This window comes from Solea solea, chromosome 17, assembly GCF_958295425.1.
Source record: "Solea solea chromosome 17, fSolSol10.1, whole genome shotgun sequence".
Classification (NCBI taxonomy): Eukaryota; Metazoa; Chordata; class Actinopteri; order Pleuronectiformes; family Soleidae; genus Solea; species Solea solea.
Genome location: NC_081150.1, coordinates 9,827,950 through 9,890,359, shown reverse-complemented (window position 1 = coordinate 9,890,359; position 62,410 = coordinate 9,827,950). Strand labels below are relative to the sequence as shown.

At 40.3% G+C, this 62,410-nt stretch overlaps 2 protein-coding genes across 3 annotated transcripts; both read right to left on the bottom strand.

Moving 5' to 3' along the window:
• Positions 1-32,790: 32,790 nt before the first annotated feature.
• On the bottom strand, positions 32,791-37,823 carry aldh8a1 (aldehyde dehydrogenase 8 family, member A1). The gene is made up of 7 exons (XM_058612815.1): positions 37,521-37,823; positions 35,867-36,014; positions 35,399-35,554; positions 35,167-35,316; positions 34,569-34,825; positions 33,748-33,909; positions 32,791-33,655 (listed from the first exon to the last, which is right to left on the bottom strand). Exons 1-7 carry the CDS (start codon positions 37,665-37,667, stop codon positions 33,203-33,205), a joined length of 1,473 nt encoding a protein of 490 aa, XP_058468798.1. The 5' UTR covers positions 37,668-37,823; the 3' UTR covers positions 32,791-33,202.
• A 2,206-nt stretch (positions 37,824-40,029) lies between these two features.
• On the bottom strand, positions 40,030-60,337 carry hbs1l (HBS1-like translational GTPase). Of its 2 annotated transcripts, XM_058612812.1 has the most exons (18): positions 60,156-60,328; positions 59,495-59,563; positions 58,395-58,529; positions 57,926-58,177; positions 48,961-49,069; positions 48,422-48,672; positions 47,420-47,585; positions 46,283-46,400; positions 44,680-44,826; positions 44,038-44,112; positions 43,795-43,912; positions 43,503-43,571; positions 43,290-43,394; positions 42,672-42,762; positions 42,249-42,357; positions 42,030-42,130; positions 41,566-41,710; positions 40,030-41,310 (listed from the first exon to the last, which is right to left on the bottom strand). In XM_058612812.1, the coding sequence occupies exons 1-18, from the start codon at positions 60,196-60,198 to the stop codon at positions 41,302-41,304; spliced, it is 2,112 nt and encodes a 703-aa protein (XP_058468795.1). In that variant the 5' UTR covers positions 60,199-60,328; the 3' UTR covers positions 40,030-41,301. The 2 variants fall into 2 exon arrangements, with proteins under 2 accessions (XP_058468795.1, XP_058468797.1); XM_058612814.1 differs by lacking the exons at positions 40,030-41,310; positions 41,566-41,710; positions 42,030-42,130; ... (9 more) ...; positions 48,422-48,672; positions 48,961-49,069 and adding an exon at positions 54,177-56,692 and having other exon boundaries at positions 60,156-60,337.
• Between the last annotated feature and the right edge of the window lie 2,073 nt (positions 60,338-62,410).

Sequence of the window (62,410 nt, the reverse complement as noted above, 5' to 3'; positions counted from 1 at the left end):
GTCTCAATTAAAAGCTGATGTGCCCATGTCAGAAAGTGACTTCAATCATAACTGACATGTTTTTTTTTCATTTCATCAAAACAATCTGATCTTATATTATCAATTCAGCATAAACAAAGTTAAATTACGATGACAAATAGTCTTTGGATCTGCGTAATCGGCTACTATTCCTATAAGTTAAACATTATTTCTCCGCTGTGTTTGCCCTGTTAGCATTTGTAAAGTAAAATATAAGGAAAAACACACATTGTAGGATAATATTTGTACTAACTCCTGAGACTATACTGCAGTTATGCTACCAAGCATTCTGCAGAAATGAAACACAGCAAGCGAGCCGGTTTGCTCCTGTGTCATGTGGAGATGAGTGCAACTCTCCTAAAAAGGAGATTTAATGACTGTGCAGTATTCACTGTAATCAGGATCAGTCAGAGGCCCAATCAACAGTGACTCAGCAGTGATGGAACAGTGATTGGTGAAATCAGCTTTGCACCCAGCTGCATTAAACCTGAGGGCGGCCGGCAATTTTCCAACGCAGGTAAAGAAAATGTGCATATTTACTCCTAAGAATAAGACGGACTTTTATTAATCCCTCATCAGGGGAATTCAAATTGACACAGCAGCACAAAGGATAGCCGTGCAGCAAAATATTACAAGATATAAAGGAGCTATACCACAATAATATATGCTGTGCAATATAAATAATATTTAAAGGTGACAGTGTATGTGTTGTTTTTTTTTTGCAATATGTGCAAAATCTGTCTTTTGGGATTGGATTTGATTCAGAGTCTGTGGGTGTTGTGTTGTACAATTGAATGGCTGACGGCACCAGCGCTGATGCTACCAACACTTTATTTCATTTCGTTATTTATTTCATTTTACATTCTCATTCTTTCTCTTTTTATTTTGACGCCTGCCACGTGAATTGATTTTATAGTACACGACGCGCTCTTGTAAAATATATATAAATAAATAAAGGGAGACAGCCTCTGTTAAGGCATTTAAGTCATTTGCTTCAATCGAGTCAGAAAAGTAAAGAAAACTAGTTTTCCCATAAAGTTATGGGTCCTGGGAGCTTTTACATTATCTGGCAGAAGTAGCACTCTTACGTAACTGAGCTCCTCGCTCACATATATATATATATAGAGAGAGAGAGAGAGAGAGAGAGAGAGAGAAAGAGAGCGAGCGAGAGCACATAAATTATTCTGTGATCTCCCTAAAGGCTGCAAAGATTCTCTGCTGCTCTTGTTAATTCAAATGCAGCCAATAAATAATTAATGGCAAAGTTTCTTAAATGGTTCAGAGAATTGCCAGAATGATCTAAAAGTCAATAAATTATGGATTCTCTTCAGTGAAGTGTCATATACATGCCCAACCTCCCTCCTCAAAAAAAAGTTTGATGACTGACATGAGATGCGTTGCTTTGTGTTTCTAACGTTTAATTACACGTTTACCCAGAATAATCAGAAATCACCGGAGACTAAGAAAGATCCTTTATGAAGCCAAGTGAGCATGTATAATGTTTCTGGGATGGTCAGGCATTATTTGCACTTCATACATTATATATTTACCAAAAAAACCCACTATTTTTCAGTTCTATTGCAAAGAGAAAAATTGGCCCCTGATTTTGGCAAAAAATGCAGTGCAGCATCGAAGATTACAATGAATATGAATCCAACACTGCAAAACATCTGTTCTTTGTCGTCTCTTCTGTATATGCTGCCAAAAGTCAAATCCCAGCGTGGCACTGAACAATCTTTATGCTTTATGGGCCAAAGAAAGACCAATAAAACTGCTGAACAGTCAAAAATGTTCATTTTCAGCAAATTTCCTTTGCAAATGAGGACATAATGAAAAGAGATTGTTTCTTCTTTTTTTTTTTTTACAACTTTCTACTTTTGCCTGTGGCCTCTGACCTGCCTCTGAAACCAAACAAAATTGATTTGCACTGTCCTCAGCTCGACTTGTTTGCTCGGAAGCGCTGGGTCACAGCTCACTGTCTCACCAAGGTTAAGTCTGCTCTGGCAGGGACAGGCTGACTGTAGATTCCAAAGGTGAACCCATCTCTGGGAGCTATTCCCCAAATATTTGACACCATGTGTCTCTGACTGCATTCCTAATCTGTCAGTTGTGCAAAGGTTGTTCTCTGGGATGCATTTCGCACCCACTGTCTTCCCTCACCGGCTTTCACCGTCTAAAGCTAGCTGGTTGTGACTTTGAGTCGCTTTCATAAATGAACCATATACTCGATCTGCCTCCACAGGCTGCAGCAGAGCGCAAGGGAAAAGTAAGTTGTCTCGCACGCTGAAAACTGGAACTCTACTGTGCACACAGTTTCCTGATTCACCAGAATAAAGATTCAATGTCTTTATGAGGGTTTATGAGGATGGGACGATACCACTTTGCTCTGTCCAATTCCGATACTGATATCACAAACTCGAGTAACTTCCGATACTGATATCACAAACTCGAGTAACTACAGATACTGATATCACAAACTCGAGTAACTTCCGATACTGATATCACAAACTCGAGTAACTACAGATACTGATATCACAAACTCGAGTAACTACCGATACCGATATTAGTCCGATGCAATAATTTTAGACCATTTATGAACTATGAAGCTGTTGACAACACATTTGTGCTGAGTCATTTCAGAGACTTAATTCACCGACTGTGTGTTCTCCCAAAAAGAAGAAATAAAAGGCCCAAACATGACTCAGCTAAAATGCTTTTGCTGATTTTTTTTTACAGTCTGTGCATAGTGATCCATAGTGATCAGATTTTACTTTTTTATTTGTCCGTGTCTGAGATCCAATCCAGAGATTTTGACCAATATCGGACCGATACTGATACTGACCCGATACCAATTCCTGTCCCTATTTATTAGCAAAAATGTCATATACTACCAACAAGTGTGACTCTACAAGTGTATAATCATTGTATTTTGTGGCATTAGAATGAGCCTTTTAAGTTGTACTAAATGTAAGGGCCTTGTATAACAGAGTCAGCCATTTGAAAATTGCAAATGAAGGGAAACTGGGAATGTTCTGGTTGGTGAAGGCCACTGTATAGTTCCCATAAGCACTTTGGAAAACGAGGGATGAGCAGAGGAGTCCTCTGTTTGTAACAATCCACAGTTTCATCTTTAGACGTCACTAATTCCTCCACACCGGACCTCTAAAAAAGTGTACTTGCCTACATCACAGGTATAAAGTAAGTAAGTGTGTGTTCCAGGATGCAAAGTCAAGCTCAGTGAATCTATCATCTCATAATGAGCTCCCCACTCACTGCCATGTGATGTGTGTGTGTGTGTGTGTGTGTGTGTGTGAGAGAGAGAGAGATGCGTGGGAGTTTGTAAAAAGGAGGATCTGTGAGAAGTTACCCTCATGTGCCATCTATACGGTGCCTTTGTGTGAAGTTGTTTGTGTTCTTGGTCCTTAATGAGGCAGAATCTCATTTCTGAGGAACTGGTTGAATTTAGGGCAAAGATTTGAATGGTGGTTCGTCTAATTGGTTATGCTGAAGGTCGGGGATAATTGTTAGGGCTGTTCACATGAGTGAAAGTCAACGCAGCGTTCAAGAAGGAATAGGAGCACAGACCGGTGTGTGCTGGTGTGTGTAGGATGGACTGCGGCCATGAAACAACTCCCCGTGGGACTGACAACGCTGCAGTGCTGAGCAGAGGACACAGAGGGAAAGAACTGTAGAGCAGAGAACCAATTACAATGGCTCACTGGCGGACGCTCATCACTGTGCTCACTCAGCTAAAACAGGAGCAGCAACTGCAACACGCAGTCCGTGAAGACTCGCTCGCTCGCTCATTGTCTTACTTTACATGGGACATTAATGTGTTGACAGCTCAAAGCAACTGCTGTACTTTCATCACTTCTTAGGGTGTGGAGTTGAGCCTCTCGACTTGCTCTTGGATTATTCACAAAGGACTTGCAACTGAATTTTCAAGGTTGATGACAGAGGATTGTAATAACAACCTTGTCCGTATATGACAACAAATGTAGTCTAAGTTAGAGGGAAATCACGGTTATGGCAAACGGCTAGGGTATGATTTATGTGATAGCGAAGAGCTGCGGATAATAAAAACCAACAGTAACTGTCATCCACCACTGTGACCTTCTGCCCCCTACGTTCCATTAACCTTGCAAGGGGATTTGTTGCAAGCAAGAATCCATCTTTCCAAATTCACCAAGTTGTTTTGCGTGTGATCCAGAATCACAATAGTTGGGACTAATCAGCGTCCTTAAAGGGAGGAGCAACTGGCAGCTCAGGGTGTGTGTGTGTGTGTCTCTGTGGTGTGAAGAAAAACAAGAACAGTCACCAGTCTTGAAAGAAAAGGCAAACAAGGGCAATGAAGGTATTTTCAGTCCTTCTGTTGACTATGACATAATATGCCATCAAGTAGAATGCTGCAATTCTTTTTGTAGACATCGAGCCGAAATAAGACGTTCTGTAGTGCCAATAAAGGCGATGCAGACCTGCTCAGGCTTTGACAGAGGTGCCATTCGCCCTGTTATAGGTTGATGTACGATCAAATAGCGCTTTTTCACTACATAGTCCCAGCACGGCTCGTCTCTACAGAGTTTGGTATGGTTTTTCGTTACTATAGTACCCCGGAGTCATCGTTGCACGGCTGCATGAGACTGCCATGTCTTTGTTTTACACACGACACACACAAACTAGTGACTTGTAAAGCAGTTGTTTTCAGTGTAACTGAATCATTAGAATCAGTTCATTAAAAAGATTTGTTCACAGAATCATTCAACCATCCATGACCGGAGCACAGACTCCGTCTGACACAGTGACTGAAATACGAAGGAAGCGGTTGTGAGACGTTTCTTTGCTAAATGTTGGAGATTAACGCACGCTTTTAGGATTTTTAAGTCTTTCTAACTGATCTACAGTTCGACATTGTTCGGTTTGATTCTTGTGTCGGACGTCACGCTTGTGAATCACATATAGTATCGGCTCAGCTCGCTTGGAATCCCGCCAGAGCAGGTCGTAAAAAAAGTACCAGGTAAAGCAAAAAAAAAACATGCAGAGTCGAGCTGTGTCGGGTCTGTGTGGTGGAAAGGCACCAAAAATAATCTTGGAAGGTTTATTTGAAAATCCTACATTGTTTCGCTTTAACATCTAATTGTATTAGTTAGCTGTTAGATAAAAACAACAGGTCTGCTTATTTGCATCTGTGACGTCCTTCTGTAGAAGTGCTTTGGCCACCGATGAAGCTGCTTCAAGACATAACTGGAGTCACCACACACACATGAAGTGGCATAAGTGATATGATTGTTCTTTAATTATGAATGTCTGCTATTGAGGGAATGGGACTCACCTCGGGCGGGTGCCCATTGCATCAGGGTTGAGTCACCTGACACCCACACACTTGACGTTCACATCTCATGACTGGAATGTGATTTGGAATGAGATTTGTGGTGTGATGTGAGAACAGAATGTGCCCGAAAGAAACTGGTTTACAGGGCGGATACTGACTAATACGTATAACCTCATGCGTGTGACTTTGTTTTCCTCCCAGTCTGTTGACATCAATTTAACCTAATTTCGCTGCTGCAAAGAACATTTTGTCTCTCTCCCTACTTTAATTTTTCTACATTAATATGCAGCCAACAACAGGGTGTGAGTGTGTGCACACGATTGTTATTACAGGTGAGAGGAAAGCATGTCTGTCAACTAATGGAAAGCTCATGTGAGCCACAGTGGAGTCTCATGACCAGACTTGGCTGAGCACGACTGGGGCGACATACCTGCGCAGGTGATTTACCTGGTGTGCAGAGCAATGAGGGCAGTTTGAACAACATGTTGTTCTAGTGAGACGCTGACAAGTGGGAATGTGGGGCAGCAGCTTGTCAAGTGTTTTCTGGTAAGAGTGCGGATTTGCCATCAAATGGCTCAACCAAGCTCAAAGAAGGAATGAAGGAAGGAAACAGTCATTATTCTGACTGTTTATTTTACAGCATTTCCCTTTGTCTGTCCAAAGACTATTCATCAATTCTTCTAAATATTCATTTAATTGTCTCTTGCTGTCTGTTTCGCAGACAGTTGACATTTTTCATTAATACAGTCTTCAATGGATGAATGATAGGAATAAGGCAGGGGACACAGGGACAGATTACCTGCTCTCTCTCTCTCTCTCTCTCTCTCTCTCTCTCTCTCTCTCCCTCATCTGAGACACGTCTGTCCAAGGACGCAGTAAAGGGCATTTTATCATATCTTTTCATCACTGACTTGATTCAGATCTTATTTTTTCCATGCAGAAAATAGAGGGATAACATATATATATATATATATATATATATATATATATGAAGGTCCATTGGCTGAACAATGCACCTCCAGTTTAGATGATTAGCATGTTCACCTTAAAAACCCAATATGGTAAAACCACATTATTATTGTTATTTTTCCCGAAGGCATTTGGAAAAGTCTGGGAAATACAGCGTCAGTAGGAGTGAGCGCTTCATTACTGGCTAAACTCACACTCTCCCTCTCAGCAGACTGCTTCCTAATGAGTCAAGAGGAGAGTCCAGAGTGGCTTCTCTTGATGTAAAATGAGAGGAGCCAATGCACCCCTCCTGACCACTCTAATCATCTCTCCACAGGCAGATCTCTCTAAAGATGTTAAATGTTAATTTGATTCTCAGGAGACGCTTAAAAAAAACTCCGACTCTGCACTTCTACTGTAGGAAAAAAACGTACATTGCATTTTCTGGCATGCTAAAATACAGCAGCGACTAAAAATGACCATGAACTCATCCTTGGCAGCAGCAGTTCATCAAAAAAGAAACCCAGGGCAGAAGTGTAATAAAGATTCTCTCGATTGGCTCCTGCACCAACGCTGATTTACAACAACCTAAGCCCTGAAAAAGTAATGAGGCTGGAAAGTTGAGCGAGATGTTAAGTTTTATACTAGACACGAAAAGGGACTTTATTCATAGAGAGTTCTCAGGGAGTTTTTAGTCTAAATATTGATCAATTCAGAATTTTAAGGGGGCACTGAGTACTGTGGCGTCTCTTATTTGACAATTAAAGACAAGTCAAATTAGCTGTGTCTTTCTCATCGCCAAATATGGACCCCACAACATGGCTCAAGTCAACCATATCGAGAGCTGAATACGTTCCCCACCATATATGGTCGGCATCAAACCTCTTAACTTTACACCCGTGTCCCTCTTCTGTCAGTCCCTTTGTACCAGCTGTGGCATTCCAGACTTTCCAGGAACAATGGGAAGCCTTCACTTCAGAGGAGCGAACCGAGCGATGCCTCTCAGATAAGGAAGTCTGCAGGAGCCACAGAGAGCACACAGATGTAAAGCAGCACTATTTACAGACACACTTTGTTTCTGCCCTTTTGTCTGTCTTGTGTCTCAGGCGGCTCATGGCATGTCAGTCATTTCCCTTTTCCTGGTCTGTTGCGGGTATGGGATCCCAAATTCATATTTTCACAGTAATTGTTTCAAATATAATGCATGGAAACACCATTGTACTACATATTTAGCATTGAGCAATACTATGGAATGTTTGGAACACATTATAATGTCGTTTTAGGTCAATACAACAACATCTTAACATCCAACACATACAAATTGTTTCCAGGTAGTTCCAAATTTGTTATATTTAAAACTCAATTATGAGGCATTTAGTAGAAGTCTATACACTAATTATTGATCAATTATGAGATAAATGATACTGTAAAATGCAATAATAAATGTGCAACTACGCTATATTTTACAGTTTAGGTGTTAGTTTCATGCTTGTGTATCAATAAACCAAACCGGCAAATAAAGTTTGAACCTTCACTGCTTCCATAAATGGCACCAGTGAAAACAATAGGCCGCATACTTACACACTCTGACTCAGAGACACGTTCAAACACACACTTCTTGCCTGAGGTTCAGTGTGTCCTTTATTGTCCATTCTGTGCACAGCGGTCAGCTGCTTCCTATCTGGCGCCACACCAGTGAGTGACTGCCGACCCCCCATCGCCACGGTAACACGGTGAGGAGGTCAAAAGCTGAGGGACACCAGATGAGATTTGCTGATGGAAAAAGTTAAAAAAAAACAAAAAACAAACGGACATTTCCTTATTCAAAGTTGTGTAAATTGCAGAAATTGCAGCATGACATAAGCAGCAGGTGGGATTGAATCATGATCGCATTTAGTGATAGAGATTGTTGTGAGAAATAGAAAAACAGCATAACTCAGTGATTCAACAGTCACACTTGATGTCATCTTTTATGAAATCATGCGTGTTATTAATGAATCTACTAATCCAAGACTTTCCGGAGTAATGTGTTTTTTTCCCAGTGGAAAGATAAATCATGAGTCATCACATCTGTTTCAGCGAGATTCTCAATTTCATCACGAATTCCACAGACGTCTACAAAGAGAGAGAGCGAGAGAGAGAGAGAGAGAGAGAGAGAGAGAGAGAGAGAGAGACCTGCAGTTCAAAGTGAAATCATGATAGATTTCGGAGAGAAGATCCAGAAGAGCCAGATGAATGAAATACAGGGCAGTGTCCTACAGGGGTGAGGCGATGTTTGAAAGAAGAGAAGAAGATGAATATAAAGAGTAGCGGGAGATGAAGGCATGGGGAGAAGAGAGATGCCGAGATCTGACAGGGGAGGCAACGCTCTTTTCTAAAGAGCATTGGATATGAGCCTCAGTCTGTCTCCCCGGGGGATGTAGCCTGGTTTCTCTTTCCCCAACACACACACATTCATACAGTGAGCTGTCAGTGGGAGCTAACACTATATTTAAAAAGAGATTTGTTGATTCATTATTATGCAAAAGCCTGAAGCCAATTTAATTTATTCTACAGCGAACATATGGATGAACACTTCTCTGAAAACTTAAGGCAGACAAACAAACTTCAGCTAGAGTCTGTTTGCCTTTTGTTGTCCTCAGCATCAAGGTCTCCAGCACTGACAGTAACTTCAGTAGGCTTTAAAGCAACAAACTGACATGATGCATTTAGCAAACACAGACTATGCATAAACCATAGTTGTTGTTTTTTTGCTGTAAAAGTTCTCAGTAACCAGCTTCATACCCATTTTTACTTCATGTCGTTGTGGAAGCACATTAACAATAAAACTTCCTTATTTCCTTATGTCCTTACGTTCTTAAAGGTCAGGTCGTATTCCCAGAATGCAAACAGTGTCCGCCATCTTTGCTAACAGTTACGCTAACAGGACCAAGTTTTACTGGTGGGCACGTAACAAAGAAAAGAATGAAGATATTTCTCAACTCAGGGGAAACTGAGGTTGGGAAGCACAATTTTTCAAAAATACTACCCCATTCTAGTAATACAAAGCTAAATGCAAATCGGTGAAGTAATCCTTTAAGGTTGCACCATGTATCTTGTCACTGTAGCATCACAAGACGTAATAAAACTTAAATTAAATTAAATTAAATTATTTCACTTATTTTGCTTGCACTGCGTGTGTATGATTGGTCTGTATGAATAAGTACTAATTGTAGTCATTTAGTGTTGAATGATTTCTGCTAAATTAAACAACGCTATTAAAAAAAGCTCATCCAGTCTGACATCATTAGTTTTTTGTTTACATCATAAATAATGAGCATTTGATTTGGAAGTGTCATTAGTGGGGTTGACTAATCTAAACATAAATCTCTACTTGTCATGTAAAATCTATGAGGAGCTAAAGCAACAGGCTCCACCAAACGGGCAATAAAGCATGTGTGACAAATTCACGGCATTAGCGTCTCCAGCAGTAGTATTTCCTTTAAAGACTTCCTCTTTAAAACGCCATGTGTCAGATGTAATGTGTTACATTTTGTGCTCCAGTCAGCCGGATAGCGACTGAGATACGTTATCAGTCGCGCTCTCTTTGTCTGAATAGATGACCCTTAAGAATGTGGGTAAATGTTTATTTTTTTTTTCCTGGTATTTCCTGCCCTTTAAATTCCTTTCCGACTAAAAGTCCGAGCGGAGAAGGACAATTCACTGCAGGGGCGCGACAGGACCAATTAATTATTGCCACTGAGATAGATCGGGTTAAGTGAAAGGCTTTAACCTTTTTCTTATCTTACTTTATGGCACAATAATTGTGAAACTAATTCATTTTAAAATGAAACACAGGGATTAACCTCCACTGTCATAAAACGCGTTGAAAACATACATTTAGATTTCACGGGGCAAAACACAGCAAAAGACAGCGTGAGCTGAGCTGCAGCCTCCAGTGAATACAATTTTCATGTTTTCCTACTTCTTTATTCTCTTTCATGTCCCAGATCACTCTTTTACTTCCTCTCTTCTGCGTGCATTTACACTATATGCAATGGTATTTTTTGGATCTTATATAACACACTCCCACCTCCACTCCTCTTTTTTTTTTTTTACCTCAGGTCACATATAAACACAAGTACATTCCTTCATTATTCATTCCTATATGTTGCTGCTTTCAACTGGGGGAGAAGGGAAATAATCTCAAAGGAATGCAGGACTCTTTAGAGCAAAGTCATTTTTTGTGTGTCTAGTGTTGTAATGAGGGGAAATAAGCATCTCACTAACAAAGTAATAAATAAATGATTACAATGTCACACAAACAGCACAGTAATAATTCAATAGGTCAACTGGATAACTTCAGAGTCAGCACCTGAATGTTTTTTATACTTCAACACAACAATGAACACCCTATTTATCCCTAAGTAGAACTTTATATTATAAGTCTATGCAAGTGTATCTACATTGTGATATAGTGCGGTAAATACTGAGTTACATCTGGATGCCTCCACCTGCATGTTGTCCGTAACACCGTTCCTGCTTCACAGTGTTACATAATGAAATCTTTTCGCTGACACACTATTATGTCACGGTGAGGCTGACCACTGACCTTCCAGATATAAAATGTCATCATCCGTCACCTGGTCTGACATAATGCATCTCACCTGTTACTGAGTAATGGCAAAAATGCACTTTGCAAGAGGGTGAGTTTGACCTTTGACCTCAGAAATGTAATCAGTTCATGCTCGGAATGAATATTTAGCGTAAATATCTTTGGAATGGATGTTTCACAGAAGCTAGACGGATATTTTACAAGCAAAAAATGTCTGCCTTGATCAATAAAGTCTTAATCTTGGTCAATAAAAGAGGTTCAATAAATGGAAATAGCTTCCCCTTTTTTGATGGCTTAACTGTATCATGAAAAGCCCATTTGAAGCAAAGAAATCTACAAGACATTTTCAAAAGTCTAAACACACACACACACACACCTCTTCACGCCCCAGCATGACTCTCTGAGTCATGAACAGGCCACAGCTGCATATCCAATTGTTATTAGCATGTAATTAATTCATGGTGAAGAAGATAATCTTCAAATTAGTGCTGCCCAAACTGTTCACTCTGAATATCAAGTAGTTATACTACGGATATTGCACGGTTCCTTTTGGAATCAGATGGGTTATGATTTATGCTTAGTTAGTTTTGGTTGAGAGGCAGGTATACGGTCATTGCCCAATGGATTACATTTCAAGCATATCATAATAATTGGACAATGGGATGTTTCTTCATGTCCCTGCCTGTAAACTTACAAAACTCTTCCACGCACTGTTTTCATTTTTCATGTCAGTTCCTCCCTCTCAGGTGAAGAAACCTGAACCTGAATCATAACTACTACTGGCCTAATCCTAACCATAACCTCATAATGTGACTGTGTAAACCAGGGCCGTGGGCTGGACCAGTAAAATAATAGCATAATAATCTATAAACAACAAGAACTCCAAATGTTTCCCTTTGTTTTACATTTAATGAAGTATCTTTTTTACTAAACATATTGTGAACAACCTGGAATTTCTTGAGAAAATTAGGTGCAATTTTAAACAATACCACGCCTTAACTTTACCATTTACTCACGTGCAGTAAAACGGTCAGATCACAGTAGATCTACAAAGCCACAAATATTTAGCCGTAGGTATCTGGAACTGAAAAATATAGTATATCACAAATTCATCCTGCGGGCCAGTTCTGGCCCGTGGGCCGTATGTTTGACACCCCACAACATGAGTAATACCTGGAACACACATACACACACACCAAAACTCCAGCTCTGCTTTGAAATGGAAATGTTTTGGCCATGTCCCAGTGAGTACTCTGTCTCTGCTCAGCTCTGTCACCTGCACTTTAAAGTTTCCATGTGACTTTAAGGAGACTTTACATTTGGTTTGTCCTTCACTATTGTCCCAGAGTGGACCGCCTTTACCCTGGAAACTGTGTCAATACAAACAATACAGCTACAGTATTTGCCCACTCACCTATAGAAGAGTGGGCAGTGCACTCTCCTGCAGTGGTTCATTTATTAAACCACACACAGGGAGAACAAAGGCAGGAAAGTGGGCGTCTGACGACAGAGCTGTGTTATGCATTTGTCCTCTCTTAATCTGACTGAACTTTAAACAAAGCAGTCGTGATGTTCCCCTCATCTTACCTCAAAGTCTGATACTGTGACAGTTTTATGAAGCTAATCTCACCTGAAAGGTACTGCAGCCTTTATGAACACTGGCCACAACCGATGAGAATGATTAGAACTTTATATATATATATATATATATATATATATATATGTATATATGTATAGTACGCAATTCGTGTAACCTTTTTGTCAAATATCATTAAGCACAAGATATTATATATACAGCCCACATGAAATCAAAAGAAGGACTATGGATTCCAAGTGTCCGTGTTTGTCTTTTCTTCTGCTGTGTTTTATTTAATGTCATGACCTTCGAACAAGACAAAGATTATGCTACTCTGAATGAAATCAGACTTTTACACAGTCTGGTATGACGAACCTCAAAGGGATACTTGAGTAGAAGTACAAGTTTCTTCACCAGAAGTTGAAGTCATTATTTATAATATCACTTAAAGTCTTAAAGTATATGACATTTACTGTACGAAAAGTAATTTTCTGATATAAAATTCACTGAAGTTTTAGAAGTAAACGTGTTGAGCAATGGTAGCTCAGTGGTAGTGGTAAGGTTGTACAGTAGGTTTAATTCCTGGCTCTGCTAGACTATGTGTGTCCTTGAGCAAGACACTTAACCCCAGGTTGAAGCATGTGAATGGGTACGAAAGACGCAAATATAGACCATTACCAACTCTTCTTCTTCTGATTGTATTCTATGAGTAACAATAATAGTTAGAGGAAATGTAGGGGAGTTAAAGTAAAAGTTGCTGGAAATATAAATAACAAAGTAAAGTACAGATACATGAATTTTGTGCTTAAATACAGAAGCAAAGTGTTTGTACTTTGTTACATGACAACACTGCTTTTACAATACATACATTACAACACACACAAAGAGTATGTGGTTGGGAGTGAAATTGCATTTGCATATAAACTGTATGTTCAATCAGAACCAGCTAAAGTTCTGTAGGTCTGAGAGCGGGTGTGTCACCACAGACACTTCATTCAATCAAGTGAGTCACGACTAGAGCTTGTTTACTGGGAAAAGGACAGCGGCCCGATGAAATGTCATAGTCGAGCTCCGACCGTATAGTCTAAATGCATGGAAACATATAGTATTAATCATCTATCACACACACACACACACACACACACACTCTCTCTTCTCTCTCTTTGTGTCATCACACATGCCTGACCTGACTGCAGATGCTGCTGTGGCCATAAAACACTGGTGCGATTCCATTGGCTGACGCAGACCGTCCCTCAAGCCAATGAGTGCACGGAACAGGTCTGTGGATGGGTGGCCTGGCAAAACTACTCGGTGACTGAATTCATCTTGGTATGCCAACACATGTGCATGTACACAACACACACACACACACACTCACAGGGCAGATGAGGAGAAGTGGGACACGTCTTGCATACAGATGAGTCTGATAAAAGAGAAAGAGTTATACAGGTATTAAAAAGGGATAGAGGAAATTACCCTGTGTGTGTGTGTGTGTGTCCTGTCTCTGCTCTGTCTCATCCTCTTCCTCTCCTCCACTCATCACCTCACTAATTGACTCCTCGATGTCAGCAACCATTTCTCTCCTTCCTCCACGTCTATCTCTATATTCCTCTCCCCTGTCCTCATTTTTCCTTCCAATAATTTATTATCAGGAGCTATATCTTCCCCATATTCTTCCCCCCCACCGGCATTCTCCTCCCTGTTCCTCGTAGTCATTAGCTCCTTGGTCATAAGCTTTTCTGTGGGATGTAGTAATTATATCAACTTTACCCTGCTCCTTTCAAATCTCCTACCCTCTTATTCCCCCACCTATCTATATACAGTGAGTTTCCTCTCTTCATCTCTTACATGTTGCTTCCAACTGTCTGAGTAATGAGTTTCTCTGTTCTGGTAATCAGCCCCTGTTCCCAGCAAGGTTGCACACATTTGAGATTCAGCAGTGTGTGTGTGTGTGCTTGTATTTATATTTTGTGAGGTCCAAAAAAACGTACAAACCTGTGGGCTCCACAACTTTAAAGGGCTTTTTTATTATAGTTTATGTTACGGTAAAGGGAGCTAGGGAATGCATTATGTCTATGTCGCGTCCTCACTAAGATATAAAAACAAGTTTGTGTGTGTGTGTGTGTTTGTGTGAGCTTCGATCTGCAGAGAACAGAGTGTAGAAGATGAGGTGGAGGAAAAAAGAGAAGGGAAAGTGTGTGTGTGTGTACTTTTTTGTAGACAGGTTTCTGGTTAGACATCAATAAATTAAGATGTACTGGATATATAAAAAGGTGGGTGTCAGTGATTGGATCACACACACAGTTGTATGTATATTCACAGACATGCATTGCCTAGCCCCCTCATCCTAATCAACTAACCTTAAATGTTATCTTAAACCTAATCCTAAAACCAAGTGTAAACCCTCAAACAGCCCTATGACGTTGTGACGACCAGCTAAAATAAAAAACAAAATTTGACCTCACCATGCCATTGAAGACGTGCCCACAGACACACACACACACACGCTCACCATGAGGACAGGTATAACAGTTAGTTAATTGTTTGTTTATGTTCTCTGATCCCATGTTCTGACAGAAACACCTTACATTGGTGTAATTGGACAGTGTGTGTGTGTGTGTGTGTGACATAACACTTACATAACGAATGGGCGTTCATGCCGTCTCCACCTTAGTTTGCTTTTGATCACCTGTTGATGCCAAATTCTAATAAGGTCACCACCAATATAAATATTATGTTACTTCTCTTATATGGTTAGCCTTTTTTTTCTTTCTTTTTTTCTTTTGTTAGCAATATCACCTCTTTTTATGTCCCTCAAAGCAATATTCACAAAAAAGTACATCCTCAGCAAGCCAACAGGAAGACAAATGTCAAATGTTAAATATGCATCTAAAGATCCAATCATTATTAGTATATGTGACCAACCACGAGAAAACAGCAACAAGTCGTCCAGCACATGTTTGGTAGACAAAGAAAAATCTATTTTGTTTCATTTTTTGCAGAATATACACGTTGAAATCACGACGAAGCCCCTCCATGCTCCAAATCACAGTATTGGTTTCAGATTTCTGTGTGTTAGACACTACTCTATCTGAATCTGTAAATAACTCAAAATGCCCCTCGGGAGACTTGTTCCTGGTTATTCCATGGCTTTTTTATATATATATACTGTATATATATTTATAAATCTGATATCTACTGTTTCATTCGGTAAGATTAAGCAGTGATACAAGCACACACAATATTCCAGATGGCAAGGATGTCCTCCCCAATCTTATGACTCTTTATGTCGCCCTTCATTCCGCTTGATACATATCAGCTATTATGTAAAGCTGCTGACTGTCAGCCGGCACAGGCCAGCAGAGCTGTGCTGACTGGCTGACTGAAATGTCAAGTGTTATCAGAAGAACAGTTTCATCAGATACTGCAGTAGGTGCAGTCACAGCCACACTTATGACTTCTAATATCCATTTATATGCAAAGTGAGTCAAAGAAGAGCCGTGTGTGCAGAAATGGATAATGTTTGGCGAAGGTAAACTGTCAACTGTTAACTGTCAGTTGACTTTTTAGTCTATTGTGTGACTGATTTCTTTTGTTCTTTTGAGAGAGAGAGAGAGAAAGTACTATTTGACAACCACAGGGCTACAAGATTTATATATATAAAAAAAAAGTCCAAGACAAAAGGAAGAACAGCTACTGAAGAAAAGAAAAAGACAGATAGTCATCAACACCTACACTGTCAATCACAGCTACCAAGCAGATATCGTGTGTTTATTTGCTCGTAAAACATCCGCAAAGTCAGTTTGTGAGAGAAATGATCCATTGTTTCCACGTCGATGTGCGTGCATGCGAATGAGAATCAAACAAACCAGCGACCAACTCTGAAAGTGTTTTCCCCAAAATTGAAGCCTCAGTGTGTTTGTGTGCATATGCACAGTTATGTAAGCACTCGCAATCACTGATGACTTGTGTGTAGAAGGTTGCAGCTTAAGTAGGAAAGGTCATCGGAATGATGATGTCCAATGCTCGAGGGCCTTTAGTGTCCGTGGGAATATGAAGACAGATTTAACTGAAAAAACATGCCGCAGCTATGGACGCGTTACTTAAAATCTATGAAACATCAGAGATATAAGAGTTAGGCCATATCATGCACACTTTATCCTCCTCTAAGCGCCCTCTCGCCTATTGAGCACTCGCCATTGTCATTTGCCATTGTCATTTACAATAGCAAAACGCAACAGAACGGTTTCCCTCCTGGTGCCTGTGTGTCTACTGTCCAGTCAGTGTGCAGCAGGGGTGTGGCATGCAGGGACGGTGTATTCAAGAACAGACACTGGAACACTTCTAACAATGGCTGTGGCCTGCGTTTGCTATTTCGAGAGAGCTTCCTCCACCTTTCGCCTCGCCCCAAACTTCAGCCATGCAGCCTCCATGCAGTATACTAACTGGTTCTATCGCTTTGGTCTCGTGCGACCAGGAGTCTAATCAGAGTAGAGGATGACTCATGGAGCATGTTCAGGACTTCATGTGGACTGAAACGGCGTCCCGGATGCCGTTTCTGTCTCCCCGACCTGCTGCCATGTGAACAATGGGGTAAAGAATCGCCAGAGTATTCGATTTAGAGAGCATGATGATGAAAGAGTAATGATATTTCACTTATGTCATGCTCCTTAAACCCCCAAAGTAGAATGTGCCACCAACACAAAAACACAGATATAAGATTCATTTTCTTTTGGTTGTTTATCAATATTTCAAATTATGTCTCTCTGGTGGTGAATTGTATCCATTTTGAGAAATCTACAGTACACACAGACCATAGCGGCGCCCTCAGCACAGGAAGCCGAGCCTTCCGATGACAGGAAGCAGCCCCTGCCATGGAGACAGCAGTCTGCACTGGTGTCCTGCAGGTCAAACACAAGCACACACTTACACACGCAATCTAATGCCTTCTCTGGGAGAAATCTGGGAGGCATAAAAAAGAATCAGGAAAGAACCGATGCACAAATCCCTTCCCTGTTTATTCAGACCATAACCTCTAACCACTGCAGAACACACACACACACACACACACACACACAGCGTGCACTTTCACTCGGACACACTCTCAACCCTGTGGTCAACACAGCACTTTAAATAGATAGAAGGCACAAAGCTTCTGACAGACTGTGATGAGGTGATGACCCACTCTCAATCACTGTGTCACTGTGTGTGTGTGTGTGTGTGTGTAAATCCCCGTCTACTTTTATTACATTTTCGACCATCCTGTCACACAGTGAAACTGCAACAGCAAAAGAGGGGACGGGGCTGATCTGGAAATGTGCCGCTCATCATCTGTATCAATAACGCGAGGACCAGTCAGTACAATGACGGATCAAGTGAGGAAGCTCATCAGCCAATTTGTCAATCTGTCGTCGTATGCCCCTCCAAAACAAAAGCTAGAGCTAGACCACTACAGTATATGCATCATACTGTGTCACACAAGTATATAAATTCACTGGCCACTTTACTAGGTACACAGAGCATCTACTAAAGTGACATGAGTGGCACTCTGTGTGGGCTTCTGCTGCTGTAGGCCGTCTGCTTCAAGGAGTCAAGTGTTGTGTTGATTTCTGCATACTGTGGTTGTTAAGAGTGGTGATATGACTTTTGCTCCCTGGATATTTTCTCTTTTTCAGACCAGTTTCTGAAATACTCCAGCCCAGCTCGTCTGGCACCATGAACCGTGCCACATTCATCCACCCTTCCATCCATTTTCTACCACTTTATCTGTGCCAACATCATTCAAAGTGACTTAAATCACCATTCTCCCCCCGCTCTGATGCTTAATATGAACTTCAGCAGGTCATCTTGACCACGTCTACATGCCTAAATGCATCGAGCTGCTGCTGTTGGACAGTTGTACCTATTAAAGTGGCCAGTGAGTGTAATATCATGTTTCACGATCACATGCAAAGTAACATTACACTACCGTAAAGCACTGCACTTAAGTAAGTGTTATTTATTATGTGTTCCAATTTAGAGTAGCATAGAAGAGTATATCATACCATAATTATGACTTTATTGCTCATACTGTACTTGTATTCTTTATGTGCAAATGTATAAACAATAGGCACATTCAGGGAGTACACATTTATATATAGATAACATACTTTATTGGTACTGTGATAAAACAGTTTTTACTGCTAATAAAACAGGGTTCACAAAGCTTTCATGACGGATATTAACACCACTATAAGTCTGCAGCTACACCAAGTAGAATACACATTTTGTTTTTTTGTTTTTTAGCTTGTTTTATAATATTGATTTGGGACTTGCAGGAAACACTCTGATTATACTGGTGGTAAACAGTGACACGTCATTATTTACGGCCCTGGCTTTATATGAATATCAATGCTGAAAATGTCCAACAGCTAAATCAAAGTGCACCGGCGGACAAAACCTCACCCAGTATGTGATTTAATGCACGTGTGTGACTTAATATGTCGTTTCATATTTTCACATCTTGCTGAATTTTCTGCTGCCACAGCACTTCTACTTTTGTGTGTAATTGCAATATAGTAAATGTTCATTCATCCACATCAAAGGGGTGCACACGCTCACTCACACACCGTTTCCTCTCAGGTGTTTATACTCTGGCTCCACGTTGGCCCACACTCCAAAAACAAAACAAAAACCATCCTCCGCCTCTTTTTACCTCCCACCCTCTCTGTCTCTCAATCTTCCTGTTCCACCTCCATACTCTACTCTACATAAACATGCTCTCCACCACTGTTAAAGACGTCAGTGTTGTTATTTGAGTTTTGTTGGGGGTCTTTTTGCGGGTTTGTGATGTAACGCTGGCCATCGATCAATCGGGCCAAGGACGAAAGGTCACGACTGTGACGTGTCACGTGTACCCTCCCACTCAAATATACACAAACTAATTGTCAAACACGGACATTTTAGCCAGAGATCGAAATTGATTTGCTCACTTCACATGTGCAAACACAAGACGGTGAAAAACACGCAACAGTAATTACACAAGCCGCAAGTTCAAAGCGGGGGGTTTTTGTTTTGTTTTGTTTTTGGGTCACCCAGCCAATCAGAGTGGACCACTGAGGGGGAGTCTCAGGTGAGTCAGGAGACAATAAGGTCAATGAGATGGAAAACCCTGTTTTAAAAAACATGTAGCGCTATAATCAGGGATGTGGGCACTGTGGGAAATAAAGCACAAAGTAGTATGAAGGATGTGATTAATCAGCTCCCTATATAAACTATAATGCAGCGCCCCTCATGTTTGTGATTCGAAACAGATAACTCACTAAATCACAAGCTTGTGTATAAATAATTTAACATTTTGTACTTTTCTTTTTATACTGGCACATGCATGTCCATCCCACCATCGAGAAATTAGCTCCAAGGCAGATCAGACGGGGACATTTGTATAGACTGCATCAAATCATTTTCATGTGACTTGTGTCGATGCCTATATTGTTATTTTGCTCTGTGGAATACTCTTGTGTTTATTTGTTTTGTCGACTGTTACGCCACCCCCTCTAAGTTTTCACTGTTTTTGTGCGACCTCAGTGTGAAGGAGACCTTTAATAATTCATGAATCACATTATAAAGCCTTGCACATCTGCTTAAAAGCAGAAAAAGCTTTTTTTGACAATGAAATCTGATACAAAAAGTTAGCGATATATAGTTAACCCTAAAGCTATTTCATTTCTCTATTACTGCTGTTATTTAAAGATAATATATAATGTATATTTTTATATATGTATATAAATATATATATATATATATATATGTATACAAAAATATACATTATATGGAGGGATGGTGCACATGGAGGAGGTTGGACAGATAATGTGGAGCAAGTGAATGGAGAGACTTGTAGCAAAGGAGGAGAAGCTTAAGGGTGAATTCTGTTTGTATAAGTGTATAATTGCTTTGTATGGGCAAAGGTCTTGCTTTATAGTGGCTGACATCTTGTGCTGCCATGTTTCTACAGATGCCTGAACAGACAAACCAGCTATCAGGGACACTTCGGGAAGGAGGATGCTGCAGCACCCCCTACTGACAAGGGGTGGGACACACAGAATGCAAATAGTTATTTGTTTTTCTCCCTTTTTTTTTTTTATCAGAAATTGAACCTTGAATGAAAATTTGCTTGTCTGATAATATATTAAAACATGGGTCAGTCACAAACGACATAGGTAAAACGAAGGCACCGCAAATAATTCTGGATTACTTCATTTCTAAAACCCCAAAAACAACCAAAACAGGGACTGCGGATGCAGTCAGTGCCCAGCTGCAGTCCAAGGGTGTCAGCTAATGTTACGAGTGTGTCCAGTTTCGCTGGAGAAGTTCAAGAGCCTGAGCATCAGCCCTTGTTAGCCTAAAAAGGAAACATTGATAACGGTGTTGTAGCTCTTAAGGTGCGTTGAAGGAAGGAAAGAGTGTTGTCGCATGCACCTACAGAGTCTTGCTTGCTGTAAGCTATACAGCACACCTTGCTGTATGCCAGCTAGAGTATGCATTTAAGATTTTGAAGTGGAAGCTTACTACACAAACAAATCCTTTCTGGTGTGTCACAGCCACCATAGTTCCACGACATGCTTGGGAAAGGGACTTTGCTACAGGCTGTACTGTAGTTTCACAATTAAATGTCACAAATTCTCACACACTGGACCTTTAATATGCTCTGGCTGTTTTCCAGTTGGTCTGTGAACCCTGTATAGCAACTTTTTTTTGTAATGTCACAATCCCCCTTCTGGACTTATATATCTGATTTTCTTGAAGCTCACAACTTCCTTCCTTTCTTCCTGCCTTCCTCTTCCTCTCTTCATCAACACAGCTGGTCCTCTTGTATCCTGAGCTCAGCCGCATCCCAGTGGGCCAATAAGTGGCTGCCCTACGGCTGTTATTAGGGCCTGCTGTGCACCAACACAGCCTGATTACTCTTTACATCTCTCCTTTTTTGCATCTCTCTGTCTGTCTGTGTGTGTGTAATTTTATTATGGTAAACTTAACAATAGTCAGATTGTCTTTTTTTCTTCTTCCTTTATTTAATCCCACAGTCAGTTTCAGACTAACAGCACCCCAGGACAAGTGCTCTGCTCCTGTTCCAAGCCCTTCTCAGAGGGTTACACAATATGTGCACACTCACTCACACATCTCAGCTAGCAAGGTGTAGAGAGATCTAGAACTCTCTGTTATAAAACAATATTGGCTGCTCAGAATTCAGCATGGTCAACCTCAGAGTTAAAAAAAAAAAAAAAACACAATAAATTGTGAAGCTCATTCAGTTCTTTTGGAAAAGGCATCACTATCAGTATTCTAGTGTGTATCTGCAACCACACCACAGGTCCTCAAGCCTTTCAATTTGCTGACATGGGTCCTGACTCAGTAAGTTAGTCAGTGACCATCAACTTTAGACTAAATATAATTGAATATATTAAACACAGTTGCCAGTTTTAAATCCAAACATTGTCCTGCTGCCCCTAAATACTCATTAAAGCATCAAATGTGTATCAATCCACACCATAAAACAGTCATGATACAGTCCTGTATAAATAACTTACCCAGTACCCAGCTGTTATTATTAAAGACAAAACAGTGTGCAATAATGCAGAACTGGTTCTTTTATTTGTCGTGTCCAACAATATCATAAATCCAATATCTTTATAGTTATTCTGAGCAGCAACACAAAAAGGTGGGTAAAAGTTAAGCAGTGATTCAAGATTATTTGTTGTCATTTCTTGTGCACTATGTACATAAACAAAACATCATTCCGCAAAGCCAATAGGAGCTACAGTTTCTTACAGTCCTGGGGTTTAGCAAACTGTTGAGATGCATATGCAAAAGGGAAGCCTTGATATCTTATCAGTCATGTCCAGCCCATGTAGTGAGTGCACACAAGACGGCCCATTGTCTGCCCACAAAGCTTTTTAAATGATGTCATATGACTAATTAGTGAAAGTAAATCAGACCTTTTTAATCGTCCCATGGGTGATTTTTTTTTTGATTTTTTTATTGCAGACTGAGAACAAATGTGTCAGTGTCCTTGTGCGTGTCTCAAGTCAAACGCAGGTGAAAAATGGTTGGAAAGTGTCTCCACATCATGTGAGGAAACGCACCGTGATAAGACGCTATTGTCACGAAGAGAGGCTTGAACAGCGTGTGCACATGCACGTGTATCTGTGATAGTATTGATATGAATTTAGGTGCACTGGCCTCGTGCCAATATGAGCAATAAATATAGGGTGTTTATAGTATGGCTCGCATTTTAAGTGAGGGCACTGACCCTCTATGAGTTGATGAACGGATGAAAACATTGATACAAGATAAGTAATACACAGTTTGGATCACTGTAACGCGCTTATCTCTCGAGTCACGTACGTGACAAGGGATCGGTGTTGTCAGACAAAGCTGCGGTTGCACTGTCGGTCATGGACAGGAAGCAAATGTAAACAGACAAAGGGGTCACACGGCGACTCTTTTTTGTCATGTGTCAAGATGGATCGAGCATGTGTTTGATCTGTTGTGACTGTGTTCCCAGGGGTGGTGTGTCGCCAGCTGACCAATCAGAGCGCAGAAACAGGATCCAGGGCTCAAAAACGACTTAAGACCGTAAATAAACAACCAATACAGGCCTTATTGTGCACTACAGCACGTATTTAATGGATAAAAGGTTATCTATTAAGATGAAGTGTTTGTTATAATTAAGTGTCACTATAAAATAGCGCATTATCGTTTGTTTATTTTGTTTGTTTGACTTGTCAGTGGGGGTTTTTCTGAATGAATCAAGTTCAACATGTCCCACATGAACAGATAATATGTTAAACTTTAAACCCGACAGTACATTTACATTTACATTGAAGCATTTAGCAGACGCTTTTATCCAAAGCGACTTACAAAAGAGGAATAAGCTACAGAGAAGTAGTCTTGGAAAGAAATCCACTAGATAGGAACAGTGGTGGACTGACAGAGGATGAGAGTGCAGTGGAGGGACGGGGTAAAAGGAAAGTGCTCGGACAGAAGATGCTCTTGGAAGAGCTGGGTCTTCAAGAGCACACGAAAAAGAGTCTGGATTGTCTTGTGCGGGGTGTTGGCACAACTAACATAAGCCTTTATGAGAGCAATACAGTAGCACTATCAGTCAATTTATATGTATCTTATTTAATGTTAGTGCGTTTTGTTCATTTGTAAATGTATAGTTGTTGCTGAAGTGTTTGCAAAAGCAAGATACTTAAAAAAAAAAAGGAATGACTGACTGAATATTTTTTGGTATGTGCAAAGGTCACCGTAGTTCCCTGGCAGGCTTGCGAAACGGTGCGGTGAGTGTTTGTTTGTTTTGTTACAATCTGCAGTTTCACCATTAGATGCCACTTATTCCAACACACTCGAGGTTTAACTCTTTGTAGATCCTACATAGGGGGAGTCACAATTGTATATAATCATTCATTCATTCATTCATTCATTCATTCATCGTCTACCTCTTTATCTTTCACATGAGGGTCACGGGTGGGCACCGGTGCCAATCCCAGCTGACATAGGGTGAAAGGCGGGGTACACCCTGGACGGGTCGTCGGTTCATCACAGGGCCACATCTTTAAAACAGAGACACAAACAACCATTAACTGTCACTCTCACACCTATGGTCAATTTAGAGTGTCCAATTTCCCAAATCTTCATGTCTTGGACTGTGGGAGGAAACCAGAAGAAAACCCACGCACAAACTCCATGCAGAACGGCCCTTGTTCTGACCGCGTCGTGAACCCAGGTCTTCTTGCTGCAAAGGCGAGAGTATATATGTAGTTAAAGCTAAATTCGTACCTTGTTCTGACAGTTATCATCCTCACATAGGGGAGTCTTATTTCAGCATCCTTATGTGTTTTTGTCATTCTGTCACCAACCATATTTTCTATGCACTATGTATAACCTGAACAGTGGGAGGACGAGGAGGAGAGGGCTCATTTCTTTTCGCTGCCAGAACACTGAGTGAGAGATTTCTGGGTGAAATACAACAAAAAAGAAAAAGAACATTGGCTCAGGAACAAGGTTTTGGGTTCTTGTGTATACATTTGAGTATGTTTGTGCAAACAAATGCTCGCCTGCATACTGGCCTGAGGGATCAGAGGCCAAAATGGGCCATCTGGAACTCCAGCCTGTGACTGACCAGTCAGCGAAAACTCAGCGACTCTCGCTCTCCCTCTCAGCCATCTACCCTCCTTTTTGCATCCGCTCATCCACCCACGCACTGACAGACAGGCCGCGGCTCTGTTGATTCTCAGTGGAGCTCCGATGGCCTTTGTGAGGCAGCCATGCTGGAGGCGACATGCCCGGCACACACTGCTCCACCGTGACATATTGGCTTCGTTATTTCTACATTCAGGGGAGGATTTGGTGTCATCCCTCCCTCCCTCTGAGTGGAAAGTGAAATTAAGCTCTGAGCCCGGGAGCCTATTCCCAGTGAGACACACCGTTGCCACGAGGTATATTTTTAAAGAATCCACTGTGGATATTTTGAATCGTATATCAATTGGTGTGTAGCAGATGAGCCCAGCTTGAGGCTTTTGTTATGCTGAATCTTTTCTGGTCAAGAAATGTTGTGTGCAGGCTGGGTTCCCTGCAAGCTAGACTCATGACTATGATTGTGTGTACATTCTAGTGACTACCTGCTAATTAGTGACGTCACAAGCTGTGAATTAAGAGCCAAATATAATATAGTTGCTTAAGACGGGAAAACAATATTTGATTGACAACAAAGGAGCTGGAAAAACTGGTCCATGCCTTTATCTTCAGTCGATTAAACTGCGGCAATGCTGTTCTCACCGGCTGCTGCTCGTGCTCTCACTAAGACCAAAAAGGTGGAACACACAGTTCAGAGGTCCTTACACTGGCTTCCCATCTGCCAAATAGTTTATTTTGAAATATTGCTGTTAGTCTATAAAGTACTGAATGGTTGATTTCTGACCTGCTGACTCACTATGAACCATCCAGACCACTAAGGTCATCTGGGTCAAAGCAGGACTAAACATTGGGGAAGCCGCCTTCAGTTTGTATGGCCCAAATATCTGGAACAGAACTCCCAGAAGAGTGCAGCTCTGCTAAATCAATTCATTCTTTAAAATCTAGCCTGAAAACCTACACCTGTGCTGTATAACTGTAACTTTTAGTTTCGTTTCATTTCTTTCTCATTTCATTCTTTTAACTCTGTATTTAAAAGTTGTATTGTGTTTTATTATGCCTTTTATATCTTAAATGCTGCTGCTGCTGTTGGATTTTTTTTTATTGTAAAGCATTTTGAAATGTCTTATTGTTGAAATGTGCTAGCTGAATTGCCTTGCCTTGCCTTGCCTTGCCTGCTGCCATGATCTGTGGAAATAATGAAAGAGGAGGAAGGCATTAGTTATAGCAACCAATTGTTGTCTTACTTTTACAAAGATCTGTAGAACGTAAATCACCTGCAAATCACTGTAAAATGTTCCTTTTTCTTCATTTACCATTAACTCATATCTTCCATCTCACCTCTGAGGATTAAGTGACTCCCAGTGAAAAGACCACTGGACCAAATATACTCACCTGAAAGGTCAGCTGTCTGCTTCTATTCAAAGTATTTAATCAAGGCTCCATAAATCTAGGCCATGCAGTCGCCCAGCACCGTGGTCACTGCACTGAATAGACGCAATTATATTAAGATTATCAGAGATAAGAAGAGACAATGGGAGACTGAAAGCAAGTCTAAACAATATTCTTTTATATTCAGCACACTTACACAACAATATTACTGACACATTTGCAAGTCTGTAAATGCTAATGTCTAATGTGAGCCATTTCTATCATAGCGTCTATTCTGACACACAGTGTATAATAGTCTTAAATGCAGAGTGTGTGACAACCACAGTATGGGATTATGCAAAAAGACATTCATCATCACGTCAAATGTTGAAAATGAGTAATCTAGGGCGGATCGTCCCACACTGAGCAGTGAGGACACACACTTCCACTCCAAATGAGTGACTACCTGAATGTCAACCTACATAAGTGACAGTATGTTCAGTATTTTGCTCCCCCGGTGTCAGACAAGAGCTGTTAGGTAACAAAAAAAAAGAAAAAAGAAGAGGTTACATCAGGTACTACAAAAAATCCTACAGAGTCGACGAACTCTTAGCCCGCTACGCTCGTTCTACTGTCCTTCAGCTGGAGAGCTGCGTACATGAGCGAACACTGGGTAAACACGACGATGTTGACATGGCAACATGTTCTATCCCAACAAAGGCCCTCGGGATTTGTTTTCCCCTTTCGAAAATGTCACGTTAAATTCCCCATGGATGAATCAGCAGGGCATCTACAAGACGACGAGCTGACAGTCAGAGTCACGATTAAGGACACTTTCCCAATATGCAACAAATTTTATTTAGTAAACATCCTTTTGCCCTCATCCCATTTTCCCACACGGCCCCACAGTGCAGCACACAGCAACAACACATCAAAAACACAAGGATATTAATGGCAATTTTTGAGTTACATCACATTTCACAAAAAAAAGCATCTTTTTTTTTGGAAGATGTGGGATTTCTCTGAAGAAATGTTCTGCAACATGTTGCAGTCAGTCTCATTATTTTTTACTATCAGTGAGTGAAGGACTCTTAAGTCAGGCCTCTCACAAATGATTCTCTGGACTGGTCTCGGATGTCAGCCTGAACTTTAAGTCAATAAACGCCTCTGTGCAAACAATCTAATATTTCCATGCTGACCTGGTTTCTCTACATTGTTTACTCTGCTGTGGTTTGCCCGAGCTTGTGTGTGCCCTCTTTGCATTTGCGCCATGGTGTTATGCAAACTTCTACTTATGGATGCAGCCCATACAGAGACATCCGCTGCACTGGAAACGAGCCAGTGGTGCAGTAGAAAAGGACAGTCTGTGCTCCGTGCAAAAGGTCGTCCCCTCTTGAGGGGCTTATTGGTTTTGGTGACATGGATGGATCATTAAATTGAACACAAATTTTTTTTTTTTGTGCCACAGGACATGAACCGCTTTACTCACTCACTTTAATCTCTTCCTGTACCTGTTCCTGTATTATGGTACTGAAGGAATGAATTACTAACTAGCTCTTCCTAAATGGGTGTGGAAAATTCCCAAAGGCGAGATACTAGAGAGATAATGTGCAGGGAGCCACTTTAAGGTAGACGAGCTGTTTACACAAGCATGAATCATCTCTGCCCGAGGAATTGAAATAAAATGCCTAAAATATACAGGCATTGTGTTGCCATATTTAGACAATAAGCAACATTTTATAATTGTTATCTCTGCAGCTGTGTGGATGATTGGATTTTCTTCTTCGTGCCATCTTTTTTTAAACTTATTTTGGCATATTTTTGCAGAAAAGCAATGCTGCACCTACAGACCGTGCCTGGTTTTATCACAATGATGACACGAGGCGGTCTGACACGTGTGCAAAACCGTATCCGTTTAAATGTTCGACACGTGAAACTTAAAAAAAAAAAAAAAAAAAAGAATCATGGCAAAACAACTTTGCCACACACGCACTGTCAAACCTGCCAGTGTAGATAATGAACGGGGAAGAAGATTCCTGACAGCACCTGTTCTAAAAATGGTTGGTTTCCTTCTAGAGAGCAGGAAGCATGGCACCATAATTGATGTATAATCAAAATAAACATCGGTCTCTTACCTTGTCAGGACAAATAGATCTAGGCCACATGGTCCTGGCAACACTAGACAGTGAGGAGGAGCCACAATTTGTCCTTTAAGACAAAATAATAATTAGCACAGAAAATTACAACTTGATTTCTAACTTTGTAAGAGAATGACATCAAATATAACACAGCATGTGAGTTTTAGGTGATAGCAGGTGTGTTTAAATGCTGTAGAGCTCTCTGCTGACGAGGGGTTTGCAAGCAGTGGCACAGGGTTAGGGTTTTTCACATCATCTTTTTGGTTTTTAAAAAGTCTGTTGGTTGCTTCAGTCACAGTATCTGTTTTAAACTATCAAAATCCACTCATGCACTTTTCACGACCTGCACAAAAGCAGAAGAGAGTTGGCAGCTCTTGCAACTCCCTGAGTTAGTTTTATTGACTACAATTTTTTGGACAGTCTTTCTCTCTCCTTCACCCTTGTTTTTTATTTATTTTACTAATTTAATCTTTATTTATCCAGGTGAGTCAATTGAGAACCAGTTCTCAATTACTTAAGCATAAGACACAGACACAAGAAAGTAACGATATGAAAGAAAAACAAACGATTTTACACCATATAATACCTGTGTACAATAAATACAGAGGCGTATATTAAAAAGTGAGAGAAACTATTGTTTGTAATGAATTTTTAAAAGAGGAGAGTGGAAAGAATGAGCTGAGCTTTAGGGTCTGTTGTAGATGAGAAAACTAAAAAAAAGAGTGACAAAAGGAGGTATGGGCTTTGTTAAGGGTTAGGGACAAAAGACGTTACACACTGGAAATTGTCATTTCGACCACAATAAAATTGTGTTTGATTAACATAAAATTCTGCAGCTTGAGAACTAGGCATTCCCCCAATGTGCAGGTGGAAAAGTTAAAACCATGGATTAGAAAGGGGATAAAATGCCTTTACACTGTGCATGTCAATTGCACTTTTTTACTTTTATAATCTCTCGTTTACAGTATAATATTATTAATCTAAGGCAGGGGCCTCAAACTCAAAATGACCCAGGGGCCAGTAAACATCAAGGCTGGTCAGGAGGGGGTCAGTCAAAGTGGAACAAGTCTGACAGTGCGGGGAAAATTAACTGTTTAGTGATTAGAAATCTTGATAATGCATCACAATGATGCAAATCTAAAGTATTCAGGATGATATTGCACTTTTGATATAAACTGTAGTTTGTTTTATTGTTTATTGTTGTTTTGTCTTATATTTTATTTAGGTCAAATACTTTTTTAAATGTATCCTTTGAAGATACAACCTGTTCCTCAAGACTTGGTTTATGAGACAGAGAAATGTTCAGAATGTAAAGTTAGGTAGATGTCAGTTTGTCGGGGCCTGGAGCCAAAAACAAGTCAGTCAGCAATGCAACGCTCATGGCCGGGAACTTTCAAAGCAACCACAACAATTCCTCCAACCAAAGGCAAAAAGTACACTAGAATACACTGTCAGATCTCTTTTTTTACTTTTTCCAAGTGTTAGAGACTCTGTGTGAGGCAGAGGCTACAGCTGGAAACCTGTGGCTCTCTCACCTTCCAGGCATACACACACACACACTGTGGGGTTTTCTTAGCTGAGTTTGCTTAACCTGCTTGAACTGCAGCATTTTCTCAGGACTCAGCTTTTATCCCAGGTCTTATCAACTCCATGGAAAACTCCCTGCACGCAAATGTGTCAGAGAGGCCTTGAGGGGGAGAGGGGGGACTGTAGTGAGAGAAGAAGTGATACAGAGCAAGCTTACTGTGTGTGACAATCAAAGAGATAGAAAAAGGAGGAGAAAAATGCAACATGTGTGACACTTACAACAAAGCCAGGATGACTTTACATCATATAATCTTTGGGGTTTTATTTTTTTCAATGACTTGATGAATGGCCTTCAATTTGAACTGTTTTGAAAAAAAAAATCTTTCATGCAAGTGAATTAATCTGCCAAAACTAAAACAAAAAATTCATGACTGGTCCTTTCTAACATTCCTTCTCGTTATCTGACCATTTTCATTCAATGCCCCTCTCCAAACAATCAATCAAATATCCATTGTGTATATTTACTATTACAATAACACATAAAAGGATAACGTTTCATTTATTACACTGGATTTTGGCTGCAAGGGGAGGAAGTGGTTGTTGACAATGGCCGTTCCCTCTACATACAGTATATTAGTGAGAAAACCCTCAGCAGGAGTCCTGTGTGGCCCTGCAGCCGGCGTGAAAACAGACATTTATAAACTCCAGATAATCCTGTTTCCTGATATAATATAATATAATATATATATAATAATTCTTCCTTGTGCCCAATGAGTGGCGTGAAATGTAAATGCTTGGTTTGGCTGAAGCCAGCGGCGGTGTCCCTGCAGTCACGTACAGCAGCCAGGGTGAGATCTGCTTCACTGAGGCCTTTTCCTTCTCAATGAAACGTTGCCGAGGTTCCATTGAGGAGGGAAAGATGAAAGATAAATTCAGAAAAAAGGCCGGAAACTAAGGAAAATTAAATGATTGCTGAGTCACTTTGTTCCCATTCTATTAGATTGTAACTTCATGTGGTGGTGCAGCACGGCACGTCTCTTCAGACCTCCTAACCTGACTCTTTTGGGTGGTATCCATTTCATCACACGCAATTGGAGAGGAAGCTCGAGGAGTGCATGTGTTTGTGTGTATGTGAATGCAATCATGCAGCTCTGCTAAGTACAATACCCACTCGCTAGCCAAAACACTGAGGGTGGGACACACACTGGCTCTGTGGTAAATGTCACATAAAGGGGACGTGATTTTACACACACTCAGGAGATGGGGGAACCACTTCCCTTGTGCACCCTTTTTCCTAAACTGGCAAGAGTTCAACAAGCACACACACACTCATCTACATGCATCATTCAACGCCTACGTCAGTCTCACCTCAAAGAAGAGAAGTTCATTCAAATCCAGGAGATGAAAGATGCTACCGATGAAGACAGTGGTGGAGGTTATATTTTACCATTCAAGAAGTGCTGCATGTCAAAATCACTGAAGCTGTCTGAATTATGATTTTTAGTCATTTGTGCAGCTCAGTATGGATGGCAATATGGACGTTATCCTTCAGTCCATCGATCAGTGCACCACTTTGGTCCAAGCTATCAGCTTCTACTGGGTAAATCATAAAATACAAAGATTCATGGCTCCCGGAGGATGAACACTACCGATACCATGTTAAATTATTCATATAAATTATCTTTGGATGAATTTGCTGAACACCTTCTATGCAGACAGAAGGGGATGAGAATAAAATCGATTGTAAAAAAGTGTTTTCTCGCCCAGAATCATGATATTTGTATGAGCTTGATGAACAGAAACAAATAAAAGTAGCAGTTGACAGTATTAGAAAGTTTTGTTTATCAGTGATATCTATAAAACAGGGTTTGAAAAGACTGTTTCAGTTAAATTTAAGACTCACATTTGTGCTGTGTCCTGTTTTGAGTAGCTTTATAGATTTTGGCCCAGCATTTTACTTTGTGTCTTACAGCAATAGCTGAGTATAAAAAGTGCTATAAAACACTTAATTTTCTACATGGCTATGAAATGTGCCAGTAAACATATTATGAACCACTCTCCTATTCACCTTAGATAAAATGTCTAAAGTAAATAAGTGATGTGTGAATGATTTTGGAAATATGTCTCGCAGGTAAACACTATCTAGCTAGGTAGCTAGCTAGAAAGCTAGCTACCTATCTTCTATCTAGCTTACTAGCTAGCTACCTGCCTTTCTTTCTTTCTTTCTTTCTTTCTTTCTTTGTGACAGATGTCTGCTGTTAGACATGCTGTTTATCCATTTCACTCATAATATTCTGATATTTCCCACTCTCTTTAAATGTGCAAATACTTTCTATTCATCCAGATATTCTAGTCTGTTTCTAGACATTTACTAACCTGTCTTGTGTCAGCAGGGAAAACATTAATAAAAGAAAAAAAGCTTAATATAAAATGTGAAGACTGCAAAGGTTACAAAAAAAAAAACATTATAACCAAGCAGACTTTGGTCAGGAGTATATAAATAACAATAAAGAACAACACTGTGATAGTCAGGGGACAAAAGTGTGTTGATAAAAAGGTAAGACTTTTGACAACTAAAATAGTTTAACAGGAATGCTAATCTAGTAGTAGCGCCTGTTCTCTTGTGACAGCCATCAATCACGAGGAGGTACTGCATTCCACAGACAAATGACACGACCCAGACTTGGTTTACAAACGCATTGAGCTACATGTGAACAAGGTGTTTTAATAAGAGGCAACTCACAGTTGTGTTACAAAACACCTGAAAAAAATAAGAATGTTTTTGTTCTACTAATGCTTGGTTTGTGGGGTTGGTTTAGCCTGAGGCAGACACACAATAACCCTCATTGTGTTTTCCTGCTCGACAAGATACTTTCCCTTTCTTTTCTATTAGTATTATTTCTGGCTGTTCAAACCTACCTAAAAAATAAAAAGACTATGTTTGTTCCTTATCTGCCACACAGGGAACAAAATCTACAGGTTAAAGGTATTTTTAAAGATAAAGTTTCTGCTCTCAGGTTTATATACTGCACTCTTGACAGGAAAATAAGCTTTTACCTTATCACAAATCATGTTGCAAAATATTCAGGAAAGAACAAATTATAAAAATGGAAAATATTAAAGCACTTATTTATTTTGGATCTTTGCTACTACAAATGTTGCTTATCGGCTATGTTCACATTACCAGGCTAATGTGACTCACATCTGATTCAGGGGACAGCGATATCTGATCCTCAAACGATCCTGATTTTCAAATCAGATTTGTGTCACTTCAGAATGTGACCCAAGATCAGATATATATCAGACATCACTGACCTTTGTGATACACAAATATGATGTGGGCTGCTGTTGTTCACATTCAAAATGGTTTCACAAGACACTTGTATGTTCTTAGGAAGGTGAACTAACAAATCTGATTGGTAAAGAATCTGAACTGAATCAGACTGGAACAATGCGGCAGATATTCTGAACATAGCCTGAACATTAATAATTCAAAGAAAATCAGCTGTTAAAATATGTTGCTTTATCTAGTGTTTGACTGTGATGCTCTTCACTTCAGTGAAGAAGTGGTAGGAATCCTTCCCTCCTTCCCTCCCCACACCAGAGCTCTTCATCCCTCCAAATGGCAGGTTCAGATCCCTCACCATCCAGCAGTTGGTCCACACCAACCCTGCCTGAATCCGTTTGGCCACACGGTGAACCTTCCCCACGTCTCGAGACCACACTATTGCCGCTAGACCGTAACGCACGCCATTCCCCCTGGAAACAGCCTCGTCCTCCGTGTCAAACGGGCTGACACAGGTGACCGGGCCGAAGATCTCCTCCTGCATGACACGGGAGCTGTCAGATAAACCTGAGATGATGGTCGGTGGCATGAAGTAGCCCGACTTGTTTTGTATGGGCAAGTCCAGCTGGTCGACTCCCTCACCACAGTGGACAACGCCACCTTCACATTTCGCAAGGGCTACAAAGCTTCGCACCTGGAAGAAGCAAAACACAGAAGGATTTCATCTTGAAGTTAAGAAATATGGAACACGTTTCTCATGCCCTGTAACTGTAACTGCATCTTCACCTTCTCCAAGTGCTCTTTGCTGATGAGAGCTCCATTGTTGTTGCTGGGGTCAGAGGGCACACCAGTCTTCCACTTCTTAGTTGCAGCCACAAATCTTTCCAGGAACTCAGAGTAGATACTTCTCTCCACATAAATCCTGCTGGTGCATAAACAGATTTCTCCCTGAAAGCAGGAAAGATGAGAAAAGATTTTGAAGCTTATGTGTCAGGACACTGTTTCCAGGCAGCTACCTCAGAGCATACAGTATATGGGGCATGAGCTCCCCTCAGTGGACAGACCATGTTACTGCAGCCTCATCATACACAGACTACACACGCACTACATATGTACATATACATATATACACACATATATATACATATATATACATATACATATATACATATATTTATACATATATACATATATATAAATATATACATATACATATGTACATATACATATATATATACACATATATATACATATACATATATACATATATTTATACATATATATAAATATATACATATACTTATATACATATATTTATACATATATACATATATTTATACATATATATATACACACAAATTTAACTGAAATTTCTTTCCTGTGTACAGCAAATATCATAATAACAGGATAAAAAATAATACACTTTCATAAAACACTTTGAAAAACAATTTTAGATAGCGATTTAATAGTTTTATTATTTAAAAACAGATGCACAATAGGTCAGATTAAAGTTGCTCTATTTTGAAGAACAACTAATGCTAACTTTGGCAAGTGTGCGATATGAAAGACATGAAACGATTCTTTAAACATTACAGTTTAATTCTGACCTGATTGGAGAAGCTGGAGCGAACTGTGGTCTCGATGCACTGCTCCAGGTCTGCATCAGCAAAAACGATGGCAGGGTTTTTACCCCCCAGCTCAAGGGAGAGTTTCTTACAGTAGGGGGCGCACCGCTCTGTGATGCGCTGGGCGGTTGCTGTGGAGCCAGTGAAGGAGACCAGTGGGACTTCAGGATGACCCACAAGAGCGTCACCTGCTCGAGGACCAGTGCCAAACACGATGTTGACCACACCTGGAGGGACACCTGTGGTGACAGACAGATCTTTTTTTTTTGCAACTCCTTTGTGCAGAAACACTCTTGTCTTGTTTATCTCGTGGGATGTTGTTATACAAACTCAACATTACATTATGTAATCTTTTTCCACTTGTCCTCATGGAGACTAAAACCTGGTCCTAATGAGGCACAACCACATTTCTGAGGAACTGCTTAAGTTTGATTTGAATGGTGTTTAGGTTGAGGTTAGGGTAAGGGTTAGACACTTGTTGTGTTGATTAAGGTTAGAGTAAGGGGTCTATGAGTGTCCTCACTATGAATGCTGCACAAATGTTTGTGTGTGTGATTGGATTGCTGTTGCATGGTCCTACCAGCCTGTTGCATCAACTTGCACATCATCCAAGCCGTCACAGAGGTCATCTCGCTGGGTTTGGCCACCACCGTGTTTCCGGCAGCGATTGCAGGTGCAATCTTCCAGGTCAGCAGGTAGAGGGGGAGATTCCAGGGGCTGATCAGACCAGCTACACACACATACACAACACAATTCAATCAAACACAAAAGGAACATGCACAGACTCCACTGCAAACACACTGAGCTCTCACCCACTCCCACTGGACAGCGGATGGTGTAGTTGAGGCAGCCCATGTGGTCAATTTGGCTGCAGTCGTTGGTGTGGTGTAGTGCTGATGATGCAAAGAAGCGGAAGTTGTACGCCGCGCGGGGAATATCCACCATCCGTGCAAATGTTACTGTTTTACCTGTAGATGGATCAGAGGATGACACAGAACCTGATTACACATTAGTGAACAGAAATTGCCATGTAATGTACTGCTTTTATGGTTATAGAAAGCATTTAAATATAAATGAGTCAAGGCAATTCATACATCTTGGCTGATTATATCAACTAAAACTGTAAATTCTGTAACATTTTATCTGTAAGTGGAGATTTCTGAATTTCACATTATTTGGAAGAATGTGGACATAATCCCTCTGATGATATTGCCTGATAGTCTCAGTGACTCATGAGCCGATACAACATGCGTTAAAACAAAATTTAAATGAAATGACACCTTGGTCTCTGGACTCAGCTAGGGCGAACTCCTCCAGGTTGGCTTCAATTAGGTCAGCCATCTTGTTGAGGATCTGTGCTCGGTGCTCTGGGCTGCGGGCAGACCAGTCGGGGAAGGCATCTTTAGCTGCTGCCACTGCTGCCTCTACCTGCAGGGAGACAGATCACAGTTCTAGTTAAGGATGGAGTTATGTTACACTGGTGTTCGCCAAACTTTTCATAAGGGGATCCACTTTTTAAAGACAACACTGACTATTTTAAATGCTATTCTGTAACAATTTTATTCCAGATTGGTAAAACAGACATTCCCCAAAGATATGTGGGATAAACAAATCCCAACTTAATTGTATGCATACCATTGAAAACATATACACTCAAAAGAGAAATGAGTGAAGAATGGGGGTAAGACTTGACAAGCCTAGGCTTCTTCCTATCCCTTTTCAAACGAGTCAAATGTATATTATTATTAAAATTCCCTTTTTATTATTATCAAAAAATAAAAATAAATAATCAATTAAAAAAAAAGGGACTGGAAATATTCTGCAAATTTCATTTGTGGATCCTAACCCAGTCTTTGATAATGACTAGGTTACACAATAAGTGGGGGAAAGGCCGATATTAATGTTCAGTATCTGTAATATTGCTTTGACACTTTTCAAAATAACTACATCTGATTTCTGAAAAAGTTAAGGCAATAACGTGCAAAAATATTAAATGTCACATGATTGACTGACTACACACAGGCTGTAGAAGCAGTTAAGGGCTTTTCTTTTTAAACAGGCTTTTAAAACCTATGGTTTTAATGTACAATACAACACAATTGACTTACTTGCTTACTTTACTTGACGCATTTTTAGCCCAAATGGGAAAAATCATGTTTTTTTTTAAAAAGGATTGAAATCAGATTCACAAGGCTGTGATAACAGTATCAGACAAGAAAAAGGAGCATTGATTGATTGTCCCTGTACATGAAGTCGTTATCAAGCACCCTTCTTGGTGTAAATATGAAGATTTAAGTGTGAATTATTTAAGAAAAAATGTTGCCTTCAACTCTGGGAGAAATAGAAAAAAAAATCACTTTGCTTTAACTCCCATGTCGATTGCACGTGGAGGCTGGCTGACGTCAGGAGTTTGTTGAATGCACAATTATGGAGGAATGTGTGTGAATAGAGACAAAAGTTCAATTTAATAATTTAACACAGACTTACAGTTATGGTTAGTCACTAATCTAAAAGGCATAAAATGTTAAGATTGTACTGGTCTTTAATGATTACAAGAGTGTTGACTCTGCAGAGAGCAAAGGTGGCTCCCTCTGAAGCAGTTCCAAATGCAGCATGTATCAAAAGTGACTGGAAGCTTTTCAACAAAACTAAGGCGGTGTTTCACAATCAGATGCAAATATGCTCTGGAACCTGGGAATAATAAATATTTAATTTAGTATGTAAGATTTTTTTTAAATGGTCACAAAGGTGACAACATGTGCCAAACAAGGGTCAAAGGAGACCTGTACCTTTGACCTGCAAGTTTTTTTATTACTGACAGCAGCAGCCTGCCAACCTATAACTTCTATGTACCTTTCACTCACTCTTGAGGCCCAGTGCAGTAAAATCATGATACAATTTAAGGAATCTTTGTGTGATGAAGTGAAGCCCCACCTCCTCTTTGCCGCTGTCCGGTACTTTGCAGTACACCTCTCCGGTGGATGGGTCGTATGAGTCGATGAGGCTTCGACACGGGATGAATTTCCCACCGATGTAGTTCTCCAGGACCAGGTACGAGTGCTGCCTCGAGGCTTTGGCCATCGCTGTCCACTAATGCCACAGAGCACATACAACTGAGAGAATGCAGAGGGACTGTGAACTAGTGCAAACCTAACTGCTGGTCCGCCCACTAAACATTTCACAATAACACACAGAGCATGAGCTAATTATTCTCCCAAACACAAGCTTCTCATAGCTACTGGAAAAAATGGTAATTTTTCTATAAGAGCTGCCTGAAGCATATTTGACTAATATAGTAGATCAAAGCAGGAGTGAGAAACCATCACATTCTAATGAGTTAACAGAATGCTGATAAAGCCCAGCAGCTCCACACAACTCTCTCCGTTTCTCAGAGGCAACATCAACAGCCACGAGTTAACGGAGATAACAGGTTGGGAGTATGATAGTACAGTAGTTTAACTTCTCACAAGTGAAATATGGTGCTCAAAAACGCACGCACACACGCACTCACTCAGGACAGACAGGTCTGTTAGTACTGTTTGACAAGTTGGTTTCAGATGAAGGACGCAACATACAAAAAGTTTTTTGTCCATGGAGACCAAACACACATAGAACATCAACTAGATATGGGATGATGTCACTTTTCACACTTTGTCATTCTTGACACCGATATCGCAAACGCGAGTATCTATTGATACCAATACTAATCGGATAGTCATTTTAAGACCATTTATCAGTCCAATGCTGTACACCCTGTACACCCATGACTGCGCACCAATCCACAGCAGCAACGTCCTTGTGAAATTTGCGGATGACACCACTGTGGTGGGGCTGATTGAAAACGGTGACGAGACAGCCTACAGGGAGGAGGTCCGGAACCTCGCTGCCTGGTGCTCCCTCAATAACCTGGCACTCAACTCCTCAAAAACAAAAGAGTTGGTGCTGGACTTCAGGAGAGGGAATGAGGTTCTTGCTCCTCTTCTCATTGGGGGAGACCTGGTGGAGAGGGTCAGTGACTTCAGGTTTCTGGGAACATACATTTCTCAGGACCTCACATGGGGGACTAACACCAATGCCCTTGTGAAAAAGGCACAGCAGCGCCTGTACTTTTTGAGGTCACTGGGAAGGGTCAACGTGTCCCGGGACCTGCTGCTGTCCTTCTACAGGTGCTCTGTGGAGAGCATCCTCACCCACAACATCTTGGTGTGGTTCAGGAGCAGCTCTCAGGCTGACAAGAAGGCTCTGGAAAGAGTCAGAAAGTCAGCACAGGGCACCATAGGAGTGCAGCTGTCCTCTCTGTCAGACATCTACGACACCAGGTGTCTGCACAGAGCCACCAGCATCACCTGTGACAGCTCACACCCTGGGCACAGCCTGTTCTCACTGTTGACCTCAGGAAAGAGGTACAGGTCCATCCAAGCCCGTACCTCTAGGTTTGCGAACACCTTTTACCCAAGTGCAATAAGAGTGCTTAACACTAAGTAACTCTTCCAAACTGTGCAATATTCTTACACTTCGTACCCGTGCAATATACACACCCCACATACACCCACTCTGCTGTACAATGTACTGTAAATACTTGAATACCTTTTTTTACATATCCTTCTAATTTTGTCGAAGGTGTTGGTGCACTGTTTCGTTCTTCTTCTCCACTCTTATCTTTTCACTTGCACTACTAGAACTGTCCTTTAATCTCGTTGTACACTGTATAATGACAATAAAGGTGATTCTGATTCTGAACTATGAAGCTGTTAACACATTTGTGCCGAGTCATTTCAAAGACTGTAATGAATTCTCCCAAAAAGAATAAACAATTAGTCCAAACATGACTCATATATATATACTCGATATATTAGATTTTTGGATTGCATTGGTTTACGTGTTTTATCCGAAATCCAATCTAGTGATTTTGACCAGTATCTGACCGATACCGATTCCCATCCCTAACACCAACATCAGCAAAAAAATAGGTGAAATCATTTGTGTATATTTGTCTGATACTGGTCAAAATCACTGGATCAGACATTGTCAGTAGAAAAGAAATACAGAAATGCTAAATGTCACAGGTCACATGTGCTCCATTGATGTCTTGTGTGACTAAGAGAATGAATGAAGCATGAAGGCTGCACATGTCTACCACACTGCAGTGATCATGTCAGCTGTGTGTAATTAGTTTAAACTAAGAGAAATAAAGTCATTTTGTACGACTGTGTGATTTACAGCTTTGTAATGTAAAGGATGTATCACACTGATTTTGGTATGAGTAGATACTCCAGGTTGTGATATGGGTATTTGTGTACACAAAAACAGTGGGTTGGATCTATTGGATGTAAAATAAAAGGGGCTTCAGCATTTCAAAAGCATTTGCGCTCATATTTTGTTTGGACATCTGTGATGTAGCATTCACCGACTTCTCCATTAGATGAAATAAATAAGCTTAGAATTAATTGTTGACATTTTTATGAATGCTTGACAACAGACAAGATTTACAGCAGCTGAGTAAAACGACACCAGCTGATGACAGTCATGGGATGGGAGCAAGTAAATTAATTTATTCATAGCTGATGGAACACTGAATTTGGGTCAGTTATGATGGAGCAGTGTCTTTTATGAAGGAAAAGAAAAGCATGTGTGTTGATTAGAATTGTTTTTTAAATTAAAATGAGTTGCACAATTTTATTTGGGAACGGTATTGGGAAAATGATCACTGTTCCTTTTTGACTTCCTGATTCACATTTAACTGCCAAAAAAACAGAATTTCTCGTCGTACTGTCAAACTTTCACAGGCTAAATTGCCTAAAACTTGTCAAAGGGATTTTCACAGGTGTTGTGAAAAGGACAAATCTGCTAAAAATCAAAACTCAAACCAAAGATTACTGATGTCATGCTGTTCATTCTGCATTAAGATCCTTCGCGCCATCTTTACTCACACAGCCGACTTAAACACGGCGAGAAACAGAAATGCAGCTTCTTCAACCTCCCACCGTAGTTCTGCAGTGTCTTTGTAAGGAAAAAAATAAAAAGCCCTTCCAAAAGCATTATGCTGCTTTTCTGAAAGTCTCATTTTCAGAAGCATTTCAAGTAATTATCTTTTGTTAATAAGAACAAAAAGGATGTCTCTCAATACAGGTCGAGGTGGAAATTGTAATTTCCCTTTTTTGTTCTCAGACTACATTTCACTTCTTAAATACAGTAGAAAGAAAATGTCATCTTTATACCAGGACTGCCCTTGTTGTTAGCTTCTACGCTAGGTTTTAATAATTTATCGGACGAAATTCAACTCATTCAAAAAGATCAAGGCTCCTTCAGTGAAAATAATCACTGTGGAAGTCTCAGCACAGCAGAAGTGTCCTCTGAGTTTTATCAATTATTGTAGCAATTCATTACAATTACGCTTGAGCAAACTGAGATTCGTGAGAGGAAAAATGTTTACTGACAAACTAAGGATCAGACGGAGAAGAAGAGGATGGGAAGTAGGGGAAGCTGGCCGAACAGCGTCGCCATGTCCAGATGCCAGGCGTCCGTCTCGCTATGTGGTTGGTATCGGTGCAGTTAGTGCAGACAGCTGCTGCGTTGGATGGAGAGATGGATGGATCAACGTGATGCTCTGAGTCCATGAGTGACGTGACTCTGAGAAATTGCACTTTGTCTCTGGCTGCATGCCGTCTCCAGAACAAGGCCTGAGCAGCGCTGTGTTGATGGGAACGGGTCTTCTTTACTTGATCTACAGTGAAGGGAAAGGAAAGGAAAATGACTGATTACTCAGCTCAAGTGTGTCGTGCTGATCACGCGACATCAATGCAGATATTGATCGCAAGAGAAAAGGCCAATTGACCAATACATAATGCCTGTATCGCATTGTCACTTTCTCGATTCATGATAAAACACTCAAGCAATAATAACAACCTCAAATTTACTTAATTAACACTCACACACTGTAAAAATACTTGGACCATAACCTTCATCCTTTACACTTTACCTCAGTGACAACCCCTGCAGCAATGGTGGAGCCTACGTATCGCAGCATGAAGCGGCCCAGCTCCTTGTAGTCCTTGTACAGTTCTAATGACACTGGCCTCTGCGTCTGGATCTCCACAATGGCATTCATACCCTTACTCAAGCACCTTAATGGGAAAGACAATCCATTGTCATTTCACTTCTTGTAAGAAGTGTTTGAAATTTCTGTGTAAAAATGGCCCCTCTCTCTCGTTCTGAAGATGATACGGGAACGATAACAATGTACTCCATTACGAATGATACAGGATATGACACATATTACCATTATTTACATAAAAACAGATTAAAAGTGATTGAAGATAATGATAATTTTGTTTTTAACCGTACATATCAACATTTTGGTAAAGAAGCACACAAAAAGGGAAATCCCGGTGCGTATTTGTCTAATAAAATGTGTGACAAAGCCCCCCCCCACACTCCACTCACTTTGGTTTCTTCTTGAGGACTTCCCCGCTGCTTTTGTGCAGAACGCTAATCAGTTTCCTAATGGTGGCTGGCTCACTGAGTGTCTGGTAATGCAACAACACCTAAACCGACCACACACAGAAAAAGCACCACGGATAACGAACACAAACGCACGTTAAAACAGAGAGCACGTTACGAAGTTGCAATGTGAAACTCGAGAGTGCGTCTGCCTGCACTTACAGGGAAACCTTGTGTGATGGGGACCTCGATATTGAAGAGGAGGATTCTGGCTCTGAATCGAGTGCAGGCTCGAATCGGCGCCTTAGGATCACAGAACACGCAGCCCACGCTGGACAGAGGAAAACACAGTACAGAAAATAGAACAAATACAAACAAATAAATTAAACCTAAGAGTAATCCAAAGAGCTCATCACACCATGACAGCAAAATGAGAGCAAAAATGTCCTAATGTTTATATACTAATGTCTTTTGAAAGTGAGGTGAGGGACTAGTTTAGATTAAGCAAGTGTAACGATGACTGCTGTTGCTCTATCTCAACTATTATACACAGAGACGGACTTCTGCAAACATAGTCAAAGGCAAGTCAAAAATATTATCAACACAACTAAAAAAATTATTACACTCTACTTGTCACTTATTTACTTGATTTTGATGATGTCCATGCCAGTGACCGTCAGGCTCACGTGGTCTCCTGCTGCAGCCCAGTCAAGCGCCTCATCATGTAGAGTAATTCCTGCAGTGAAGAGTGCAAATGACTAAATTACCACAAGGTGGCAGTGTTCCACACACCACTACAGAGTCATCCTATGATACAGATACAGGTGTATGCAAAATGAAAATGGAAAAAAAAAAAAGAGGCAGAGTGTGCCAATGAAAATATTAAAATTCTCTTTGCTTTTAGTTATTTAATCTCTTTCACAAATTTGTAGGTTTTATTTACTTGTCTTTAAATGATCCTGGTATGAAGATTCAACAAATTCTATAAACATCCTGCCACACACCCCCCCCCCTCCCCTCGGGCCACAGAAATGTGTTGTTCTAGGAACTGGATTATGCAGTTAGACTAGGGGTATTCAGCCTATGACCATCGAACGCACACATAAAAACTAGGCCTTTGCAAATCTACCTAGATGATGAACAATTCAAAATCATGGCTCACTGACAGAGAGTAAGAAAATATCATCCATATGTAAATATTAAAACTGAAGTATGAGTCAGCTGCAATGCCAGAAATAGCAGCAAAGAAACAGCCGTGCCTACCTTTGACAGTGCAGGTTTCATTCGGAGGCATAGCCTGTATTTTGTCTCCAGTCTGAATATAACCTGCCTCGATTTTCCCCGTAACACAGAAGCCTGAGCCCTGGTCTAAAGGAGAAACGGCAACATCAGCAGACATTTCAGCTTAAAATGAAGAGATGGGGAGAAATGGGGTGTGAGGAAAATCTCAAACACGGTGTGCATCAGTGACTTCACCTTTGAACACGTCTGAGACGCACAGTCGGAAGGGTTTGTCTACAGATCTCTGAGGGGCTTTGAAGGCATCTAAAAACCAGACAGGGAAAACACACAATACAAAGAAAGAGGAACAAAAACATGACAAGTGGAAAGGCTAGTTATTATTCGGAGTAGCCTGGTGACCAGAATGATGAATCACTTTCATTGGAACTGGATGAATAACAAAAGTGACGTCTCAGTGGTCAGAGTATTTGAAAATTATTTGATGGGCATTTGTGTTTTGGGCAGCTTCACTCATGCCATTCATTACCAATCTGCTCCAGCAGGCTGGGACCAGAGTACCAGGAGGTGAGCTGTGAAACTGAACTCCTGGTGACGAGGTTTTCTCCCGACAGGCCACTGGTGGGGATGTAGAAGACGTCAGACTCCTGCAGAAATAGATAGACCAGTTTATATATATGTACACACAGTATATAAATATATAAAATAAAGTTCATTGTAAAAAAAAAAAAAAAAAATTGTAAATATGTGGAGTGATGTGATGCCAGCTCACCTTGAATCCTGCCTGCTTGAGAAAATGACCCAGTTTGGAGATGATGTCTTGGAAACGCTGTTGTTGCCAGTTTACCTGCACATTAAAAGTAAATATACCAAAATAGGAAGTTTCCCCTTTAGCAAGGCTTTGAAATGGAAATGTGTCAGCAACATACGAGTGATTGTAGGAAACTTAAACACAAACATAAAATCATATGTACAGAGTTTTGTTTTTTTTCCTAAGGCATTTTCTCCAGATGGAAACTCTTAGGGGTGCTGGTGATGACATGCCTGTCTTCAAACGAACAGGGAATTTATTCTGGTTTAATTACTAAAACAGCAAACTCTAGTGCTCTGAATTATTAATACATATTAAGTTAAATATGTTGCCCAGCCTTTAGAAATTTGTTTGCCTCTGCTGGACCAATATTGGGGTCAAATTAGCTGTATTTTGTGGCTGATGCTGATTTTTGCAATCAGAGTAGACGATGACATTTTTTACCAGTTTGTTTGGCTGTTTTTTCCTTTATTCCAAAAAAAAAATGTATTAATGAAACAAGTCATGAAAACAATTTTACTTTTAGATGAAAACATTTACATGAATAAGTAATAATCAGCTGACTAATGAGGCAAGAGTGTCCGTAAGTGTAGCAGGTCTCACCTGGTCCATCTTGTTGACAGCAACAGCGAGCTGAGTGACGCCCAGCGAACGCACCAGCAGTGCATGCTCTCTGGTCTGACCACCCGCCTCAAAACCGGCCTCAAATTCGCCTCTGCTGGCATCCACCACCAGCACCGCCACGTCAGCCTGGAGACAGAACCGAGGAAAGATTAAGACAGCAGCAGTATTATTCACAAACTCGGGGAGGACGTTTGGATTTAAGATCCAAAGAAATTAATGCTTTTTATGATTTAAATCTAGTGTCTAAATAACCTGGACCATAACCCCTTTTGTATCAGAGTAACAACATTGATTTGCTAGTTGCAAAAAGTGAACTGTATCAAATCTGCAACTCAAACTGCTGCATTTTTGGTAGGCTTTTGTAATTTTTTGCAGTTCTGCAGGTCTCACATTCCCACGCAGGAGTGTCCCCTGTTGTGCTGATGGTGTGTTTAGGGATGCTCTCTATTATTAGAGAAGATTAGCTTGGATGTATTTCTCTGGAAATTATCAGATAAAGTGTCTCTGATATCATCATCTTTTTCCTGTGGAAGTGATGATGCCTCTGACAGGAACTGCTGTCTGCAGCTGTCAACATGTTTGCTGACTTGATTCTTTTCCAGGATGTCTGAAAATCTTTGTATTGGTTTAGTTCAATGTTTCCATCTTTACTCAACTTCAATATTACTTGTTTTTCCTCGCTAACAACAAAGGCAGACATTCAGAGCAATTTAACATTTGAACAAACAATCAACAAAGGCAAGTAACTCAGTAATTGGGTGGGTTCAAACATAAGTTTAGAGTCTAAAGACTTCAAGATTTACATTATTATACAGGTAAAAGCCCAAATGTCTTAAATTGGGAAGGTAAAATGTCACAGTTTTTATGAAGCAAAAAGATAAAAATGTGTCTACAAGATATACATATAATCATTTAAAGATTACATTTTTAAATATGCACTCCATCTACAGAGATAAACTTGCATGTAGCTCTTCTTTAATGTTAAATATGTAACGTTTTTTATATATATTAGAAAGGGAAACCAGGACAAACTGGATTTTTAAATGGATTAACAAATTATCTGGTGACTAAATCTATCTTACAACAGAAACCCCTGACTCACTACATGAAGAGGACCAACGCAAACACAGTCATATGGTAAGGAGAGAAATTACATTTGTGCCCCAAAAAAAACACACCCATGCCGGCAAAACACTTTCTGACACCAACACCCAAAACCACAAATGTTATAGACGGGTGTGGTAGACTGAGGGTATACTGAAGGAGGGGTGGAATTAATCAGATGAAAGGAGTTACAGAAATACTTACCGTATATTCATTGACAGATATGACATGTAAGATATGTGCGATTGTTTTTAAAAATGGGTCCCCATATAAAACGATGAGAAACACTGCTCTGAGGTTTATTCCCTTTTTGCTTTAACATGAAAATATCTCACATGTAGATAAAAAGTATGAATTTAAAAAAGAAATACACAGATTTAATCATATTTTTCTGTCCCACACACCAAAATGTGCAGTTATCACTCATAAATCTTCTATATGATGATAATTAGGGCGGACATGTAGGCATGTTGCATACCTGTGCAGCTCCTGTGATCATGTTGGGGATGAAGTCTTTGTGTCCAGGTGCATCCATCAGAGTCACCACCTTGGAGTTTGTCTCAAACTTTGTCATGCCTACATCCATTGTTACACCTCTGGAGAAAACAAAAGATGTTTTTACTTATTTTACAACTATTTGTCCAAATTGGGAGGAAGATGTGATTTGAACAAAAACGTGTGTTTTTTTTTCATATTTTAATCATAAAAGGGCCAGGAAATGTCCTGTGACTAAGTGCCTTTGCCCATTTTTCAAGAATGACTTTCAATATCTGGCAGTTATTTACAATTTACTGCATGTTAAAATAGGGTATTAACAATTTCAAATGAAGAAAAAGGGTTTTATTTCAAGAAAACACTGCACCAAATTTTGAGTGTTAAATTTGAAAAGTGAACAGTATAAAACACATAAAATAACATTTGTTTGAGTCTTTGTCTCAATGTCCAAAACCAGGCCAAAAAATGGGTATGTACAGGCGTTTTTCAAACCCTCTCCTCTCTGATGACAAAGACGCAGATTCGCCAGCTTCCTGCAACAGTGTGAGTGAAATTACCGTAATAACAACATATTGGCTTTGACGTGCAACTTCTCAGCTTTCAGAAACCATTGGGAGTTTTTCCGATGAAACAAACCATTGTATAATTACGGTAATGCAAAGTGCGCTTGGGTGGGATTTGAATTGTTGATATAATAAAAGCTCAAGAAAATTGTGTTTGGGCGTCACAAGTCTCTCGATCTGTTGCTGCTCACGCGTTTGATTCAGCGGTTACTGATATGTGGATATGAATTTCTACCTGTCACTTTCAGTTTCTGGCACATTTTTCGTTTGTGTTTCATAAGAGGGGGGCACAAAAAAGTGACATAACTTCTGAAGCGGAATTAAACAGCATAGCAAATTCTAACAAGATTTTTGTTATTCTATTGAGGAAGCCATTTGTTCTATTGCAGTAAACAATACGAGTCTCGAGGTTGGTTTGTTATCAACATGAAGCACACGGCAGAAAGAGATAGCTTGGTAAGTGCCCTTGTCAACCTGCACCCAAACCACAATGTGTGTGGGGGCAACAAAGAATGTTTCTATCTAGTATGTATATTTTCTTCATTTCCAATGTTTACCTGTCCCTCTCCTCGCCAGTTTCATCCAGGACCCATGCGTAGGCGAAGGAAGCTTTTCCCGCCTTCTTGGACTCCTGCTCATACTTGTGCATGGTACGTTTGTTGACATTGCCCAGCAGATAAAGCAGGTGGCCCATCAGTGTGCTTTTACCTGCATCCACGTGACCTGCAGAGAAGGGAATACACGGTTAAAGATACCTAAGAGTTAAGGATGCAAAAAGACAGGAACTGACAGAGAGAAGGAGATTAGAGGCTGGCACAGACAGGAAGAGTGTGACAAACATGATAAGACAGGTGGGAGAGAGCGAATATAAGATATGGCAAAGGGAAGCCACAGATGGGAGAAGGAAAGAAGCAGAATTGCATAAGTGGAAGGAGGCATACAGAGATGGGAACAAGAAGGGGGGGTGGGGGGGGGAAAGCAGAACAGGCGGTGGTAAAATGAAAGGTTTCACAGGCTGTGAGAAACTAGAATCATCTGCACGCCTGAAACTACAGAGTCACTTTTTCTGGGGTAACAGAGAATGAGAAAGTATGACCAAGCAACTGCACTGCGCTGTAGCTCAAGTCACTCCCCGTCATCTAGTTGAGACACAATTCATACTAAACAAGGACACCATGGAGGGAAACGCAAAAATGATTCACTGATCGACAGTACATTAGACTTAAAGGAAGCAGGATGTTTTTTTCTTACCTTGTAAGAATATTGTTGAAATTGTACTACTTCTTGCACACAGTTTAAAATGAAAGAAATTGTCTATATATTTTCTGCAAGAGGCACACTATTTAAAAAAGGCAACTCTGAAAATAAATATTTAGTTTCTTAACATAGACAATTCCCCAGAATACAAATTTAGGTTTCTCAACCCCCGCACACAAACCTCTTGTGAGGGGGTGAAAAACTTGAACCCTTTTTGTAATTCTCAATGTGCTATAGACCCTAATATATGCTTTAACTTACAAATGTGGGGATTCACAAATGGTTTTTCCATGATGTCTTACCTATGACCACCAAATTCAACAGAGGTTTGCCCCCCTGCCTCTTCTCCAGCTCAGCCTTGACATTGATCGACTGCCGACTCTTTCCAGCATTGCGGCCTGGAGTGGGAACTGTGGAGGGTTCATCGACATTTGACCCTTTAGATGGGGTCTCGGGACGTTTGGTGGTGACCTCTGTGGCGGGCGTTGTGGTTGCGTTTTCTGGACTGCCACCACGGCGACATGAGGAAGTGACAAGGTCGTTCTCCCCTGTGCTGAGCAGAGAACGCGGACAAGTTTAAGCACACTGAAACACAACTCTTCTCTTCTGACAACCAACGATAACTGTAGCTTTCAAAATCATTAGCAGCACTGAAGATGCTTACCTACACTACACCCACTCATGTCACTAACACTGATGAGCAGCTTATCCAAATCTATGAATACATTTCATTTAAATTAATCTACCAAAAGGCCAAAAAACCTTAAAGTGTTTTCAGTGTATATACTTTTTAAGTTTATATTTAATCAACTTGCATTTGAATGCAACAGGGTTTTGATACCTGGGAACATCAAAGCCCATGGTCTGCTTCTTGCCAGAGACGGTCATGCGAGCCACTTTGGGAACCACTTCAGAGTCCAGTTTAGTTTGAGACGCGTCTCTGCTTTTAGCTAAGGACAAGAGAGGAACAGAACTTGCTCAGAAAGGCGGCTATCATGACTTTAATACAGCAGAGAATCAAAATCCGACACATTAAGACTTTGTATGCTTTGATGTACAGTGTTCTTCTTCTACCCAGGACTGAAGGGTTTTTCCCACTTGGGGAGATGTTTCACAAATTTCTCAGTCAACCTGCAAAGACCAGGGGTGCATATGTAATCATTTTACAGTGATGCAAGAATTGAGTCAAAAACAAAAGATTTTTTTCTTTCATTTCGTTTAAAACAGCTCATTCCAGCTCATTTGTTGTGACACCAGCTGCATCTAATAACAGAAATAACAGAAAATACATGGAGACAAAGTGCCACGGTTAAAGTTGCCACTTACTGGCACATAATAAGTGAGCAAGTATAAGCTTTTGCATGTGATCCAATCAGTTCCACTCTCATACTGTGCAGCAGCGAGACTTGCTGAGGTCACCGCCTCGTCATCCCAGTCCCAAGTAGCCACCCATACCAGTCATATCAACCTCTTACTGATTCATTTAGACTAGGCTGCACAGTCGACCCTACTGCACACTTGAGTGTCTGTGCGTACTTGTATGTGTGGCAGTGTCATCCTGGTTCACAAAGGGTTAATTTCAGAACTGGCCGTTACCTGCTGTCTCCACGTAATCAGAGGAGGGTGACACAGCATTTCCCGAAATGAATCTATTGGTGAGCGCAGGGTTGATGCATGCAACATCACATACAAATGATCTTAATTAACTTAACAAATAATAAATATTGTTGATATTAAGTGTAAAAACTGCTGTTTTCTGTTTATTAGTATCAAAAAATGTTCTTTCCACACCAAAAAACATTATCAAATTACTTCACACAATGGGGATTAAGCCTATCACTGTTTCGCAGTATAGTGGTGTTACAATCATGCGTCGCCCAGCGACATTCCCACAGTGTACATAAGGAGTGATAACCTCTTATGTTAAGAAACACTGAGGGAACAGCAACATTGCATTAGTAAAGAGTATGACTGAAATCACAAAGAAGCGCCCACATAAAGTTTCATAAATTCTGAATTCTACTGCCTAAAAAAACCCCTGTCGTGCTACTGCTGTATACACAAATCCTCCCTCAATCAGCTGATATCATTGCTTGACAGAGTCTGTTGTTTGTTTGTTTTTAGATAAAGGACAAAGCATACAATTACTGTTACATCAGTCCTGTTCATGAAGACCAGAGACAGAATAGCGACAAAATTCACCTAAATCTACACACTGCAGCTTTAAGGTTTACAAACAATTTTTGGTGGTATATCTATGTTTAAGACTAGCATTTTATATTATACCAATCCTTGATTTTGCGTGCGTTTCCCTATGTGCTTCATGCAGTTTATTCATCATGAAAAACACCCTGGGGGAAAAACAAGTGGAAAGATGGTGTCATTCAGCAGAATTATTAATGGACTTTCTCTAACCAAGCAATCTATGAATGACTGTATGTGCTTGACAGAAAAGTCCCCGTCATTCTGAAACACTGACACACACAAGCCTGGCGGATCACTGCACTCTGAAGGGCCTTTTATTTTTGTCACTCTCAATCAAAAAGAGCTTGTCAAAGGTAAGACAGACTCGTGCAGAAAGGCAGTTTAAAACAGTTGGAGATCTTCATCATCAATGAGATCTGCCTCATTATGGTGTTATCTGATGGCATTCTGACCTGCAGTGGGCAGTGACATGACATAGAAAAAAAAGAGCTGAAGCTGCAGCTGAAGACCTTTCCCCTCCCTTCCACCTGTGTGAAACAGGACAGCCAGCTTGCAATCGATTCAAATCTAACATTAACATGGATCTATACTATTAATATATTGAGACAATAGGATGAGCTAACCTATACTATAACCTGTGGTGAAGCAAACAGGCGTTCCCTACTACACTTCCCCCCTGAGGTCTTCAGCAATAAGCAGAAACTTTTCAAACTACAGGAAATGTTGCTCTGTCAAAACATTATAATGCCTGATCAAACAACTGACTTGCTAGATATTGTTGAGCTAGCCTGAGGGATGTAGTAACAGTGGGGGTAGGCTGAGAATGCCTAGCAGGATCTCTTTCCTCTATTTAGATTGGCAGGTAAACAGTTGGCGTCTTTCCATCCAGGATTTCTCCAGCATATGGGGACCCTTTGCAGTGCCTGAGTGTCAGTGAGTCATCTGTACACTATGGCCTGAGGGCTCAACTGAGCGGAGTTAGGAGTCCGCCCAGGATATGCAAATATAAGCACCTCCGCCACCCGCCCCCACAATTACAAACAAGTGTCCTTCAGTGTCTCTTTCACTCTTTCAAATACATGTGCTCAGAATTTGCAAGAAAAAAAACAACTTGTTCTACTTAAAAACCAAAGAGGTATCCTGCCCTCAAACCACCATTACAATTTTGACAATTATTACAAAATTTGAATTGTGAGACTACCCACCACTTGAGGCCGCTAAAGTCTGCAAAAGAGAATTATGTTACTCTTTAGTCAAATCATCATCGTTCCAATGTGGGGGAAATTAAGGGGGGAAGCGTTCAAATATTGTAACTGGGTCAAGTCACATATCACTGTGTTAAGTCACATAAGTTTTGTCTGGTTGTTACAAAGACTATTCCGATACAATGCACACCAGTGTTTCCTAAACTCTTTATAAAGTGGCCCCCTACTTTAAAAAATTGCAAACATAATATAATGCTTCTATTTTAACTGACATTTGTTCAACATTACAGATAATATGAAAAGGTAAAGCAGCCAAAATGAATCCCACATTTATTTTATGCATGTTACTTATACACGCAAGACTTAAGGACTGTAAAACATCTCTGGGACTGTAAAGTATAAAGCAGAGTGTGCCACAGAGTGCAACTGAAGTTTTAACTCCCAACGTTTAATAAGCATTTTACCAGAAAAGGACAAAACGTGTGGTATGTGTCAAAGGATTAAAACCTTAAAACAGTGTATTTTGGCACTTGCTCTAAATGAATTGCTGTAACAATGCAACCCAAAATAGCACTTGGACTTTCAATCATGTTTTTGGGTTTTTTTTAAAGGAGAGGATAAAGTGGTTGATGATGAATGCATGAATGAAAAGAGAAGACATGAATGAAAAGGACCATGAAGAAATTGAGAGGGAAAAGCACCGAGTGAGACCCACCTGACCACTTTCAAGATGAATCATGAACTCAGATTACGGATATTGTCAGTACCATCATTCAACATTTTACAGCAGCTCATCCTTCACAACTACCTACTCAGCAGAACAGTCATCTCGAGTCATAGCAACTACCAGAGAACTCTCACCTTCTGTTGTGTTTACAGACACACTGATTATTCAAAACACAAATACAGAAAAATGTTTGTCGCTTAACTAAAGCACATGAGCCTACGATCACCGTGTCAAGAAAGGGTTTGATACATATACATCAAATTACAGAGCTAATAATCAGATGGCAATCACTCAAAAAGTGACTATAACTCTAAACTATGACTATGAGTTCCCCTATATGGAACTCAGACCTTAAAGTAAGCAAAGCATGAAACATGAACATTATACTAAAAGCCACAATCAGCTTCCCAAGAACAGTTTGAAAATGCATGTTAATAAAATAATTATGTTATTCAGTCACTACTAGCATCAGATCACAGCACAGGAATAATAAATTAACCTGATTTCTGAAATGCTGAAACTTGCAGCCAATTATGTGATTAATTTCCACTTAAGGAGCTCCGTCTCTCAGCCTCCTGGTCTGCAAATACACTAAACAGAAACAAAGCATCAACACACATATTGCTGTGGCCCTAAACTGTATGTCCATTTACACCTACATTCTTTCAGACAACTTGCAGTGGGTAAAACGTTTTGGGGGGTTTTTCCCCCAGTGTCTGCACCTCTTCACAACAAAACAATGTTTGTGCAACAAGTAAGCCTTGCAGAGACTGTGAAAACACAAAATGATTTGATCTGTCAAAGCCTCTGACAAAGCTGTGAAAGTTGAGAGACACGATCAGATTTTCCTACGTAGGTGGTGTAAAAGAGACAGAGAGTAAGACGATCGGCTGCTGTGCCGAGTCGAAGTGTGCTTGGGGTGACATTTTCTCCTTAAGTTCAGCTTCCTGCTCAAACCCACACAGTGGCTCGCTTTAAGAGAAATAAAAAGGACAACAACAAAAGAACTGTCTATGGACAAAACCACTTATTAATAGGGTGCGTGGTCATTTCAAGACTTCCCCCCAATGTAAAATATAAAAATGTAACAGATTATTATCTCTATTCACAAACACAGATGAAAGCATCTCTCAAAATGATTTCCAAATATCATAATGCTCCTAGGACTACACTGAGAAACTTGTTTGAATTCAAATGTTTGACTTGCAATTATTACCACTGTCTGCCCTTTGTTATCTATCATTCCCCTCAGGATCTATGTTTGACACCCTAAGGGGCCAACTCACGGTGTCAAACATAGACCGTCTTTCTGTAACTGTATGAAGTGTTCACACATCTTACTCAAACTCAAGTGTTCAAAACAACAATTAGGAGATAATGATCCTACCATATAAAGGTTTGACATAAGCTCTTCTCCAATCTCTTCTTCTATGGCCTCATCCATAGTAAGACCATGGTTGGGGTTTTTTGACAATATACAACTGAGTACCTTACAGTTGTTGCTGTAAGGCACATGATCTTATCTGCTAGGCCCTAAAGTAGCTTTTGTTCAACTTTTGAGTGATAACCATTCACTTCTTTGGGGGCAAGATTGTCCATTCAAACCAATACCAATGACTCACATACTACAAGTGTGAGACGATTACAGAAATTCTGTCCTGGCTTAAAAAGTGTACCAAATACATGGCTTTTTTTGTTGTTTTTTTCATATTGACAATAAACAACTCAACCCCTAAATTATTTGACACTGATGCCAATTACTCAGGAATTAAGTATCATCTTATTCTATATAAAAAGATTTTATGCATATAGTTTGTAAAATGTTACTTAAACAGTACAATTTAACACACAACTATAAGATCAGACACACGAATGCACACCCATGCATGCCCAGCCAGACACACGCACACAGAGCACATGTAAATTTAGTCAACTTTATTTCAAAATTAACAACTTTACCAGTGTCATAGAGTGAAAACACACCCATTATAAATCCAATCCATCTGTACATTGTTAAACTAAAAGCTTGTAAGAGCAAGAAAAGAAAAAAAACTTTGGCGCATGATCGGTGACATACATTTTTACTTATTCACTTCATTTGTCAATGGCAGGCAACAATAAAAAGAGTTTGCCTGTATGCACGTGTGTGTGCGTATGTTTTGTCACTGTCTCATGGGAAAATCTCCAGGTGTCCTCTAAACCAAAAAGTTAACCCCATGATCTCAAAGACACACAGCAGTAAACCAGCACAATGGTTGAATGATCCATATTCCAGTAGCTGCAGTGCACCTGCAAACAAAATGTAACCTCTTTTTTTCCTCTTTTAAGGGTTCATGCAGCCAAGTGCTACAAAAAAAGAGAAAGAATTATTCCGTCGCTTTTCCACGCCAAAGATTGATCTACTTCACTGTCATACAAAATTAAAAATCCACTGGCTAACTAAGCATACAAAAATAAGGCTAAAATTTAAAAATATAAAAAAAAAATATTACCTAAAGTACATTAAATTTCTTTTGAAAATTTCTTAAAATTCTTTAACATTAGCTGCGATTAATATCAAGCTGCCCGAGTGGTTCTGAGGAGTTCAATTGTCCTCTTTGACTAAAACATCAGTGACCAGTTTGAAGTTCGTTGTTTCCATACAAAAGAATAAAACCTGTAATAATACTGTTTCTTGAACATTGTTTACCAGCGACGAGCAAGGAATATCTCATGAAGTCATAATGTTGATCCCAAAGGGGGTTTATTTTCACAACACATGACTGACGGTGAGACGCCATATATAAAAGGACCGATGACCCCGAGTGCTGCATCTTTGAGTTAAGTTCAGCAGGAGCAAAAGGCCAGAAGAAAGATTAAATGTTCTTATCCAAAGTGGGTCACGGAACACTAACTAAGGCAAAATTCTATTAAGTGCTCATTATTTCCTTCGGTCTACCTGGTGAAAGCTTTTTTCTGATTTGCACGGACAATGTCATCGGGCGAAGGTGTATCAAAGCAGAATGGTAAAAGTGGTGAAAGTGGGGCAAATTGCTCTTTGGGTTTGTCCTGCAATTTACGGAGGAAAGCCTGGTAACCACTTCCTGCCTTCTGACATCTTATTTTTCCTTTTGATACAGTCCCTGTCCTCTTCTGATGTCTGTGTTTCCCAGTTGACAAAGTAATTGCAAATACTGAAGGTGTTGCAAAAACAGAAGTATCTAAACCCAAAGAAACTGGAGCCTGAGAGGGCAGCGTAAGGAGGTCGTTGTCAAACTGGGCCATGAGTGTACTCAAATCAATAGCCTGGCCCGGCTTAGGTGACCTGTAGTTTTGGTGGTAAGGCTTGTGGTCGAGCTTACACTTGATGCCATCTTCTAAAGTACTTTCTGCCAAAACATCCGCCCTCTCTGGTTTTGCTGGTGAAAGGAGCAACGAGAGTGAGTACTGCGAACCAAATGAGGTGGTTGAGGTTTTGCCTTTGAGTTCAGCAGAAAAGTGTGTTAAAGAGAGACCAGGTGGTTGCTGCAGTGCATTTGCAGGAGATTCAGTGTCAATGGGTTGAGAGGAAGCTAATGAACTTAGAGAATTATGCTGCAAGGCTAGCTGCGACAGTGAGACAGTCCCACCCAGGAATGTAGGAGTCAAGGTGGTTGATTTTGAAAAGGTATGTGTGTCTGCAGCGCATCCAGTGCTCCTTAATTGAGACTGAATGGGTGTATTCTTGTTTTGGTGCTGTGAAGCTAGCTCAGACAGTGAGAGAGGTTGTGCTGGTGAAGCCATTTCAGAACACTTCACAGAAACTATGTTATCCAGGGGAGTGGGGAAAGAGTCACCGATTGTTGGTCTGTGGTTCGAGTGCTCCTGGATTAAATCAGCCAGTGATGGGCCTACCTTAGGATCGGCTATTGTGGCTTTGCCTCCATTCCCAACTCCCACTAAGAGCTGATTGCTCTGGAGGACAGAACTGAGACTCCCGAATCCAGGAGGAGCAGCCAGGGAAGAGTTTGAAGTTGTTAGATTTGGGTTGTTTAGTGAGAGACTACTGAGTGCAACTGAAAGGAGGGAAGGAGCAGAGCTGGGAGGTGCTGAAGTCATATTTAGAGATGCCAGCGTTCCCAATGAAAGACCACTGGGGTTAGACATAACAGATGGAGGTGAATTAGCTCCTATGGTGAGACCCCTTAAGTGGGGAACACATTGCTTTGTGTCAACTGTTGCTGTCCCCTTACTCTTCTGCTCATGCTCAGACATGAGCTGCGCCAGACTGCTCATACCCACATTTTGATTTTGATTTTCAGAGGTTCTAGCAACTAGGTCAGTCTTGTGTTGAGATAAAGGGTTGTGCAAGTCTGGTGCGCTTGCTGGCACATGTGGTTGCCTACGTTTCCCCCGATCGGACTGAGGGTTATGTGTGTTGAATGTCATGTCAGTGCGAGAAGCAGACAAGCAGGCTCCTTACCTTACAAAAGCCAATTGCAGGTGGAGAGAAGGGACAGGAGGCCAAATGAATCATATCATAAACATGAAGGGGGAAAAAAACAGAAAGAAGGCACTTTGTTAAACATCTGTTTTTACACGACTTCAATTAGTCATCCCACATATTTGTGTAAAATGAGAAATGACTGGTACATTTTTGTTTAAGGTTAAAAATATCATGATACTGTATTAGATGTGACCATGCTCTATCTTACAGTGTTTTTCAAACAATTCTTGTGTTTCCGAGTTGTCTTTTGTTTTAACACCATAATTTACCTCATCATAACCCATGGAAAATTCTGACTAGAAAATTCTATAAATACTGAAATGCTTAGTGAAATAATACACTGCCTGGCCAAAAAAAAAAGTCACCACCTGGATTTAACTAAGCAAATAGGTAAGGGGTTGCTGCAGTTGGTCAGGTCTAGGTTCAGCAACATTATGTGCCCAAAGAATGAGGTCAGCTGACTACCTGAATATAATGAATGACCAGATTATTCCATCAATGCATTTTTTTCTTCCCTGATGACATGGGCATATTCCAAGATGAAAATGCCAGGATTCATCAGGCTCAAATTGTGAAAGAGTGGTTCAGGGAGCATGAGACATGATTTTCACACATGGATTGGCCACCACAGAGTCCAGACTTTAACCCCATTGAGAATCTTTGGGATTTGCTGGAAAAGGCTTTGCTCAGTGGCCCAACTCTCCCATCACCAATACAAGATCTTGGTGAAAAATGAATGCAACACTGGACGGAAATAAATCTTGTGACATTGCAGTAGCTTATGGAAACAATGCCACAGTGAATGAGTGCCGTAATCAAACCTAAAGGCGGTCCAACGATGTGACCCTTTTTTTGGCGACTTTTTTTTTTGGCCAGGCAGTGTAGGGGACACAAGTAGACAAGTTGGTATAGACATGTCCTCATGATATATCATATGTGTGTATGTTTAAAAATACATTATATATATATATATTTGCCTTCAAAGTAAATATAATAAAATCAATAGCCACATGACATGAAAAAAACATTTATGCCCCAACTAGCTGTGACATCTCTTGTTAATTTCTATTTTGGATTTTAAAACTTAAAACAATATTTTAAGACAATATTCATACAACTGAGTTTTAAAATAAAAGTATTGTAGATCAGTCAACGACAATAAACTTTACAATTAATTTTGGTTTTAAATCCACTTCAGGCGTACCTTTCTCAGCCACAGCCTCTTGTTTGGTTCTCTGTGGTAGTGGAGCAGTCTCCTGGCCAAGTCTTGCTGGCACAGCCGCCTCCTCATTGGTGCTTCCTGTAACTGGGGCTTTTTTAGTGTCATCAGACAGGACTGCATCCAGTGCCTTGTGTGGATCAAATCCATATCTTATGGCTGTCTGGCTCAAGACTGAGTCTGGAAATGCATCTCCCAGAACTGTCCGCATATGATCCAGGCACGAATACAGCTTGGCTACAAAGTACAATACACAGTTGAGATTGTATTTGTGATCAGGAAACAAATGACAAATTACACAAAGGAACATTTAAAAGAATATAGAAAAACAACAAAAAATACTAATTGAACAGCATCATATCTTCAGTTGTTAATTTTCAAACTCAAATATCAAAGAGACGACAGATAGACCCTGAAAAGTTTAACTTATATTGTTGTCTGAACTTTAGATTACCTTGATCAAGAGGATTGAGGTTGGAGCTTACAGCTGGGGACATGGGAACATCTTCCTCTCCATACTCTTCTTCCTCCTCTAAAGGCTCCTCCCTTGGTGCATGCCTTTCTTGGCGTGAGTAGATAAACTGATTCGCTGAAGGAACAAAAAACTAAATCTTTATTTACTGACCAAAACATGGCATGTGATGTCGGCTTAAAGCGTAAGGGTTTAACTCTACCAAATGCATACATTTAAAAAATGAACTGAATTGGGCTATGAGTGAGAAGAGTGGAGAATGAGCGGTGAGGAATAAATAGTTTTTTCATCTTTGGAAAAGTTATTTAGAAGATAAGTTACACTTTAATAGTGTTATAATGTAAGTTGGCATGTGCCCTCATCAGTCTTATTTAACAATTTAAAATGAAAACAATTGCTGATTAAATGTATTCAAGTTTTACCTTAGGGAGAAAGAATGCAATCTGGTTCATTCGTGTTGGCTGTTTATGTGAACACATATGGTTGTCGATCTAACTACACTCACTGGCCACCTTATTAGGTACATCTTTTCAACTGCTTGTTGATGCAAGAAGCTAATCATCCAATCATATGGCAACAATGCAATCCATTTAGGCATGAAGACATGGTCAATATGACATGAAGTTCAAACCAGACATCAGAATGGACAAGAAAGGTGATTTCAGAGGGATGGTTTCCTGCCGGAAATTAATGATAAGGTCTGATTATTTCAGAAAGTGCTGATCTACTGGGATTTTCACACACAAAAAAAAAATCACATCTGGAATGTACAAAGAAACTATCAAGTTAACTACAGTTCTCTCACGGCAAAAATACATGCAGACAGAAGAGAACAGCATGATTGCAAATTATAGTAATGCAACAAAAACTCTAATAAAGTATGCAGAACACCCTCTTTTAATACACAAGGCGTCAAAACTGACAGCAGCCGATCATGGCAGGTGCCACTTCTGCTGCTTTAGTGCATGTCCTGTGTACCTTTAGGCCAGTGAGTGTAGATTATCACTCTGAAATCAGGGTAGAGAAAAAGTACACCTTCCATCACATTCACCATGAATTCTTATGCAGTCACTAATACCAACCTGTTGCTGGAGATATACAGCAGAGGTCATCATCCACGGAGTGTCCATATATGTCATCATCATCAAAGTCTACAGAAAAATATATTAGAGGATTAACATGCGTTTCTTTTGGGTACGTCACAAACCTGTACAAATGCAGTAGCAGTGGAGAGAAAGAGATCCCTGTATAACAGCACATGTTAACATTGCCTTGTCAGCAGCTTTCCAGAATGCAAATACACAGTAAACACGAGAGCCAGGTTATTTTCTATAATTACATCATTGTATAATTAGTTCATTTGTGGGTTAAAAGGGTTAATAAGAAGTTGAAGTGTTTGCGTTACAATGTATGGGTTGCTACTCACATTCCTACCAAAATATGGGAAAGCTGCTATGTATCCTTTTGAAAGGAAAACCATTAGTCACTGTATGGACTTGCTAAGTTTTTACATTATAACGTTAGCCTACGGAACGTGTATACTGGTTTTAGTGTCCACTTTATCTTGCACCAGTTGCCAAATGACACGACAGCGATTGTATTTTGCCAGCTAAATTAGCATTAGCCGATGGGGCGATAATCAACAGCTAAACCCGCTAGCCGCTAAGCTACCTATGTAGCTTAGCTAACTTGAGGCCTCGTCGTGACGTTTAAATCGTCATAGATAACTAAAGCTCGTTGTACCTTCATCGTAGTTGTAACCTCGAACATTTCTGTGACGAGACATTATGTCTTTGTGTCGTCACTCGGACCCAGCGAAACAGTTTTACAGCTCACAGACTGTGCTGACATGTGTCTTACTGTCCGGCTGCCATTGCTGCTGCTGCTGCTGCTGATGTGTGTGTGTGTGTGTGTGTGAGAGAGAGAGAGAGAGAGAGAGAGAGAAATTACGGCAGCTGGTTTGTGACATTTGATTTTACAGCCTCGAAAATAGATGCAGTACATCAAAGCTTCTGTTAATCTTTCATTTTTCAACATTTGTGTATTTTGCTCAATATTCGACAATTACCATGTTACAAGGTTTATTTTCATGCTGACGTAACTTCCTGTTGCTGTCAACCATGAAGCTGGGGTCAGATACTCCGATCGAACTTTATTGGAGAGTCGGTAGTTATTTTTAACTCATTTAATTGAGCCCTTTTTTGACAGTCATCACAAAATTGCAGAAAGCTCATGTTTCCCTTTTCTTTTCTTTTTAACTTCATTAGATAATCAACGTCTTCTCTAGTGCTTCAAGTCAGTTGCAGAGGGAACAAGGTCAATTAATATTTCTTGTCCTATTCTCAAACACTCAGTGAGCAGCGATATACCTGCTGCATTTCTATCAATATTTCTTGCATTTCTTATCCGATCAACGTCAAAGTTGGCAGGGCACACACTGGTACATGTAAGAAAGTCACCTGCCAAGTTTGAAGCATGTCAAGTGCACCATTGGACAACTATGCAATTAACAAAGAGACAGACAGACAGGTATTCCTTGAATTCAGAGAGATGTTGATGAGGTGATCAGCAGTGCATTGCTAGACCGGGACAGAATCTTGTTACATGAAATACACTTGCATCCTAAAACTCAGTCTGTGTGAATATCTAAAACATTTCTGTCAAAGGTTATGCCCGATGGTTAGAGACCAGCCCATCTCAACCCACACTAACACACCCAGGTAGTGACATAATGTTTTCCCTCTATCTTTGTACCACAAGAAACTTAAAGAGGAAATAAAGACGTGTGTGCTTGTGCATTTAGCATTTACTGTGAATAAGCCTCTACACACACATGCACTTTCTAGTCACAAAAGTGTGGTTTTTGATACAATGAGTCGTCCTCATCTCATTTACTGCAACCCATGCACCAGTGAAACAGAAGAAGTTGAAAATGTCACACACTAATCTGATACCAGTGATGCAGGTGAAGTACACTTGCACATCTGCACGATGAAGTGAAATATGAGTTTTGGTGTGTCTCCCCAACCTATAAATAGAGCAGAATAAAGACATCATGCTTAGGTAATTGTAAAGCCCTTTTCACAACAAGTGGCTCATATTGCAACTGGCAGTTTGGCGAAGAGCAACTTGAATTGACAGAGGAGCAGATCATTCATATCAGGAAGCGACATTAATCGCAGAGTTTATTATTTACTGTGCCTAGAGTTTTGCTTTTGGTTAAGAGTGTGTGCATGTGTGTATCTAAGTGGGTGGAGGTTTCCCCTCTAAAATTCCACTTCCTGTGTTTTGAAGTCTTCGTTGCACATGTACATATGTCAATATAAACAACTGCGTATACATGGAAGGCATGCACATACTGACACAGAGATGCTCGGTTTACAGGGTCACACAGGTGACAGAAAGGGAACTCTTCCTTTGCATCACTTAAATGTTTCTAGGACATTTTAAAACCAAAGGCAACAAGCGGCACCTGAGCCGTGAAGGCAATGGAACATGTTGCATTGGTAAAAGGTGGAAACAGTCATGACAATTGAAGGTGCAATTTCTCTTTACTCTTGCATTGATCTTGTTTAACATAATCTTAAGCAAGCCTGCTTACCAAAACACCCCAACTTTACCAAGTTTCAAACTTTCTTTGCTTAGTTTTTGGTGTCTGTATTGGAAGCCTCTCTGCTTTCTGTCGATATGATTTAAGTAGTATGTGTTTGTGTTGCAAGAGGTGTGACTATTCACACCTCTGCATAGGATTTGAACGTTTATTTCCTTCAAACATCTTTTGTGCAGTCTCTGGTCAAATCTGTGCTGCTCGCCGATTTCACAAAGGTGAACCAGTGGCGGGCAATAAGGGTTTGTGAGAGAGATCTAATGCTGGAGTGATTAACATGGATTAAGCAGATGGACGGACAGATTGCTAAAAGAAAGAGAGGATCAGTGGGTGTTTTCTTTTTTATAAAATCATGTAAATTCTATTTCTGAATGATAAAAAATGGTTTGCA

What these genes read in the sequence shown, in the direction of transcription:
- aldh8a1 (XM_058612815.1), bottom strand. Translation starts at nt 37,667, where the DNA reads ATGGCCAAAGCCTCGAGGCAGCACTCGTACCTGGTCCTGGAGAACTAC. An exon ending in CGGACAGCGGCAAAGAGGAG is followed by an intron (nt 36,015 to 37,520) that starts GTGGGGCTTCAC and finishes GTCTCCCTGCAG; the next exon opens with GTAGAGGCAGCAGTGGCAGC. An exon ending in GCTCCAGCTTCTCCAATCAG is followed by an intron (nt 33,910 to 34,568) that starts GTCAGAATTAAA and finishes TCCTGCTTTCAG; the next exon opens with GGAGAAATCTGTTTATGCAC.
- hbs1l (XM_058612812.1), bottom strand. Translation starts at nt 60,198, where the DNA reads ATGTCTCGTCACAGAAATGTTCGAGGTTACAACTACGATGAAG. An exon ending in TGATCACAGGAGCTGCACAG is followed by an intron (nt 44,827 to 46,282) that starts GTATGCAACATG and finishes TTCTGTCTCCAG; the next exon opens with GCTGACGTGGCGGTGCTGGT. An exon ending in TCAAGCAGGCAGGATTCAAG is followed by an intron (nt 43,913 to 44,037) that starts GTGAGCTGGCAT and finishes CTATTTCTGCAG; the next exon opens with GAGTCTGACGTCTTCTACAT.